Source organism: Balearica regulorum, chromosome 1 (genome assembly GCF_011004875.1).
Source record: "Balearica regulorum gibbericeps isolate bBalReg1 chromosome 1, bBalReg1.pri, whole genome shotgun sequence".
NCBI lineage: Eukaryota > Metazoa > Chordata > Aves > Gruiformes > Gruidae > Balearica > Balearica regulorum.
In genome coordinates, this window is record NC_046184.1 from 74728676 (window position 1) to 74795453 (window position 66778).

The window sequence follows — 66778 nt, forward strand, 5'->3', positions numbered from 1 at the left end:
AAACTGTTTCAGAAAAAGGCTATGTGCATATGATTTATAAGACCTTTCTTTACATCCATGGCTTTTTGGTGCAGATACAAAAGGCTCACTCATTTTTCCACTTATGCGGCTTTTAACTTGTTCTTAATGATTCAGGATGCTGACAAGTTCTCCGTAAATTACTTAAAAGCATCTTTTGAATGATTTAAAGTTGAAGCTGTTAAGCCAACTGATAATGCACAAACTTCCACAGTCATTACCACATACTTTAATGTCTGTCCCTTCATGGTGGTTTTCCGTAGCCAGCACACCTTTGATGAAAATGAATGGAGTCTCAAAGATTGAGAGCCAACTCATTTGTAAACCCCAGCAAAGAGAAATCATTTTCTCCATATGGAGGAAGCTGGCTACGGTCCTGACTCCCCTAGAAACTGTCCTGACCTCACTTATTATCAGCATCCTTCCAGCACTCCCAGTAACTTATAGGAGAGCAAGTACAGCATAGCCTATCCACCACGCTGGGATGCAGTGGGACTCCAGAAAAAGAGTTAGGATTAAAGAGCATGCAGTATGCAGACAACGAATAGGTTTGTAGGAAATATTTCTTTTTCGGTTTTCCAGCAGACTGCTCAGATCCCTGCCAGGTAGGCGTTAAGTCTACGCTTTGTTTAGAGGAGAAGCTTGCATAGCTTCAAACACAGGGCAATGAATGTGGGCAGGTAATGCCTGAAAACAGCTTCACTGGTAATTACTGGGAATTTTGAGAAAAAGATATAACAAATAATGAAGTCCATTAAATAAGTATGGTCAGTGGCCATAACACCATGGTCAGCTTTCAGCAGCACAGAAACTGCCAGCTTGCTTAGGGTCCAGGGCCTTAACACCTGGAGGAACAGCACTGACACTTATCTCACCAGTGTGATTGAAGCCAACAGGAACAAGCTCCTGGAAGAACCATCAGAGGAAGAAAGACAGCAGTGGAGACTGGCTTTAAGATGTGCCCATGGACAGAGGATGTCTTCCCACCATTATGAACCAAGGAAATGGCGAGGGCACTCTACTGCCTGGAAGCAAGAAAATTCTGCGGCCTTGACTACTTCTGACAAGAAGTGCTCTGACCTTAGCAAGAAATTCATATGAGATGATATATCTGTGGACAAAATGAATAGAATGTGGGTAAGATACTCTAGGCAATACCTGTATATTGCCTATACATACTAGGCAACGATCCACCTTGTAAAATGTTATCCCAGATCATTCTGGAGCTGGATTAGCCATTTTAATGCAGTCAATTTTGCATAGATTTGTGCAAATCTGTGGAAGAGCAAGTTCTGATCATTGACTAAAGCAGACCTGGACCTAGCAGGAGTGCTGCTGCACAAGCCCCCACGCCTGCAGCCAGAAAGTGAGGGGCAGTGGAGCGATCTGGTGTCAAGGACTCCCAAGAATGGCGTTTGATATCATATGTGACTGTTGTCACACCCTGGTAAAATCTGGTAACATTCGTTACCCAGACCAGAGTTGGGATACACAGCCCGCCTCGTCTCTGGTTTAGACAGTCCATTTACCTTGATCTCTCCCTGTGGGCTTGGCTTCTTCAGACACCTAGGAAAGTGGGCAGAGGATGCTGTGCTGCTCCCTGTGATGTCCTGTCCTCAGTGCTGGCCTGCTTTGAACTGTGCCTCCCAGTAGGCCCTGACCAACCACGTCTGCCACAGCAGCTCCTGGAGCAAAGGGAGCTGAGGGGTGTGCTGCCCCTGCCCACAGCTCCTCTGACTGGAAACTTGGAACCAGGAAATCCCAGGGGAAGAATTCTCGCCTTTCCTGTTCCGTGAACCTGCTCGTGACCCAATTTCTATATAATATTAAATATTAAAGTAATAATTTTATAATAAATGAAAAACTTAAATATAACCTCTATATACATACGTACAAGTAAAAATTCAGAGATGGAGACCTGAAGTCAGGTTGACACTGACCAGGACCAGGACCCTACAGCCAGCAGGACATGGGATGAGTGCTGGCACAGAGATGAATGTGTTGACATGGTACAAACACTTGTTTCCTTGAAACCAGGTTCATTCACATGCTGTTGTGCTGTCTCGTAGACTGACAGAGCCATGGCTGAGAGCTGTCCCTGTGTGAAAGACACGAGGTTGCTACTTTATTCCTTCATCTCAAAATGTCTCGCAGTCAAGCTGTTGGCAGGAAAAAAGTCAATGAATCAGCAGTCACATCCAATGATGATGAAGGCATTGAGCAAGAGCTCTTGCAATTCAGTATCTCAAATAATTACATCCACAGCTATATTTTATTGTAGGTGACTTTATTATAATCCATCTTTATCACTATAAGGACAAGAAAAACAAAGCTTTGGTAGGAGAATTACTACGTATAGAACTGCTCATTGTATTTTTCTTCATAGCGGCTGGCCAGCCTTCCACAAATGATCAGGTCCACTTTTTAGGGATTGTTTGGAGCAGAATTTCTGCCCAGCCCTCTGCTCCCTGTCCTGCTGGTTTGCTGTCACCTCCGTACAAGAACCTTAGGTTTCTAACCTGTAGTGAAGTATATGTAAGTTTATGTGGGTATTTTTGCCACCAGAGGTCAGCGTACACCTCATTAAGTAGCAGCTATTCCTAGCTACTATGATCTAAATTAAAGGGGAAAGTCCTGGGCATCCCCAGACCCTGAACTGCCATCCTTCAAGGATGCAAATTAGTCGTGGTGAGCACAGATGAAGCTGAAATCGTTTTAAATGGGAGGAGAAGGTTGGCCAGGGGTTGGGATTACTCATTACTGTATAAGAAGCTCTCCCTTTCCTACCGGTAGAATGACCTGGAGGATGCAAACCATACCTTTATCATAGAATCGTAGCATCATAGAATCACAGAATCACAGACTCACAGAATCATAGAATCATAGAATCATAGAACCATAGAATGGTTTGGGTTGGAAGGGACCTCAAAGATCACCTAGTTCCAACCCCTCTGCCATGGGCAGGGACACCCTCCACCAGACCAGGTTGCCCAAAGCCCCGTCCAACCTGGCCTTGAACACTTGCACTTTATTGTGCAAATTAAATGAGAAACACAGGTCTGGAGTTTAAGATTGCTCTGTGATACCCACAGAAGCATGGCGCCATCAATCTGGACTTCACTGACAAGAGGGTTTCTAATTCCTAATTGGAGCCATTTTCTGAAATATAGTGCTCTCCTTCCTCTTTTCTGGAAGCCATGTTCAAAACATGCAATCCTTTCTCCCCCTTCCCCAAATCCAACCTCAAAGCACTGTGCAACAACAGTTGTAAAATGCAAACTAAATTGTATTCCTTATAAAGATTGAGTCAAGAAATAGTTTTGAAAATATGATGCCTCGTAATGGCACAAACCTTTTCTCCATCTTGCCAGATGTTTTTGGTCTGGTGAACTTATCTATAAATATTAAAAGGAGTCAAAGACAAAGTATCATGGGAGTTACTGTTTTTTGCTGGGGTAGTCTGACATTGCAGCATGAAATATTCTTTGACCTGAACTTGTTCAATTCAAAATAGGTATATAGGAATATAGTCTCTTTATTCTACATTGGAAAATGTCTCCCTTACTGAGTTCCATGAAGCTCAGGGGCCAAGGTCTTTTTTTTGTGTGCACTCCTTTCAGGCTGACTGATGCCATGCTTCTGCCTCAAGCACTAGAACAAGCTGCAGAGCAGCTCTGCGCCTCTGCAACAGAGAAAACCCACAGCAAAGAGGACTTTTAGCTCTTCTGAGCTGTCTACCTAGGGATGGGTCTTTATTGTTTGCAGTCTTTGTGCTTTGGAAAGTGCTTTGACTGAGCCTGGCATAAGCATATCTGCCCCTTGGCTTTAACAAGGACTAGAATGAATTTATTTAATTATTTAATTATTTGTTTGTTTCAGCCGGACTTGTCTTGAAACAAGTAATAAATGAATAGCAGGTATTATGAATAGAGAGAGGTCTGGCAGACTCTTGACAGAAAGAGGAATCAGAGGCTATTCAAAGTAATAGATGATATAGCAAAGGTGGGTTGGGTGCTTGTTTTTCTTGTTTCTTATAATATAATGCAATGACAGGCAGTAGATTTAAAATTATAAAAATGATAAAAATTATTTTTAAAAAAAGACATTCCATATTATCTGCTCAGTAGATAATTAAGCAAGGTATTAGACACCTGTAGGAACTTTCCCAACTTCCAGAGAGGCTTTAAAAGAAAAAAAACTTAAACATTTGTGCTTTGGAACAGGTGAGAGTCATTAACAGATAGGCATCTTACAGGCCCACTGGTTTACTACATGTTTTCGTAATTCTTCTTCTGAAATGTTTGGTACACTCTTCAGTCAGAGAAGGGTTAATGGGCTTTGATGACCAATGTTGTGATATTATTGACCTTTCACAGGTCTTTAACCAGGGAACCTGGGAGACAGTTTTGTTACCTGTATATCCAACTTCCTCCACAACCTATTTATATACCAAGACACAAGAATGAGACATGCATCTGACTAAAACTGGATCAGATACTTAGCCTGCTGGTGTCAGCTCACACAAGTTTTGCCAGTGCAGCCTTGGGACTGAATTTGCTCCCAGGCCACACCTGCTCCCGCGCAGCTCCGCAGGGACACAGCCTGGCTTTCCATGCTGTCCCTGGCATGAGCTTGCACCCCTGCAGTGAGCACAGCTCATCTACAGGGACCTGTAGCCTCAAAACTCTGGAAAATAAAGTACACATGATGAACAGAGTGAACTAGGCAGCAATGCCTGGGTGATGCTGGCAGTGGAGCTTCTGCTTGGCTTTCGTGGGAGAAATGCCCTAACACCACACTATGGATCTGCATTCGGGGTCACTGAACAAGAGGAAGCTCCAAATTTTGCTATCAACTGTTGCTTTTACCATTAAAATACAGAGTTCCCATCTGATAACGTTGTGGGTTTTTACTTGGTCAGTAGATGTCAGTGATACACATGCACACTCACAAATGGACAAACTTTGAAAACAGAAGGCTTCAAGAAAAAAGGACAGCACTCTTTTTTTCTCCCTGACATCCACAGGGGGTGGAAAAGGGGAGAAGTGAATGTATTTCAGAGGGAAAATGTTCCTGAGAAACATTTGAGATACCTGTGTCCTACCTGTGAATATGGTGAAACAGCAAAACTGGGTAGTGACAATTTCACTGACATGTATAATTTCAGTCTGAATTCTGGAAAGTTTTCATTCATTCTTTGTGAAAGCATGCATTCTCACCTTCCCTTTTCAGACTAGTGTCCCACACACAGCTATACAGTTAAAAAGTATGTTATGTTGAAGTTATTAGGCTAATCCAAAACCTTTCCCTACTGAAAACTGTCTAAGGACTGACTCACTACATTTCAGTCCAGTTTCCTACTAATATGATTTATTTTGCTAGCATAGTAAATCAGGCAGGCAAAACTGAACTTCTCATTCAAGAATAAATCCAACATGGCTTTTTAAGCCTCCAGAACCTTCCTAGCTTCACAGCTTCCTACACAGCGCTGCAAAACTTTCCAAAAATCAGCAGGCCGGCCCAGAAAGTCCTAGATGAATCATTTGACATCCCACTTTGTGCAAAGCAAAGCACCAGATACCAATGAATGTGCCAAATGCCAAAGCAGGACACCCTGACAAATCGCTGAGAGCCCTCACCTCCCCAGTGACAGCAGCTGCAACTCCACCAGCTCTGAATCCCTCCCCTGCATCCAAACACGCTCCTCTCTTACACTTCCAGGAAATGGAGGTAGAAGCATTTTGAGCTAATGCTGGGAGAGACCCAGGGCCAGGATTGGGCAAAGGTTTCCAGCAAATGAAGATAATAAGGGCGAAATTATGCATTATGAATAAAAGTATAATGCATATAGATCAAAGAGGGAATTATTAGAGGGTGTTGGGTTTTTTTAATTTGGTCAATGCAAAGGAAGTTTGTCAGATAATCACTATTTAAACTATCTTTGACCCAAAACTCAGTTTAGATGGGGACATGAATGCTACGCTTCTAGCCACAACTTCCTCATGCAATATGCAAAGCAGAGACACAAATTAAAATCAGTTTAGCTGCTGTGAATGCCATGGTGTGACCATACAGGTTTAGCAGGGCTGTCTGAATGCGGCCAGCCAAGTACAGCACCTGTAACACCTCCAATGAGGGCACTTGAAACGTTTGCAGGAAGATTAATCCTCTCCTGACTATAAAGATTCATACCGCCTGCTCGGAATGATCCAGACCTGTGGCCAGGTTTGCTCTCCTCCTGTTTGACATAAATGGATTGACAAGCCATCAACCAGCTGGCTAGAGACCAGTGGAGGGACACCAAGATGGTTAGGGGCCTGGAGCGTACCGTGTATGAGGAGAGGCTGAGGGAGCTGGGTTTGTTCAGCCTGTAGACATCTCTGGGGAGATCTGGCTCTATCCTCCACGACTTCATGGGTGAAAAGGCAGAGTCAGGCTCTCGAAGGTGCCCAGAGAGGCTGTGAAATCTCCATCCTTGGAGCAGTTCAGAATTTGACTGGACATGGCCATGAGCATCCTGCTTTAACTGTGAAAGTCACCGTGGTCTAGGCAGGCGGCTGGCCTAGAGGAGCTCCAGAGGTCCCTTCCAACACAAATTACATGTTGATTCTGCTTTTCACACAAATATTTGGGGAATGGCTGTTCTTTCTAAAAACACTGGCATTCACACACGACTATAGCTGTATAAAGCAGGGGAACCTAGTATTGTTTGGTTATTATTTCTCACTTGCTTTTGTTATTCATGGTCCCCTTTAGCAAAGAGAGTAAGTCAAAGAGGGGAAATGCTCCTGGTAACACCAGCTACCACTCATCTGTCATGAATACCAAGCAGTGAAAGTAAATATATTATTGTGATCCACTGTAAATTGATATTTGCTTTTAGCACTTGTTTCACATCTTTTCTATATGACTGCCTTGGCTGCCTGTGTTTCAGGTAACGATGTCTGTTAATTACATAAAGCACAAACCCCAAAGAGAGAGTTTTTAACATGCATTTGACCCAGCAATTGTTGTTGAAGCCCTGACACCTGAAAACTTTTTCTTCCCCCAGGCAATTTAATGAGAGTAGCACTCACCGCAAGCCTAGTATGTAAAGTGGTGCTCCACAGAGTATTTCTGGCACCAACATCAAAATATACAAGAGGCCTCCTGTGATACACAGGGGATTACTATCAAGTCATTTGCACTACTTTGCGCTGAACAGTTCCACACTACAAATATGCTAATCAAGAGGAAAGAAAAAGTTGATGTAAACTTGCTATGTAAGTATAATACTTGTTTTTTGTTTCATCTTTGCCTTTGTACATGACTCACTCTCTTCCCGAAGTTCCTCAACAGCCTGAGTACCCCTCATGGGAAGCATGCGTGCGCTCACGGATTGGCACCAGCGAGAAATTGGCATCAGAGGAAAAACATGATTATGAATCGGCACTGTGCAGACCTTAGATGCCTGGCTAGGAATAAAAGGTACTTTAAAACTCTTGAGCTCAGCACTGAACATCTGATGGGCAGAACACGAAGCCACTATGCTGCCAGCTGTCTGTGTACATCTCCATTACCCCTTTCTGCTCTGGCTTTACTCCTAGGGGACCTTTCCGCAAATGAATTGCCTTTCCAATTTTTTTTTCTAAAATGCTGGCCCACCTGGGAACACTAAAGGAAGATCAGATTGGCTTACAGCCCTTGCAACTTCCAAAATTTTCAATATGCAAACCAGTAAAAAGAGGCAGTGAAAGTACTGACTCTCTTTTGTGAATAAGCCAACAGAGCAGCCTTCCTGTGCTTGCTTTTTTCGGTTGTTGATACACCCACATACATATGGGCACATCCAGACGTAGAGCCACAGATCCCAGTTTGAAAACCAATTTTCCTGCAGGCTTTCTCTGAAGGCAGTCATTGTCAAACATTTCAGAAGTATAAAAAAGGTGACTTTGAAGACATATGTCAATCGAGGAAGCTTCTTACTAATCTGAGGCAGTTAGAAAATGACTCATTCTCATGAATAAGAACATATATTTCTCATAACCCTTTATCTGGTATAATGTAAAGCTAGATATCAGTCAAGTATGCCAAGTCATTTTCAACGTCCTCTTGCACCCTGACCTTGTTTAAACGTTGTAGTGTGAAACAGCAGCACCCCACAGGCTGACTGCCCGCAGACCCCACAGCAGTCTTTCTGTGACTTTTCATTTGCCTGCTTCTTCATTGGTGCAATTAACCTGGAAACACCTTGGAAATGCTTTCTTTAGAAGAAAATAAACCCGTTAAACTGTGAAAGGAATACACAGCAATGTGGAATAAGGTGGATGGCAGTGCACTTGCAATGCTCATGCTGCAAGCTCTCTGCAGAGCTGTGCTGTCGGACAATGTTCAAGCCTACTCTCCTGCCTGTTTTTAAGAGCTGGTGTGCTGGGTTGCTGGGATAGAGTTAATTTTCTTCATGGTAGCTAGTACGGGGCTATGGTTTGGATTTGTGCTGGAAACAGTGATGACAATTCAGCAATGTTCTAGTTATTGCTGAGCAGTGCTTACACAGAGCCGAGGCCTTTTCTGCTCCTCACACCGCCCCGACAGCGAGCAAGCTGGGGGAGCACAAAAAATTGGGAGGAGACACAGCCAGGACAGCTGACCCCAACTAACCAAAGGGATATTCCATACCATATGACGTCATGCTCAGCAATAAAAATCTGGGGGGGAGAAAAAGGGGGGGGGGGGGGACATGTTCAGAGTGATGGAGTTTTTTCTTCCCAAGTACTGTTACGCATGATGGAGCCCTGCTTTCCTGGAGATGGCTGAACACCTGCCTGCCCATGGGAAGTGGTGAATGAATTCCTTGTTTTCCTTGCTTGTGTGCATGCCTTTGCTTTATTTATTAAACTGTCTTTATCTCATCCCACGAGTTTTCTCACTTTTCCGCTTCTCTCCCCCATCCCGCCGGGGGCGAGTGAGCGAGCGGCCGCGTGGTGCTTAGTTGCCGGCTGGGGCTAAACCATGACAGCTATCCTCTCTGAAACCTCCCATCTTCCTTTCTAACTATAGCACAGACCAAGAAGGCAAAGCACTTACGAGTCAAACTTTTATACCCTTGCCTTTTTTCTAGCCACTTGTTTTATGGGAATTTTTCCTTTCAAAAGGGATTTCTTCTCATAGCACCCAACTTTAAGCAGGAGTCTTGCAAAACTACAGGAAACTGAGTAGTCTTGGAGGGTGCACAGGCTTGGTATAAAAGGAGGGTTTGGTTTTAAGGAAAATAAGGAGGGGGAGTGTTTTCAATAGGGTTATGGAACAACTGGTGTATGAGTAGGGAAGGTGCTGTAAATTGAGGTATAACAACCTGGCAGGACTTTTTATTTTTAATCTTCTTGGTAATGCAATCAGCTCCTGGTGTTTGAAGTCATTAAGGAGTCTGCTGTTCTTGAAATAGTGTAATTTTGTTAAGGCTGTTTTCTGTTGTCTTTCTTGGTTTGACTCTTGACAGAATTTATCTGGGCATTTCTTAGTTTTGTTTCCTTTCCCTTGCAGAGGGAGGGAGTGATTCTGAGGCTAGAAATGGCCTCTTCAGAATGAAAGCTGGGGCTGTCTTGTGTATTTGGGTAATGCAAAAGAAAGAAAAAAATGGAGTTCTACAAAAATCTTTATCCCCTTGTGTGGATTTGCAATGGCTTCATCTTAAGTGGATTCTCCTTTTCCTTCTGTGTCATTTTATAACTCCAGCACAGAAACCTGGCTTTCATGTCAGTCGTATATTTTTGCTTAGCCCACGCAGGTGTTGGGGGGGTACAAAACAAGACGATTGCCTACTGTTGGCTGTTTACAATACAGCATTGAATTACTGCTGTGTTTCCCCCTCAGTATATTACATGATCACCTGAAGTGTTCAGAGACCATTTTCTTGTTACTGAGTAACTCTTATGCAACTGAGGGTGCAGAAAAGAGGACAAAACAGAAAAGCAAACAAAAATAGAAACCTTTTGTGGAAACTGCTTATTCTACTACTATGTATTTTCTGCCTCTCTTGGGTATTTTTTGCAGATATTTCTTATCAATTGTATACTGCTAAACAGAAGATCCGTAAGTGATCAGGATCTTTGCTGTTAGTAAAATAGACCCATCAAATAGAGAGGCACAGCTTTTTTTTCCCCCCAAACTACCTGACTCTTGCAGTGCTTTACCTTTATGATTATTGTTGCATTTGCCTGATGCAGCTAATTGAAGCAGCAGTTAATCCAAAGCTTTTGTCATTAACTCTGTTTGTAAGCTAACTAACTTTGTAAGCATTTCTATACTGATAGCACCATACCAATGGTATACATACTTCAGCATTTTTTTTTTCCAACATTCACCCTTTGCTATTTATGCTGTGCAATCAGCCATGTGGGTAATGAATTCTGTTTTCTTTCTGCACATGGGTGACTGAACTGTTATAAAGCATGTGCGTTCCTCAGGCCTGAGCAGCTAAATTTGCTGTGAATGCCCCAGTCCATTTATGATTATGGTATTCAGACCAAGCAGAGCCGTATCCCCCATTCACATGAACCATTACCTGGCTATGAGAAGGACTGAGGGACTGAACAGAGTCCAATCCAAAGCAGTTTTAGAAATATTTTGTTATCTTCTGTGGTGTTTTGTTGGGTTTTTCCCCTCAAAAATTGCAGAATGAGCAGACAGAGAATAATATTGGCAGCTTATCTCTTTTTTTTAGTAGGTAAATATCTTGCCATCTGGGAGATGGATAGATTGTGACAGTGAGAAGAACCATGCTTTGCCAAATCCTCATCTGAATATTGTGTTGCAAAGTCTTATGTCATCTTCCAACATTACCACCTTTGGAGTCAGAGTTGGTATCAGCCGGTTTCAACTGTTGGCTGCCTCTGGGCTAGATTTTTCTTGTGTTTGCTACAAAGGAGATAGGGCTGCAGACAGACTTGTGCTTATCCAATATAGCTACCTCTCCACACTCCAGGGCAGAGCAGGACATCTCCAGACACTGCAGTTGTAAGCTGTAGGCCTCTAGGGTGCTGGGTGAGGCAAAACTGATCCAAACCTTTCTTGGGAGAGAGCGTTCTTGCTTAAGTTGTTTGCTGAACCCTTCTTGCAATGTGTGCATAGGTGTAAGAGGAAGGGGATGGCCCACCGGGCTATGGAAAGGAAGATGCTGAAGGGACAGGAACCTCTGGTATGACCACGGGTAAGGTTGCCCTACCCAGGGAAGCAAGTTGTCCTGCTCCATCCAGGCCCACAAAACCTGCTCTAAACAAGACTCTTGCAGACGCTAACCCAGTCACGAAATGGCATCAAGGTACAATGACCCTCCTGGAGTCCAGTTAGAGGGAAACATCAGATCTTGCTGCAAATATCATGACAGGAAGGTTGTCCAGCTTTGCTTTACATATAATTCTCCATGTAACTATGGAAATAACCTTGTGTTCACTCACTTCATTGTTCATACCAGTTTCCAGACAAGCTTTCAGCCTATTACCTTTCTCATCTGAGCCCTTCCTTATGTATTGCTGTCACCTGAAATCTTAACAAAAAATTTCCTGTAGAAGAATGTAAGTTATACATATCTTATTCTTTTTTGACAGCCATGCTAAAAGTTTAAAAGAGAGATGTTTTTTTTTTCCTTTTTCTTGTTTGCTGGAAAATGCCCTAGCTTTGTTGCTACAGAAATAAATTGTTACAGATGTCTCACCACCCACATGGAGCTACCAGAACATCACATCCAGACACAGTTCAGAAGCTCAGTAGAGGCTGGAAGCTGAGCGAGGGCTTTGGGCTCTTTTTCCAGTGGGTGATTGACTTTAGGTATGTGCTGGTTTGTGCTGGGATAGAGTTAATTTTCTTCATAGTAGCTACTGTGGGGCTATGGCTTGGATTTGTGCTGGAAACAGTGATGACAATTCAGCAATGTTCTTGATATTGCTGAGCAGTGCTTACACAGAGCCGAGGCCTTTTCTGCTCCTCACACCACCCCGACAGCGAGCAAGCTGGGGGTGCACAAAAAACTGGGAGGAGACACAGCCAGGACAGCTGACCCCAACTGACCATAGGGATATTCCATACCATATGACGTCATGTTCAGCAATAAACTAGGGGGAAGGTTGACCAGAGAAGGGCCGCTGCTCGGGGACTGGCTGGGATTCGGTCGGTTGGTGGTGAGCAATTGTTTTCATTTGCATCACTTGTCTTTCCTGGGTTTTATTTCTCTTTCTTTGTTATTTTCCTTTTCAGTACAATTAGTTGTTGTTGTTGTTATTATTATTTTGCTTCAATTATTAAACCGTTCATATTTCAACCCATGAGTTTTCTCCCAATTTTTACCCTCCCAATTCTCTTCCCCATCCCATCGAGGGGAGAGTGAGTGAGCAGCTGTGTGGTACTTAGTTGCTGGCTGGGGCTAAACCACAACAAGGTAGAATGAGGTGAGACCCCTCGCTCTTGCAGAAACAGCTGTTCATTTGTGGTGCCTCTGGGGACACCGTAAATGTGGTGAGCAGCCCCAAACCAAACAAAATCAGCACAGCAGTGAAAGCCAGACTTGTCCTACTCTGGGTTGGGCAGTTAAAAGGATCAGCTAATTTTTTTTTCTCCTGTTTGTGTCATTGCTTATCTGGCAATAGGTAATATGATGCGCCTCAGGAGGTGCTGTGAGGCACAAGTAATCTCTGTTTGTAAAGCACTCCAAGGCACTTGACTGAAAGCCGGTAGGAAAGTGTCCCCCCTGGCTACCAGCAGAGCTAGGATCTACACAACAGCTTGGCTCTGGAAGCAGTAATTTATGTATAATGACATGCCAATAGTCCCTTATTATACCTCAGAGCAGCTAGCTCTCTAAGGCACATGCCCTCTTTGGAGTGGCAATCTGACATGTGTTTGCGCACGGAGGTTTTATCAGCCATAATGGCAGCCATACGGAGCAGCAGGTGCTCGAATGAGAGCATAACCTTCCGCTCTCAAAAGGTCAGAAGCAGCTGCTGTGCCGGCTCACCTGGCCCAAAGTGGATCTTAAATATCCCCACTGTTATTTCCATGTACGCCCAGAGCACCTATAAGCCCCTGCGCGGATCAGGACCCCGTTGCATCAGGAACCATCTGCAGGCAGAACAAAGGCGGCGGTGGCACAGGCACCTTGTTATCTCAGACAGGAGGCGACAGATGGATGCAGGTCAAATGGAAAATAGACAGAAACAAGGAGACAGCATCAGACAGTACAAGTGATGTCACCCTCTGGTCTTAACCATTTTCCAAGCTTTTGCTGGCATCCCTGCAAGAAAATACTGCTGAGGTCAGATATGAGAGGGCAATAGGAAGGAGAGAATGATGTGTTTCTCTGAATGCTCCTCAGTGAGTTGGGCATCTTGCATTGAAGCTGGGGGCGTAACACATGGCTGCTTTTCAGGGTGACTGAAATTGCAAGCAGCTAGACTATCTTTGACAGAGGGGAAACAATAGAAAAGCCACAGAAGACAGCAAAAATACTGGGCAGACACTTGCTGGAGGACCCTGGGAGATTTTAAAGCTAAAGTTCAAAACAATGAGGGGAAAAAATGGTGTCTTTCTCCCCAGTTTCTCCTGTGCCCAAGCAAACAGCACTTTACTATATGATCTCCATAAATTAACTGAACTGTATCAAAGAAATATTTGACTCTGTTTTTCCCTCAAAAGAAGACAACTTGGAGTTGCTGTGCTTTGTATGTGCTAGCATACACCGGCTCTGTGCTTGAACCACAGGACAGTGTATGCTGGGGCAGAGGCAGGGTGCACACAGGACGCTTTTCAACCTGAGATGGGTAGACCTGATGATATCATTTACCTTTTCTTAGATGTCTGACACTTTCAGGGTGGATTAAAAAAAAAAAAAACATGAACAATTTTTCTGCTTTCTCACTTTTGGTCTGACCTTGGGCATTTTTGGAAGCAGATGCAAAATTAAGTTTGCCTAAGTTTTGAATGAAAACATGTCTGTGTCCTGTTGAGCAGTCCCCTGAGAGCATGCTTTTAAAAATTACCACACATTGCATCAGAACGACTCATCAGAAAGAGCTCTTCAGTTTATCCCAGCACTTTGTGTTCCCTTCTTTTTTTTAACCCCCCACAAATGAGATCTTAAAGTAGGCACAAAACCCACCCGGATCCACATCAAGTCGCTTCAAGGAAGCAAACTGCCTGCGTTGGCCTTGTTGTGAGTGCTCTGCCGACTGGCTCCCCCCTGCCCTGTGTCGAACTGATGGCAGAAATCAGGGATATGTCTCAAAGGTCCTGAGTGCAAGGCTGTGCTCAGCAAGCAGCACATCGGTCAGGCAGAGCCTCCTTCGCATATAAAAATGTCATTCCGGTCACACCAAGAGACTGCAGAAGGTTAATTTGTTATTTAATCTAGCATATCGTTATTGTAAGTAGCTGGCACACAGAAGATCAGAGTTTCTTTGTATGATAAAATGATGATAAAATTCACTAGGACTGAAATGAGTTTCTGCATCAGACTAAACCATAACAGATACGAGTAAATGTGCCACATTTCTGTGCGTACACTGTTCTCTGTGCTCTTTAAATTTGTTGTATGTCTATAAACACTTAATATTTTAAAAGGAATATATACATACACACACACACACACACACACACACACATATATACTGATGGATGGGGGAAGTAAACTCCTAGCATTTCACAAAATACTCGTTTTTGGTAATTATGCAAAGCCATTCACTGTTTAGTAGGTTAGTTTCATAACAGACCAGTTTGACTGTAGTGGGTTAGAACATGCCAATTAAGAAGACAAAGAAACATAATTCTTCTTCATAAATTGGCTAATTGCCATGAAAACTCTGCAACTTGGAAAGTCTGACTGTTCTGCAATGGACAGTATGTAAGAAAAGCAATGTTCTGATTTAAATTAAAGCCTCCCATGCCCCCTGGCAGGAAAGTGTCTATATTACCTGCAGCTCTGCTTTGAGTTTGTTACAAACGCCAGCTATATATTTATCAAAATTTTTAAAGTAGTGAGCACATGAGAGTGTGAATGAAATTCGAGTCATGCTATGTCTCTGGTATTTTAGAGAGAGAAAGGAAAGAGGAAGAAAGACCAGTCCCCTGAACTGCTGATTAGGGCACTCGCTGGATATAGGAAGGAGGAAGCAAGATTAGAGTGCCTGCACCGAAACACGTGCTAGTATTTTATCTTGAAAGTTCACTGAAAAAATGTTTGGCATCTTCATACTCCACAACTTACAGAGGGGTTTGAACTCTTGTACGAAGACCAAAATTTGCATGGAGGCTGAGAGCCCTGGATGAAAGCAAGGGTCCCCTCAGCCAGGCTGAGAAGTCCCAAGGAGCAGGGGGATTTGGCACACCCCAGAGTTACTCCCACCGACTTCCCATCCTGACTGCTGGCACTCAAGGATCCACTTCACTCTTCCTGCAAGTCTTACAGGCAGTCCCAGAGCCAAGCTTAAGGCTGTCAATTCTGTTACCAGAACAGGTCCGAAATCCACAGGCACTGTCACACTGAGCCTGCTAGCAGTCAAATGACATGCTTCTGAAAATGTCACTTTCTTGTCTTTATCCACAATCTATTCTCTGCCTGTCCTTGCTATCTAGCTTGTCGCACTGCCCCTGCAGCCTGCTTCTCGGCTCCTGCGTGATTACCCTCCCCTCAGTTCCCACCTTATCCATGAATCCAGGCAGAGCTGAATTCACTCCACAAACAGAAGACCCCCCAAAGCCCCTGGCGGCACTGCTGGAAATCCCCTCCCGTGTACACAAGAGGACCAAGAATATACTTCTGAAGCATTTCCTTTTTCTTAAATCTTGTCTGCACGTGAGGAGAATGCAGCTGCCAGCCTGACAAGCGGGAAAGAATCGCTGCAAGGTGCAAGGTGCCTCTGTGAGCCTGGGGGTACCTGGGGCAATACCAAATAGAAATAGCAAAAGCAATAGCTCCCCTGCAGGAATGACAGCTATTTCCACTACTGCATCCCAGGATGAAAGTTTGTGTGCGTTGCTGCATTCTCACTCTGCTGTGAAATGATCATAGGAAGTCTTTGTCTCTCAATTTTAAATGTTACACTGCTATTTGCCTTCCAGCTTGGCTTCTTTAAGAGTACGGTGGGATCATTTTCTTTCCTCAAACTTTAAGTTAGAACAGATGATTTTCTCATACAGTCACACAATCCCAGGTGTCATGGACTTTAAAAAGAATTACATATATATGTGTTTCTATTTATATCCTGAAACTTGTGGTAAAATCACAAGAGTTGGCATCATTGGCTCTTGGAGTACCTGGACTCTTTTTCATGTGAGAATAAAACTTCACGCACTTCCGACAGAATTACTGCTTTGTTGGTCACGGAAGTGAATAATCATAGCTCCGTAGAGTTCAGCATGTCCCTTATTTTCATTGAGCGGAGCTAAGTCAGTTCACAAATGAGATCTTGCCTCTTAAAATGAGTTCATCAAAAGCTTAAATGAAGTCTGTGCCATGGGGAAAATACTGGAAAAGATTGGAGACCTCTGCTCTGGTTGTATCTGGATACCTGCTGTCAGATCTTGTCATCCTTGGGATAGCAGCATAACAGGAAGGCTAACCATGTATTTTCCATCACCAATGCCATTAGAAGCATCAGAATAGAGCCTCTGATAACAAACTCAACAGCAATAGCTCACATGAGTGACAAAGCAGCTAAAAAGAAAATACTACCAGAGAGAGTTATCCAGAAAAGCACTTAATTAAGAAGAGCTAAAAGTGGCTACTGCTCCCTTAGGAGAACCAAAGAGTACCTTGTTGGGGGAAGATTTTCAAGGTACATCAAAGATTAGAAGATAGGTAGTTATTGAGAGGGCAAAACTACACAGATTTTTGCCCCCCAACTGAGATGCCCAGTTAGGAGCACAGGCAATGGAGAGAAAGAAGCTCCTCCAAGGAACAAATCACAACTCAGATGGGATGAGCTGGGGCCAACATCCTCCTAAGGGGTACATTCCTAGTGTCTGCACCCTCCAGCTCAGTGTGTGAACTTCACATAAGGCCCTAGTTAACCTGTTTTAGTTAGACATACCACTCAGTTAAAGGCATCGCAGTCACACCTGTAAAGAGGTGCCTGCCGTGGTATACTTTAATCTTTGCACCTTACAAACTCAGCTAATACAAGATAGTTTTATACTACAACATCTGCTCTCCCATTTTGAGCAGTACCAATGGAATTATGTGTCTCTATATGTACATACATGCCATAGACATGTATGACTTATTAGATGATGATAAAAGACGACAAAAGCAGTGTAAACTGGCTGGTTAAAATAAAAGTATTCCTCTTTTCAATCATTTTAAATTCTTACCACTTGCCCCATTTTACTTTACTGGCATGGGTAATGCCAAGCTGATATTTTGATAATGACTCGGTGCAGATCTTTCATGGAGCTAATTTCACAGCTCATGGCTGGAGCTAAATCAGTTTATGGAAGGAAAAATGCTTTGCTGAGCACTTTTAAAACTCTTGCAGAACTGAGGACGGTCGCATCCAAAAGGGTTCTTTCTGAGCCAGAAAGGCTGAGCTTGTGCCTGCCCCACTCCAGCAGCTCATGGGAGGAGATGAAGACATCCCCACGGTAGCCGACAGCAGCAGCAGGCCCACGGCTGCTGACACCTCTCCTGAATCTGGTTGCAGAGTGCTGATAAAGAAAGGCACAGCGCCCTGGCAGGAAGCCCAGCCTGGGTTGGCTTCACAGGCCACCGGAGTTACTTCCTTGAGATTTAGACCTTCAAGAGCAACACGTCACGGAGGAGGAAACGCAACGATAAACTTCCAAGGACAAGGTCACCGTGCTTGCCAGAAGCAAAGGTAGAAATAGGAACAACACTCTCTTCTGTTCCAACACCATAATTATTCTGAATAACTTTAACATTAGGACACTGGTGGGCAAAAATGGTGATAATTAAAAGACATCAACTACTTGGAATATAAAGTGGAGAAGTTATGGAATAAAGTTTTCAGAGAATGACAAGGAAATGACAAGGTGGTCTAATAGTGGGTGAAAGAGGAGGAGCCTGGACAGGAACTAATCATACTTCTGAGACCAGCATCAATATGAAATAAAAATCTGCAAGAAAGGAAATTTTAGATGAATGACTCCTTGGGTACTCACTTCAGGCAGGAGAAATGACAGTCTGCAGTTGAGAACTGATCGGTTTCTTCTCTAACTCCACAGCAGCCTGTCCATATGGCTGGAAAATTTAAAATTAAATTGACTGATTGCTATTTTCTCTGTTAATAAACTGGGAGTAGGGGAAGAGGCAGGGTAGGGCATAACCCTTCAATAAATGCCACAACTGCAGCTCATCAGGAGAGCCTAGGCCTCCAGAGAGACATGGTTGTCCTGAAGCTCTGGAGGTGTAGCTCCTGCACTTGAGGGACTCTGAATGAAAGGACTCCTGCTACCCCATGCACAACAGAGCCTAAAATGCTCAGCATAACCTATGGTGTCTGTTTGAGTATCACAAAGTGAAAGTCAAAGTCAAGAGTGATTAGTATGTGCAGCCATGAATGCGCAACTGAAATGAGCCAACCAGTGGTAGTAAAAGAAACAGAGCCAAGAGACAGGGAAAGGGGTACCCTTCTCCTCCCTTTCCCTCTGGAGGAGGCCAAAGGCTGGTGCAAGTCTTTTCGAGGTTAAGGGGAACAGCTGTGTGTATTCAGCAAGCCCCTCTGACTCCTTTATTTCTAAGTCAGCTCTTAATAACATAGTAGCAGCGCAATTTAAGGGACAACAGAAGGCATGTAAGGAAACCAAAGGAGGACTTTTCAGGGGCTTGCTTTTGTTTGTTTGGGGGTTTTTTGTTTGTTTTTTTTGTTTGTTTGGTTTTTTGTTTTGTTTTGTTTTGTTTAGGTCATCCAGGATGCTTCAAAGACTGTTCATATGAGTGCAGAAGGTAGCAGAAAGGCAAGCACTCACAGAGAATGAAAATGGTAATAGCAGCAGGAAATTCTGTTTTAATGAATGCAAACTGTCCATATAGCTGGAAAATTTAAAATTAAATTGACTGATTGCTATTTTCTCTGTTAACAAACTGGGAGTAGGGGAAGCGGCAGGGTAGGGCATAACCCTTCAAGTCAGCAGAAGAGGCGCAACTTATGGTGGGGTGAAATGGTCACCAGAATTTTCCCTGGCTGCCAGGGAAGAGAGGGAAGGTTCAAGGGGGACAAGAGTTTGAACCGAAGACTGCTGGTCTAGACAGTCATTCTTTCCTATCTGTAATTTAGCTAATATTCAACCATTAAACAAACAAAGCCATGCGACTGGTACGGCTTTTTATTTGATGAGGGAATCATTAGCAAGTGTATGTCTTTCCAAGGCCTCTCTTATCTGCAAAGCCACTTTGAGATTGTGAGAAGGATGCATTTGTGTATCTTTGTTAATAAAATGTCTTCCATACCTCTTGGGGGGTCAAGGGTACTAAACACCCCCCATGTTAGCAGTGCTTTAATAATCTGCTTCTAAAGGGCAAAACAATCTACCGCTAGCAGCTAGCAGATACAAGAGGTTTTGATAAACAGCCTATTTCCCTTTCTTCTAACCTTTTCAGGAGGACATACAGAAAGATGCTAGGTTTCTGGCTGGTGCATGGATAGAAAAACACAGTCTGGTTTTGTAAAGGCTTCATTCACTGATGTGCTGCCTATCGCTTTGCTAATACCCTTTTTGCTTCAAAAAGCAGGAAAGGGAGCTTCGCCATCAGTATTTCACAAAAGAGCTGGGGTTAACACGCATTAATACAGGTCATGACCAACTATTGAATTGCTTTCTGTGGCATCAGACAGCTTATATGGGATAGAACTCTCTTCATTTTCTTTAAAATCCACATTGTGTCACACGTGCACAAAGTATGATTCAAATTCCAGTTTATAATTAACACACAAACCGCTTTCTAAATTACAAACAAAACATAAAACTTCCTCCATGCAGTAATGGAGGACATTGTTCAGCCCAGTAAAGGATTCCTTGTTCACCTCCTTCCTTATTGCCTCTTCTCCTTCCAATCTAAGTCAACATTTCCATATGTTGTGTGGGTTTATGTCCATTGCCGTTGCCTCTGCCCGCCTCCATTGGGGTGTGCAGCTCGCAGCGAAGGAAGGGGTTAAGGGTGCTGGCCCAGAAAGCAGCGCTGCCACTGACTACCTAATACTAATACTACTAATACCTAATACTACTGAAATTGTGGGGAGACGGGATTGGTGGGGCAAGAGATAAGGCAGATTCCTGCTTGCAGACACCAACCCCCCAGGAGGACAGGAGAGTGAGGGGCTGGCAGAGGGACGGAGGAGCTGAGACCACTTCTGGGCAGGGCTATCCCACCCTGCCACTGAATTGAACTTGCAGGATGATGGCCCTAAGCTTGAAAAGCCTCAAAATGAGTCGCTCTGCCGCAGCAGCCACATTCCTGCTTTTGAAGTGGTTTGCCCCTTTCTTTTCCCTCTGAAACCTGGCCTACCTCCTGGTGTTCTTCAACAGCCTGCTTTTCTAACCCAGAATCTGAATTTTTTTACCAGCTCCTTAAACTGAAATTTTCTTTCTCACAGTTTTCTTGTCTTTGTACGTGGACGCCAACAACTAAACACACTTTGTCTTAACTAAGGTACCAAAGTTCCCAGTAACAGGGTATTTTGCAACTTGCAAAGGCCTTCCAGGAATACTAAGTTAAACACAGGGATGTGTTTATCACTTTCTAATAGCATATAAACTGTTTAAAGTGACCTAATGTTTCATAGAAGTCAGCTAATACACTGGGGGGGACTTTAATCAGGAAGGTCCCATGGCTTTTCTCCCACCTCAGAGAGTTTCTCTTAGTTCCACCCAACAAATGTCAACTATTAAAACCACCAGAGCAACAACTTAGTCTACGTTTCATTGTCTGCACTTTGAGCAAATGTTCTGTGGAGTCTATAATCAAAGTAAGCTTCATCATCTATCAAATAATTAGTCACAAGTAGAATTTTCAGGAAGATTTTCTAATATATTCTAAGGCGAGTAAAACATATGGCCATTGTATAGGTAAACTATTAATTTATGATGGTACAATTAGAAACTTGCAGCAGTAGGAATCAAAATAACACACTATGAACACAAATGATCTCTAGGAAATTTCAGCAGTGCAGACATATCTGTGCTGTAGGCAAGGACTGCCTTTACTGTTTCCTTCCCACTCTGGTTCTCAAACTATCACATCGCATCTTCCCATTTGGACAACGTGAATAGTTTGCTAATCTATTCCTTTGATAAGAACCTAATTCTGCACTGTCTGCCCAGTAGGGAAATATTCCAAGAACTTAGTCCAAAACCCAATGAAATCAACATAAATGATACAAGTGGGAATTTATCAAGGTCTTGGTGTAAGGTACAACAGGAACCAGGATGTAAGCTACAACAATGAACTAGGATGACAGAGCTAAATCTTAAGTGAATGCTATAGAAATGCGAGACTTCATTAATGCTAAAGAACAAAAAGATGAAAGAACTTTTGGAACTTGAAAGTTAAAAATTACTCCAGAAAGCTTAAAATCATACGGAAAAATATTAGCACTTTACACCATGCTCTAACATGCATGTTTTTTCCTGCAATAACAAAGCAAATTGAGTCTTTCCAGTAAAGAGTAAGACCCATTCATGATCTCCTACAATTCCTTTTTGTACCATCTATGCTTCCAGCCTTTATAATGCATGAATAGGAGATTGAAGTGCTAAACTAATTCTTCATCATGAAAAAAAGAAGCATGTTAGCCTAAACAAGGCTCTTTGCCTATTTAACCTATACATCCCAATTATCTGTAAATCGGGAGTTTCACTCTGTTAATCACGTGTGCAATTACAATTCAGGTTATTGACGTGAAAGAGTATATAATAATTGCACAGCAAACTCAAGCGGGTGCTTTCCAACCTTCTCCCTAAAAGGTTACAGGTTTCTAAACTTCATACATCTCTATTGTGAAAGTTATACAGCTCCATTATAAAAACATGCCTTTTTGGGGGTGGTTTGGGTTTGGGCTTTTCTTCCATTTTACTTGCCTGGTGTGTGCATCTTGGTATGGAAATGTTACATTTCTTGAAGAAGTCTGTAAAACACAAGCACTGCTTCTGGCTCTCAGAACAGCCTGCTTTTGTTCCCCGATAACAGTACCGCTCTTTTTTAGCTCAGATACTAGATACCGGAGGGGGAGAAAAGATATCCTCAGACATCCTACCAAAGATTCTGCTGTACTTTGATGCTGCACAGCATCAGAGCACAAAAACACATAGTGGAACGAGCATCCACAGCTGCTTCAGTGCTTGGGGTGAAACATTTTTTAAAAGCCAGGAATATAACTTCTGGAGCTCTTTTGTCATTTCGGCTTCCGATGTACCACTGCATACCACTACAAAGCCGAATTAAAATTTGAGGTTTGTCCCCGAAGGTTCAGCATTAGCTCTGTGATTTGAAACAGCCACAACTCAAACAGCAACCAAGTTGAAGCGGAAGCTGCGGAAGGTAAGTCTTTCTTACGGGATTTCTATCACATCTTTCATCAGCCTGGAATTGCCCTTTTGCTGAGTGGGAGCAGAACAATGAGACTATTAAGCAGTTCGGCTTTGTTTTGCATGCTATGGAAACCCTAATTCCCTCCTGGGAGAGGATCTCTGTAAGAGGAGAAGCTGCTATTAGCATCTGAAATCAAGCAGTGCAGCCAGAGAAACAAGCCACCTCTTCCAGGAAGAGCCTTGCATCCTGTGGTTTACACCCCTCGGCCCAGGCAGCTCCTCGTCATTAAATTAAGTTTGGCTGAGCTAAATGGAGCAAAACTCACTGTGTGTGCACAGAAAATGTTCTACTTGCTAACAGAATCAGTCGTACTTCCCTTATTCTCTTTTTTTTCTTCCTGCCCTCACTGTGTTAAATCTAACAAAGATTATTGTGAAAAACATTTTAAGTGAAAAACGAATCAAAAAGGCTAGAACATGAAAAACACTGTCATGAAATCAAAGGACATCACTCGCAGAGCATGTAACAAATGTTTTGAAAAGCACTGAGTCAGGTTTAGTGCCAAATGTAAACAAGGTCTGGGCAATACGTCCAGCGTTGCTCCATCTGGCATTCAAACCCCACGCTGTTCCCAGCCCAGCTCTGGCTTCAGGCAGGGTACCGATCCGCCGCCTGCCGAGGACTAACAAAAAATATTCTTTCCCAAAATGTCTGGCTTCAATAACATTGGCTATTAAGTGGCTTCATTGTTGTTTGTTTTTTTACTCCGTAACATCAAACATTGTCTACTAAGGAATGCTGGGCAATGGCCTGGCTGGAATTACGTAATTTAGAGGGTCAAATCCTGCAGTCTCAGAGAAGAAGCATCCCTGTTACTTCTGCATGAGGATTTGAAAGCCCACAGGGAAACAATAGAGAGGCTGCGAAGGGGGACAGCCCTGACAGATAACACACAGTGCTCAAGCCACAGCAACAGGCCAGCAGTAACACTGCCTGATTACAGAACTTTTCATTCATCCCCCGGTGTGATCGCATCTCCAGGGCTTGTCTTGTATCATTTTTTTTACGGTCCCCTTAGTTGGACAAAAGCTGGCTCCCAACCCCATACACTTTCTCACGTATTAAAGGTGGGTGTCACGCAGCTGGTGGTGGGACGGTTCATACCGGGAGCTTTTCTGGCTGTGACTCATAAGTCGCTCTGCACGTGGGTGCAGTGGCTTTGGGTAGGTGCACCCAAGTGGGTGCAGGGGCTTTGCTGAGTTCATCTTCATTATCTCCAGGCCTTGCCTCATACAGCCCTTCCTCTCAAATCTACCCTGAGTTATAACAAAAGAGCTAACCACCCTCAGGTGCTGCAAAGAAGGAACCGAGGGAGGGCATCAACACCATCCAGACATCAAATGTAGCATCAGTCCACAGAACAAAGCAAAGTTGCCTCACTGGTCGGTCGCACAGGAATCCTAGATCTCCACCTCCCTCAGCACTGCCCGCATCTGAACTCACAGCTTTGCCATTCACCTTAGCCCACATCTGCTTCCGAAATAGGTTCTCACTCATTCCTCCTGCCACAGGTGCTGGTACCGGGATAGTGTCTAAAATCATCTCCCCTTGTGGAAGGCAAGGCTGTTATTCCTAATGATGTTAAATGCGTTATTCAGAAGGTATCATCTCTTGCTGCTGTGATGTTAACTGGGTTCCTATGGTGTTGAACCTCCTGATTATTTTTATACACTGTCAGGCTTAACGATCTACCTAGTATTGGCATAGCAACATCAAAATCAAAGGGAGTAAAGCTAAAACCATTAAGGGACAAATATAAATTATTAATAAGCTTTTTGCAATGCCAGCATGTGCCAGCCAGACATATTAAATAAAAAGCTCCTGTTGCTTCAGCTTAAAAGCAGTGGGGTTTTGGGTTGGATTTTTTTTTTTTTTTTTTTTTTGCTAGTGTTATTACAAGCATCATAGAATAACCAACAAAGGACTGGAAAATAAACCCTAAAATGCTAATTGGAGTATCCAGCTTTAAATCCCACCGATGAGGCTTTTCAGCTTGTTTCCTCAGGGAAGGAAGGCTAAGGAGGATCGTGCTGTCTATCCCATCCTGTCTTAATCTTTTCCTTCCTCCTCGTCCCATAAATGTTGAACCATTTGACCAATTTCAACCAACTTGAGAGAAGACAGAGAGATGAGGTTCACAGAAGTTTCATGAGACAGGGACTGGGTAGAGGAGAAAAACCTTGTAACGCCCCGAGCGACAGAAAGGCTGATTAACTCACCCTGTACTGGACCTCAGAGAATCCAGAGATGACAGAGCCATTAGAAGTGAAACCTATTACTTCTCCCATTCCTGGAAGAACTTGGTTTTTCTTGAAGCATAGTCCCCATCACATAGATCTTGATAAACAATTTTATTAACATATTTTAAACAGAGGTGCCAACCAGCTACAGATTTCTAAGCTGTGCACCCCTGTGCAGTACAGTCATCTCACTATGCAGTAGTCCACCCTTATGGGTGATCCCAGAAATCACTTAAAAATTATTTTTCTAGGCCTTTACCACTACATAAGTGAAACACATACGATGTGATGTTATTGAGTAGTGGAATTAATTCTGTCTCTTGCTACTGAGATTTTATTCTGCTTTGCCACGTTGGCTTCTTTATCATCTCTGCACACTGCATAAATCAGAACAAGCCCCTGACTGCTGAGCACTGAGCACTAGTTTGGTAATTTGGGCAGGAGCCACCTATTCTTATGGAAAAGGACAGCCATAGGTTTGGGATGATGACTAACTGAATTCAGCCACTTGCAACCAAAGTAGGATTCGACCTGATTTAAAGATAAAAGACTCTGTATCATCTCCTTTACCAGCCTCTCCAGGCCATCTGGCTTTCTGATCAGGAACTGAGCCACAGAAATAAACAGCCAAAAATTAAAGTACACTCTCACACTATTAGCTCTTTAATTTCATTCTCATTAAGATAAAGAAGAATGTTTTGCCACTTCTTTTCGGTACTTCCTCCCCTGTGCCACTTGGGTATTTCCCCCAGCCACAAGCAGTCATGGACACGATTTCACCTCACTAAACCTCACCGTGCCCAAGGGAAGAAACTATTTCTTTCCAATTTACTTCTGGAAGCCAAACCTCCTTAGAGCTGAATGAGGGATAGCAAACCTGCTTATCCACTGCATGCAGACGGATGGTATATCAGTGTGAAAACATGAAGCAAGGATGCTGGTCAGAATTTGAGGGTGACAGAGTACTGAAACAGGCTGCCCAGAGAGGTTGTGGAGTCTCCTTCTCTGGAGATAGTCAAAACCCACCTAGAGACAATCCTGTGCAACATGTTCCAGGTGATCCTGCTTTACGGGGGGGGCACGGGGGGAGGGCAGGTTGGACTAGTTGATCTCCATAGGTCCCTTCCAACCCCTACTGTTCTGTGATTCTGTGATTCACCTTGCTAAATATATGTTCATGCTGGATGCCATCACATTCAGGCTCAGGTCCATCAGGCAATCCAGTTGTTCTGGGATCCCTACATGCTAAATGGGGTTAGGTGATGTGACTGTTAAAAAGCTCCAAACACTCTCTCCTCCATACAGTAAACCGCAGTGCACCACAAGCGCTAGTTCTCCATATGAGGTTATCTCTCACAGGCCAGTGTCACAGCCTATATACCACTATGTGACCACCTGCCTCCATCCATACATACACAGACACAGCCTGCGTGTAAAAGACTAGCTGTTCTGGCACAGGGAGCCACAGAAAATCTGAGATTGCTGCTATGGCTGGGGTTGTGCTGCAAGGGACTCGGTCTTGGCTCCGTGAGACAACTCCAGGAGCCAGATGTGCACCCCAGCGCATCCCCCGGCACAGCCCTCTCTCACATGCTGAGAAAGAAGATGCTCAAGAGGGCTCAGTGAAATGCAAATTTAGCTGGTTCAAAAAGAAAATGAAAGTCAGAGGGTTTGCACAGGAAATAGCCTGGGGGCGGGGACAGGAGACTGAATGCCTTTCATTGAAATGCAAAGTGGAAATTTTCCTTCTCAGGAAGAGCAAAAACCCCCTCAGGGTGATATTTTTTTTTTTTTTAAGGCAGCAGGAGAATAACTGGTAGCAAAACCTACACTAGGTTGGCCCTGAGAAACGGTGGGACTTAAATCATCCCTTGTGTATTCTTGCAAATGCAGCCCCGCTGCATGACACTTTCTGGTTTTGTAGTCACTGCTGCTTTTGAATACGTGGGGGAAGAAAAAGCCTATCGAGATTTAATGAGACTAGAAATGACGCAAACAGAAATCCATCCAAACTAATACCAGCATGTCCCAAGCACATCTACTAATTACCATCTGCCCACGTTGCCCATTAGCTTTAGTCATTCATCTCTTCAGCTGCCTGTGCTGTGCCGCTTCTTGGTGGCTGAATCTCTTGCATACAAAACCAACAAATGCAGAGGCCCCTACTGCAGAATACATGGGTGGCTGCTTCACAGACAATGATTCTGCCATCCTTAGAAGCTTTTTTACCTTTCTCAGGCTGTGTTTGAGTGGATTCATCTTACCCAGCAGATGAGAAAAAAATGTGAATGGGTTTGACAGGCAGAAACAAAAGATGATTTGGCTTAGTTTGAAAAAGAGAGATGCGCTGGTTTAACCAGCAGAGAGTGTTAGCTGGCAGAGGGAGCAGCTAAGAGGAAGATGTCTTGGAAGGGGCACTGAATTCAGCAGGAACTGAGCCCAGTGAGCAATGGTCTGTATCGGCACATGTGCCAGCCATGGAGGCACAACCCCTGTCACCAGCTCTTTTGGCGTCATTTCTTGTAGAGCACGTGTACTTCTCTTTCAGACTCACTTGGTCTCCAGCCATCACTGCCAGTGCGCTAATTGCTGATACATCTTCACCAATCAGCCTTACCTCCTGGTTCTTGTCCTCAAGGTTTTGTTTTACCATTGCCCTGACCACCCTTCTGTGCAGCACTACCATTACACAACCGCCTGTCCTGTTTCATCAGACCCCTACCCCAGCTAAAGAACAAAGAAATCAAGCTGTGTGGGCAATGCTTTTTTTACTAATTAACAAACCAGTATTTTTTTTTTCATAGTCTCCTTTGTATTTCCCAGCCACTCAGTTTCTACTTCCACTGCATGCTTTTGCCTGTGTGTGCGTGCCGGCCCACACCTACGCCTTGTCCCATTCCTGCGATGGCACCATTGCTGTCCTGTGGTGACAGGAGTGACAAGATCTGCTGATTCTTTCATTCCAGCTTGTTCTGATGACCGTGCATGTTAAATAATGCTACTGGCTGCAGAAGGAATGAAGTCAGTTTTCCAAAATGTCTCTGTCGTATGGATTCTTTAACGGCTGTGAAAAAAGCAAGCTCATTAACTTTGCATGTAGGAAGAAAGCATGAAAAATACTATCCTCTTCTGGTCCTCTTTTGCTGGGTGTGTAGAAAGTTAGTGGTTTTGAGAACCCAACTCCTCTTTCATGTGTCACTTAAATTGCCCACGAGCTGCTCAGTAGTTCTCAGGAGAGAACAGAAGGAGCAGTCACACACAAGCACAGCCTGTAAAAATGATCAGGCTTGGTGCTGTGTTACCTTTTAGGAGACATGGCAGGAAAAAAACCCCACCCAAGCACCCTAGAAGAGGAGGAAGAAAGTACTGGAGCATTGTATGTCCCCAGCTCTGATCCAGAGGGCTGACAGGAGGAGTTCGGTACCCTGCTCTGTTGGCTGGAGGAGAGATGGCTTTGGGCAAACAGCTTCAGCTCTGGTTTTTGTTGACTTCAATAAGTATAGCAGTTACAGCCTTCCTCTTAAGTGCTGGAGATAAAGATTATCTCCAGTATAACTGAAGTCAACAAGCATAAAGAGTTTCTGGGTAGCCCTTGTTCACAAAGCAGAGAGAAATAGCTAAGCAAACTCACTACAGACTTTGGGGAAACACAAAGGCACTTCAGATTTTGTGTGCTGAATTAAGGCTTCTGGTAAAATTTTAACCTAACCTTTCTCCAGCTGTTTGCATTCATAGAAAAATCTGCGTGTATCTATGTGATGAAGGAAACAGAAATTTCAAGAAGAAAATTTAAAATATATACAATTTTTTACCCAACTCACTTTCTACAGGGGAAGAAACAAATCCAACTCCAGCAGGTCTAACTGGGAGATGGCTTAAGTGTATGAGGAAACTACTACTTCCTCAGCTACTATCTTTAATGTATATTTCAGACTCTCATTCTGCCCTGAAAAAGATGGAGTTACAAAAGATCGAGTCTATGTAAGGTTCCTGCGTGGCTGTGTACATGGAACAACCTATTGAAAAGAAATGTTAATTGTAAGCGTTTAATAATTTGGGTTACATATTTCTGGATTACTAATACTTTGTGGATACTATGTTTTTCTAACACAATACATCAACAGAGTGCTCTCTTCTAAACACTGTTGAGCATTTTATTCCTTCTCGGGGTGCTGCTTTGAAATTCTTTCACTGGATTCAATGAATCCACACTCTGAAGAGGAAGAGCACTGCTTCGTGCAGTTGCTTTTTCTTTTGAATTTCCCTGCTTAAATGCCTGACTTCTGCCTGACTGGCAGAATATCTAAACGAATGGCCCCTGGCAAAATGTAAATATCTGACATTCTCCTCCAGGAGACAAGTTATTTTAACAGTGAAAACAAGCAAATACTGGTCTAAACAATACTGTAGCTGCTTTAAAGAAGTAAATATGTGTGACTGGATACGAAATGTTTTTTTAATCTGTTAAAGAAATTTTTTTGTATTCATTTTAAGGAAAAACTGTAATAAGCATTTTCAACATTAATATTTCCTCTCCACATTGTCAGCTTCCACAGGGGGTCAAAAGACTCCCTTGTCTCGGCCAGCTTATGACGCTTGTATCAGCCCTGATTACTTTGCAAGCAGTCCCATTGAGGTAAATGGAACTAAATAAGGAGAAGATGCTACCCAAGGTGAAGAAGTTCACAAGCCCCTGAGACAACAAGGTTGTAGAAATGGGACCTTTGGTCATGTGAGCCAAGGAAGACGGATTTACCTCCTAGAAGGGCTAGGCTATGCAGGCGGAGTATTGCTTGCTTCTGTTAGTGAGCAGTTTAAAATGCCTGAGATGCTCACCTCCATTCATAGTACCACAGCAGGTTTTTTGGTTTTGTCTAATATTTACTTCCAAATGTGCATTACTGGAGAAGCCCTGTTAAAAAAAAGTTAAAACAAACATGTTTTATAACAGTGCTTACTCTACAATTCTATTACTACAAAGCAGACATAGCCATGAGCTGAAAATTTTTCTACTGTGGAATAAGCTTGGATAGAATGTCCCAGGCACTTTCATTCTGGGACTCCTGAACCAAAGTGCTTCAAAGGTGGCTGGTTTTCATCTGGGTTTTTGTACCAGAGCTCATTCTGAAACAACTGTGGCCAGATCTCCCCAAGGTTTAACCACTGTCCCCTCCTACTACTGGTGTTGCTTTGGGGAGTCCTTGCCAGGGTGTTCTTAGAACTTTACCATTGTGCATTCCAACAAACAACAGATTTACCAGCAAACTCCATCTCTAAACCACTGATTGCTGGAAGTCAGGAGGACATGCCAGAAGTAACTTCTCTCAGTATTTGTCATACTTGTATTCCTTTTTCACTACAAGAGGTGTCAAGACACTGGACTAAATGACCCATTGCTCTAACCCAACATGGCAATTCTGAAAAATCCTTTCAGTGCAGCAGCCTGCTTGTTTTCTGCAGGTCTCATAGCGCTTTACAAGGATCACAGATGCAGTAGTGCTTCTCGGAGAAGTGAAGGGACTTGCCAGCAATCTCTGATCAGACTGACTCCTAGCACTCAGGAAAAGGGCACAGATCTCCTTAGTTCATTTGTGGTGTTTCTTTCTCTTTTCTGTGGCTACTCCTAATTTGGCTCTCATAAAGCCACTAGTTTATGATTTTGTTGGTGGTGTTTGTAAGCTGCTGTCTCAGTCGTTCTGGTAAGTTTGACACCCCTACAATCTCTAGCATGCTCTCTCAGATTTATCTATGCCCTGATTCTATGATTACCACCCTTCCCTTCCCTTATTTGTCTGTCTTGCTATAACATGAAATGCAGTGGAAACAAATAACAGAGGCTGCTACTCACAGTGCTAATTATGTATTAAATTCTTTAGCAGTCTTGAGTTTTTACTTCATGATAGCAGTCTTGCTTTCTTCCTCATTTGGCAGCAAATCCAATTACATATAAATTATAAACCCCTGGGCCTTGACACAAGCTTTACAGCCCCTTCTATATTGTCTCTTGATACTGCTGTCTCCCAGATGGATAACCCCATCTGGAGCCATCTATTTGCTGTTGGCTTACATGTTTGCTGTAAAATGCTGTATTCCCTCTGTAAGAGATCCCAAGCTCCAACTGTAGGTTTGTGCTTTTGGACCACAGAGTCTGTAAAACAATTTGGTTTGGGTAAGGTTTCCTAGGTTTCTCAGGCTTAGAAGCAATGACTTTGAAGGCAGAAGCAAAGGGAACTTAATGATACTACAAGTATCATTAAAGACAATAAAGCTTTCATATAGATTATTGACGCTGTGACTGAGAGAAAAATCAGCTCCATGGTGTATTTGCATGGCAAATACACATGGTCAAAAGAGTAACTAGATGATAGAAAAGACCATGAAAAGAAATTATTGGCTGAGATGTGATCATTACAAATATTTTGAAGCTGGATGTACACAGCACACAAATATTACCCTGACATGGAATTCAGGACAGAGTAGATTTCACTGAGAATAGGACTGAAACATAACTTTGGAGGAGGCAATGGTGCTGAAGAAAAGGGACAGTGAAGATAGACAGGGTAGAGGTAGATGCAACACGCTGTGAGACACCATGACGTAATATTGCTTGTGCTGTGATTGTGCCTGGAAACCTGAATCAGATTTTGTGATCCCAGAGCATAAAATGCCACATCAACTACTCAAAGGCATTCCCCAAACCCCCTTTAAACCTCCATAAAAGCAGTAATACTTTTTGCTCCAGTTGGAGTTTCCAGTGACTTTCAGGCTGAAGGTCCAAGTAGAGCATAAAGCAAAAGATACCGATCAGGAGAATAAACATTACCCTGGCACTGCCTGAGCTGACTGGCTAACAAACCAGAAAGCTGTCATTGAAGATAGATGCCAAGAAAGCCATCCAACTGCATGGCCCTGATCTTCATTTTCCACCTAAAGGAAACCATGAATCAATACAAGATGGACCATCTCCACTACCTTTTTTCATCTTCAGACCAGTTGGAAAGGGATCAGAGTAATGGGGAGACTGCACACCCAGAGTGGGAGTGGCAGCAATAAAGGGCTTATAAGAAACTCGGTTAGTGGGGAAGCACCCTTCATTTCCTGACCCAGATACCTGACATAGGTGAGGGTTATACTAGTGTCAGTAAGGACAGCGTGATGTAAACAGACGTAATTAGTTACATAATTAGACAACCTCAGTGGCTCCTGACACATGTACTTCACAGCTGCTTATGTAAGAGATCTTGCTATTACCTAGCTGTTTGAGACAGAAATACCCATAACCTTTTGCAATACCAAATGATACCTTATAAGACATTTTAGCAGTGAAGAAACACATTGGTCTAAATAGCATAAAACTCCCGGAACCAGTACCTCTGAGGCCCATAACAGCCAGAAGCATCTAGATTTTCTCTTATTCTATTTCTGTGATGATAGCACTAGTATGATTTTGCATCCTGAAGTGCCATCAGTTCCTAAGGACTGGCCAACCCCATTTTACAGAGTACTCTTTGCAGGAGTCCACTGTGTCTCATTGCTACAGGTGGCCAAGAAGGCCAACAGCATCCTGGCTCGTATCAGAAATAGTGTGGCCAGCAAGAGTAGGGAAGTGATTGTGCCCCCCGTACTCAGCACTGGTGAGGCCGCACCTTGAATACTGTGTTCAGTTTTGCGTCCCTCACTACAAGAAGGACACTGAGGTGCTGGAGTGTGTCCAAAGAAGGGCAACAAAGCTGGTGAAGGGTCCAGAGCACAAGTCTTAATGAGGAGCGGCTGAGGGAACTGGGGCTGTTTAGCCTGGAGAAAAGGAAGCTGTGGAGAAACCTCGCTCTCTACAGCTACCTGAAAGGAGGTTGTAGTGAGGTGGGTGTCAGGCTCTTCTCCCAAGTATCAAGTGATAGAACAAGAAGAAATGGCCATAAGTTGCACCAGGGGAGGTTTAGATCCAGTATTAGGAAAAATTTCCTCACTGAAAGGGTTGTCAAGCACCGGAACAGGCTGCCCAGGGAAGTGGTGGAGTCACCATCCCTGGAGGTCTTTAAAAGATGTGTGTAGATGTGGTGCTTAGGGACGTGGTTTAGTGGTGGACTTGGCAGTGGTTAGGTTAACGGTTGGACCTGATGATCTTAAAGGTCTTTTCCAATCAAAATGATTCCATGATTCTATTCTATGATTCTATAACTCAATTTGATTTCATTTTTCTACATCCAATAATGAGATCATGCCAGAATTCATTATAGCTGTAAACCAGACTTCCAGCACACCAGCAGCAGAGGGAACCTGAGCTGGAGATGGCGTTCCTAGACCTGCTCATTTTCCTTTGTTAGTGTGGGCACTGAACACTGCTTAATGGCACTGCCCTGCTGCTATAAATACACAGGCAGTCACTTGACCTTGGCAGTTGCTTTGACTAAAATAATTCTCCTTTGAAACTGGCAGGGACACAATAGGAGCACATGCCCGCCGTTCCTGCAGCCCGTTGCTCAGCTGGAATGAATAACCTTCGCCTTGCTGTGAAGGTCCAGCTTCATGACTGGCTTACGCTGAGCTAAGAAAGGCTAGTAACAAAACAGAGGTACCTCCTTCTTTTCCCCTGCTACATGTCCCTACCCACTTTTCTTGTGTCATTGATCAGACTGAAAATGAATCTTCTTATCTCCCCAATGATTCAGCTCACTTTTAGAGTGAAGGAAAAATGCCCTTCTAGGATTCAGCATATTTTTCCCCATAACAAATATCTGGATTAGAACAGATGAATCAAAATAACTTCTCTTTGTCCTTTCACTGTAAGGAACTAGACAACTAGAAGCCTACGCTCTGTTTATCTAAAGGTAGATGAGAAAAATCCCATCATTAAAGTGTATATTCATCTCTCCTACTTCTCCCCATTAAGAAGTTTTCTAAGCCAGCTGACCAGAACCCGTTCCAATCCTAGTGAGAGGTACGCACCCCTACAGGCTCTTCATTCTCTTAGCCTGTATTTTAGGATTAGTCAAATTGCCCTTAGGATCAAGTGTCAGGTGCTGATATTCTGCCATTAATGTCTGTAAGGATCTGTATTTTCTCCAATTAAATTCCCTAGGTCAACAATTCACTACTGAGCAAACCCAGGATGGCCTCTGTCATGTCAGATTTCAGAATCACAGTGTCAGCCTCACACCAATCAGATCCTTCGATGAGATGCTTTCCTTCACCTATCAGCCATCCAAGGAAGCAAAGGTTGCCCAAGCCCAGTGCCCACAGGCATTTTTCATGGCAAAAACAAGTAGAAGAGGGCTGAGCTCTTTCTGCATATTTTTTCTGCATTCCTCCAATAGCTAACATCTTATAATTTATATTTAGATAATATTACAGTTCACAAATGGTACATTAAAAGGCAACTGGGGAAAAAGTTGCCCAGAAGTCACAACTGTATTTTTTTGTCATTTACTACACCAAGAATAAAGCAGAGCCCTGGTCTATTCTTAGAAGTGCTGCTGCTCCAGTAACATCAATATGAAGCTTGACAGAATACTACACTGTACCAGTAGCACTTACTATATGGAATAATGTAACTATGCTACAGTATAACTATTTTCTAACTACGCATAGCCATGCACATGCTAGATATCAAATGTGTTTTGGTTGATACAGTATGTTTTATATGCATAGGTGACATAAACTGTCCCAGAAACAGGATCCTGCTCTATAAGATGAGCCTCCACCACAAGAACTGGCTGGCATACCTCCACAGTCTAACTGCACTGCCAAATCCTTTCTAGCACTGATGAAGTCTTAGCATTGGCAGAACTAGCAGAAAAGAGTTAGTCAAAGAGTAACAGCAATAAGCAATTGATGAAGAGAATCATCGCTGCTCAGGCAGCTTGTTCAGTTGCTATTTAGAACTCACGACAGCAAACAATTAGCTTGAACAAGCAGGGACAGATGTTAAGTGCCTTTATTACATGAAGCAACAATCAGGGATGCAAGGCTGTAAATGTCCTCTTAGTATACTTCCTACCGTATGGCAAGACAATTTAATTATGTTTTATACATAACAACTAAAGAGAAAGTGGAATGTAATCCCTTTTGTGAATGTATTTGATTTGAAAGGAAAGGACCATATCCCAAGTAGACACAACAGCTGCAATGATATTGAACATCATTTGTGTAATAACACAGGCAGATATAATACAATTTGAAATGCACTAAGCAGCGTCATATGTTCAAGAATTTCAAATGGGAATAGGTTTGCAAAAATGAGTGACTACAAGGTACATCAGCTGTACTGAGGAAAAGTAAATAAGTTTAGGGCATCACATCGTTTTAAAGGGTTTTTAATCTACTGACTGATGTAGAAATAAATAAATATGACAATCACTAAAGAAAGCAATGAGTGCCAATTTGTAACTAAAGGGATGATTTGGAAAAAAGGGGGGGTGTTGATACCTATCATATAATGTTCATTAATTTTTTGTCTTCAGTTCTAAGAACTTTTCAAACTAGCTAAGGGCCTCCATCTTTCAGGCACAGAACCGGCCCAAGTAGGCAGAGCAGTCACAGCCAAGTTATAAAAGGATAAGAAAATTCATGGCCGCACAAAATACAGTTTTTACCTGCTTTCAGAATAGCTTTAATGCAAAATGCTTCCCTATTTTTTTAAGCTTTCAAAATAAACCACTTCTAGTTGCACCTTTGTAAGCCAAAAGCCCCTGCCATCTAACATGCACCCTTTTAAATCTATTCATTTTAATTACTATTCCAAGTCCTGATCAGTAAAACTAAAATCCAGGCAGGGTAAACTTCTACCTACTTTCCTTAGGGTGCTAAAAACCAAATCAACAATCAAGGGAGCTTGTGGCTTTCTGAACCTATCAAATCTCCTGCTGCCCACACGCATATGTCTCAGCGCTAGCAAGTTTACAACAGGGAGATTTCAAGAATACAAGCTAAATGCGCACAGTAAATTTCTGGCACATCCAAGTGAAAACATGTCGTGCTTGTCTAGCCAGTGTTAGCTGATATCAATGCTGGGGTTGATTATACTATTCAAGACAACTTACGATAGTTTATGTACATGAGTTGTTATTATTAAGAAGTGTTGGAATGACAACAGCGGGTACAGGAAGAGGTATTCACATAGACTAAATTTAGCTGAGTGAAGCTAATCCCCATCCCCAGCTCCTTCTGTAGTCTGTGGAAATGTAAGCTTCTCTAGAAGGCAGCTCAGAGCACGAGCTTAATTTAGGCTGAAGTTACAGGAGAGGCAGAGAGCTGGTTTAGTGTTTTTCAGCCACAACAAAGGGAAGGGATTCTCCTTGCGCCTGCTCATCCTGGCCCTTCTTGAGCTGTCTCTGGTGTTTGCTGGGCACCTCACTGAATCCGGTCAGTTGGCTAACAAACAGGAAACTACTTCAAGGAAAGAAAAATGGTAGCCTTCAGCTGATTTAATGAGCTGAACTGGCTCAGGAAGAGATTAGAGAAGCATCAAAGCTGCTGGGTCCAAGGGATGAGCAGGGGTGGAGGGCACTGCTTTGAGACTTGCCCGTTCCCACAGTGCTGGGCTGATCCTTTGACTCAGGTCTGCTGAGGAACCTCACCCTTAGCTGCTCTGTAAATGGAGAGCTTTAATGGTGGAAGTGGCTTAAAGGAGTCCCTACACCCACACTGTAGTCTCCCACTCCCGTTCTCATGCTGCTGTCACTGTCGTGGAGCTGGATAATGAACTCATAGAAATGATCTCCCTGAAAACAGGGATTTTCTTTCAAGCCAATGCAATTGCGGCAATACAGATAAGACAGCAGCAAACAGTGACGCACAACTGGAAACTGTCAACATGAGACAAAAACACCAAGAGCTGGCTTAGCTTCCAAAGCCAGCATCTCTTACTATGCCTTAAACTGTTTCTTGGAGGAGAGTTTCTGCTGACAGTGGTGGTGGGTGAAAATAGCTTCCCAGGCAAGTACTAGCATTTGGGAATACCCTTTGGAAGGCTCCATTTATTCACTCACCATAACAGGAGAGGTTCAAGTCGCCTCTTCAGCAGGCATCTTGCTTAAGTGCGAGTCCAAAGGTCAAAGCTGGGAGTCTGCGTCACATGCAGACAGCAGCGGGTGTCTGTGGGGGGTGAGGGGTGCCTGGAGGAGGTGGCATGAGCAATGAGGACATGAGCTTTGCCTTCTACATCTTAAATTTGCTTTGGTGCTGACTTGCAGAACTGAGGAACAGTTTCTGTCTTGGTCTCTTTGCTTAGAAGAGAAGGGTATCGATATCCAAAGTAATGGTACTTAGATGGAGCCAGACAGTCAGAAAGCAAAATCTTCTGATCTCTGCTGGTTTGAACCAGCTTTGGAGCAATGAGCTTGCATCGAAATCCTCCAGGTTCTTCTTTCAGTATATAGTAATGGTGTGTGCTAAAGAAAACAATGGTTCCTCACAAGAATTAAAAACAATCATAGAAATTATAAGTGGGCACCTGTTAAATCCAAATCAAAGATATTTGTTACAGTTGTCCTAAAGCTTGTGGCTCGCTTTGCTTTGCCTACAGCATTACAAACCAAAGTGGAAGCTTGATTGGTTGAGTAGCTGGGATATGTTTTATAGTTAGAAGGAGAAGATTCAAAGTGTGTCCATGGACGTCAACCTAATCTTTGTGTATCACCCTCTAGGAGCATCACCGGAAAATGTAACCCCAATCACTTCCTGTGGGACTTGCATCTGTCCCCACATTCAGCAATGATTTTTTCCCCCTGCAAAACCCTCTAATCACAGGAACAGATTAGCAGTCAAGGGGCACTCTGGACTCACAGCACAGCCCTTCTTCTCAGCACGCCACCATGTTTGATTTTAAAAGCAATGAGTTTTATTTTCAGATTTTGAAAACTCCCTAGTTTGAAATACAGAAAATGTTTCGATGAGATCAGCCTGGCGTAGATACTTGCATACCTTTATGACCAAGTCCGCCAGGCTCACAGACCTAAGCTACCATGCCTTCTCCAGGGAGCAGCCCATGTTGCTGCCACTTGCCACCTCAGGACATACACTGATCAGGTGAAATAATCTGTGACTAAGGACACTCCAGGAGTCTCCCTGGCATTCAGATACACACTGACGCACTGCATCGGCCAACGGTTCTCTTCCCCCTCCCCATAACGGCAACACCATTAAGGGTAGGATGCTCCCCCACATCGCCTGATTGCTTTCTGCCAGCTTCCATCAACAAATCTCTATCACCACCAGTCCCCAGCGGATTCAGTGAGAAGTGTGTCCTTCCCAGCCTTCACATGGGACCTGGCTGTAGCGATGGAGCCAAACATTCCTCAGTACTGGGAAACGTGTTAAATAATGCTCACTGGAAGCTCAGTTGTGTTCACAGTATTTTCCACAAAGCTTGCTCTGTGAACTGCAGAGCAGTATGGGTCCAGAGTGCAATATGGCAAAGGTTAGTTAAGATATCAATGGCCGCTTCCCAAAAAGGAGGGCGGTCGATCAACCTTGACCCTTAACATCAGCAATCTGCTTCAAAGGCAGTGGCTGGAGGCCTGTGACTGTACTAGAGCGCATGAGCAGAAGTGTGTTTCTGTAAAACCAGCAAAAATGCATTCAGTCTGTCTTCAGAATTACAATAATTTTTAACACGGTAAATGGTGGGATCATGTAAGTGAATGTCTAGGTGGGAGTGGGAGAGATTAATTTGTTCTTTAGCAGAATTCAGTGTAAGCAATGTCCAGACATGGGGGATTCAATTAGTACAGTACCTTCTCTGAGTACGACATGCATATGAGGAAACCTGGAATTGACTCCTAAAGAGGTAATCAGTCCCGCAATTGTGGAACTACTTTGGAAGTCATTAAAGGTATTATAAGTGTTTCTATGTGAAGCACTCCTGAAAAACCTACTGTAATACAATACATTATACTATACAGGACTACTATAAAAATCTTTGTACCAAGGTAAATTGCAGTGGCACACATCACTCTTCAGGCAGATATGCTACAGTCTGTCATTACAGGGGGTGATTGCACGAATGTAGAAAACTCTTCAGCATCAACGTGGCCTTACACTCGTCTCTGGAGAGGTGTTAGGCTGACAAAGAAGTATTCACTTATTCAGACATACAATGAACAAAATCCATGCAGAAAAATCTTAGGACTACTAAATTTTCTGAACAGTTAACGAGATCAAAGAAATTGTCCTTATTGCACGGAAATTCACCTACTGATAAAAATCATTGTCCATGTGTCATACGAACTTCCAATTCTATATATTTTTGCTTGCATTTGGAAGGCATTAGCTGAATGGTCCTTGTGGAAGACAGACTTCTGCTTATCCATGAATGGTGTACAAACTGGATTCTAATGGAGCAGGAACTGTTTAAAAATATTTCTTTTGACAATTTAAATATGAAATGAGAAAGGATCTCTGACAAAAATGGTTTAAGATGTTCTTTCCTTTTTTCTTTTTCTTTAAGATTATATGTCAGCAAGATGATGACAGAGATCCTGTGACGCCTTCCCAAGAGTTACACTGACACAGTGGGAAAATGGAACCATAGTGCAAGGATATGAAGAGGGCACAGGAGGGAGGGAAGGTCCTTCCCAAGCCAGGTCCTTCACCAGAGCCAGATGTGCGTATCATGTAAGTACTTTATTGCTCCATTTTTGTCTTATCACTTCAGTTAGCAGCTGTTGTTTCTTCTGAACTTTTTAATGAGCCAGAGCTATCAATGCATTTTAGTTGTTACAAACTGAGTGCTATTACTTACCTAACTGCAACATTTTATAACCATTTGTTTCCTCTGACATCAAAGAAATTCACAAAATGAGGTCATCACATTTCACTATGGTCCCAAACACTGAAACACAGACTCCAGTCCACCAAGACGCAGGTTTGCAGGAAGAAGCTCCATTTGTTCACTTGCCGTGGCTCCCAGATACGCTTTCTTCTTCAAGCTTCCACATGCCTGTGTAAGCAGTTGGAGATATTGGGGTTACCTACACATACAAGTGCCCCAAAATAGAGGGTAAATCAAGATTATTTTGAAAATGTGGGCTATTATGAGTTAATGAGAAAGTTTCATTTAAAGAGGAAAGGGTTTCCATCCCGTTACCTCTTCCACCAACACTAGGAACTTCAACTGCAGGTGATCACTGTGCAAACTTGTGCACACATGCATGTGACGTATATATATATATTTTTTATTCACTACATTATAAAACCCTTCATTATTATGGATGTGTTATCTTTATAACACTGTATAATCTTTAAGCAAAAATTAAACAGAAACTAGGCCTAATGCCAAAAATAAGGAGTCATTCCTTCACATAAAACTGGGGTAAAAGAAGCTTGCAGAACTGCCAGTCCAAGATCATTTTTCTTTATTGTGTGATGTATTTTCCCTTCAAATGGTAAATCCAGATGAATAAGCACAGAATTAAAACATAGGTGGACCAGAATTTTAATTCAGCATCTGCCAACATTGTGTGTATGTCAGCACTTCGTGATTTCCAGCAGATGAATTCAGCTCTCTGTATTTTGCAAAACTGGACCGCTAATTCTTGTTTCTCCATTACAGCCATGTGAAATAATGAACATATCTATCCTGCAGTCTGATGACCTTATCTACCAGGTGTGATGCAGTGACATAAGATCACCCTTTACCTTATGTTCTCCTGCCACCAGGCCTATATCCCATATTCTTGCAGTGTAATGGGCTCCTTCCCTTCCTAGGTTTTATTTTTCATTATGTTTACTGCCTTAGGACTACAGCCATCATCATAGAATTCATAGAATCATTTAAGTTGGAAAAGACCTTTAAGATCATCAAGTCTAACCGTTAACCTAGCACTGCCAAGTCCACCACTAAATCACATCCATCAGGCCACCAACATTTTGCTGTAGGAAAGGGTTCCATTAATAGTGTTTTTCAAGTGAGATCTCTGTCTGTAATCAGGTTTAACTGCAGTTTTGGAAAACAGAAACAGCAGTGAAGTCCTATCTACTTTCATGTGTTTTGGGAAGATGATGGGACAGATACAAGCAGTGGAGTATCTCAGACTTATCTAATTACAGACTTTGTATACAAACCAAAAGTTAAAGTAAAAAGGTACACACAAAAATATGTTGTAATTGTATGAAGGTTACCAGGCAAATTTATTTAGACTGTGTCCCTTAACAGTATGGTTTGTTTTTCTGGAAAACTGTGCTTCATCAAAAATGCCAACGTTGCCAGACTAGAGCTGAACTTTGAAACTGCGACTCGTCACTGGGAGACTTCCTGTGTGACCTTGGGGAGATCTTTTCACCTCTCTGTGCCTCAATCCTCCATCATCTGGAACAACAAATAAGTAAATAACTAAGGGCAGGAAGAGGCAATAATCTTCCGCCATCCTGCACCTACCTTGTCTGTTTAGATTGCAAGAGCTTCAAGGAGGGGATTAAATACCCTGTGCTTTTAACACTGTGAGTGAAATGAAGCCTGATCTAAAGGAGGGCCCAGGAGAGCTGTTGTAACATCTGGTAAATGGTCTGGTCTGCTTTTAAAAGGTTTAAGATCTTGCAAATAGGAAAGTGGCATTTTCCTCTATATTTAATTACAAATGCTACTACGATAATTGATTGCTGAATGCGCGTAAGGAGAGAGAGGGATCCTGTCCAAAGACAGCATAATGCAGCGGTGAACGTTCCTCACAACAGGCACTGGCAGGACAAGCACAGCCCCTTGGTTCTGGTTCAGGAATGAAAAAACCTTGCTCTGATCCTTCCCTATCCTCTCCTGCACCTTTTCTTCTTCCTTTCCCCTTATTTCCTTAAAGTTCAGCTGTGTGTGTTCCCTTTTTGATTATACAGGATAGATTTTCTTACCCTTACATTTCATTGTGTAACTATTATTTACCTATAGCTGCCGTTTCAGCTGTAGTTAGCAAAGTCTTGAAATTTATTTTCTTCTAGCAAACTGCTACTTGAAGTGTCATATGTACTGCTTAACTCATTTCTTTCCCTCCAGGGGACACTTTGCAATGACAAACAACATAAAGAAGCAAAGTTGGTCATGGTTAGATAGTCATTTAAAGCCAGCATGAATCTGTAGCACTGTCCAGAAAAGCAGGTTTCACTTTTTCCTCACCACTCGTGCTCACCACCTCTCTCGTGCTGGCAGCAGCGTTTGTTTGGTTGCTTGGTGAGCCAGAGGGAATTAATCCAGTTATTACTAACTTGCCAAAATACTTGGCAAAAAAAAATCAACAAAACCTTAAACCGGCCACAACAACATAAAAAAGGTAACCATAGTCTCAGACAGGAAGGGCTAAACTCTCTGCCTAGTCACATTTAACCCAGTGACTTCTTTGGGAGAACTGTGGAATCTAACGTTCTGTTTTTCCTCTTGTGAGAGATCACGTGGAACGAGGAACCTAAAGCTTTCTTTTTTTCCCCAGTGAAACTAAATGTGCACAATTCAGTGTTTTGCCTCTACTTTCTTCCTTTACAGCTAGAAATAAGTATCATTACCGCGTTAGGAGAAAATATTCTTTGCTATTCTTTCCTATTTCGCATGCATTGGTCCTGCAGGAATTTCAACAAATCTCTTCCTTCTTCTCTGCTCAGCAACAGTGGCAAATTGTACACCCAAATTTTCAGTTTATCTGTTCCATAGGTCAGAGGAAAAGCGTGTCATATAATCTGATTTTTACTGTTACTTACAGTGATGGATGTGCTTACTACTGTAACAAGGCACAAAACTCCATTCACGCTCCAGGGACTCATTCCACAGGTCCTACATATCACAATTTTTAAGTAATGCTCTACTGGGATATGGCAAAATAGTCAGAGAGAGTGTGGTATGGATAGGGCTGAAGTAGATGGAGGGGGAGGAGGAGTGGTTGCGGCAGTGCATCAGGTTACATTCCTTGGTCCCACCAAAGCATTTGTGTGTGACTCCAGGCATGCCATTGTCCCATCAGGATTTGTTCAACCACAAAAAATTCAGCTGAAGTCAGCTGCAGGGCAAAAATCAGAGAGCATAAAAATCAGATACCACAACCTCAGCAACATTGCCCAGAAGAAGATCACATAAAAATTATTTTTGCACAACTTCTTGCTTGCAGTGATTCCTCTGCACATTCCTTCTAGCTAAGTTTATGGTCCTGTGAAACACAGATAATGGCTTCCCCATCTTGTTATCTAATTGTGAAGGTAAACTCAGAGACACTTGTGAGACCACAGAATCATGGAATCATTTTGATTGGGAAAAACATTGAAGATCATCGAGTGTTAATCTACCACTGCCAAGTCCACCACTAAGCCATGTCCCTAAGCACCACATCTACACATCTTTTAAATACCTCCAGGGATGGTGACTCCACCACCTTTCTGGGCAGGCTGTTCCAATGCCTGACAACCCTTTTGGTAAAGGAATTTTTCCTAATACCCAATCTAAACCTCCCCTGGCACAACAGGCCATTTCCTCTTGTCCTTTTGCTAGTTACTTGGGAGAAGAGATCAAGACCCACCTGGCTACAACCTCCTTTCAGGGAGTTGTAGAGGGTGATAACATCTCCCCTCAGCCTCCTTTTCTCCAGGCTAAACAGCCCCAGTTCCCTCAGCCGCTCCTCATAAGACTTGTGCTCTAGGCCCTTCACCAGCTTTGTTGCCCTTCTTTGGACGTGCTCCAGCACCTCAATGTCCTTCTTGTAGTGAGGGGCCCAAAACTGAACACAGTATTCAAGGTGCGGCCTCACCAGTGCCGAGTACGGGGGCACAATCACTTCCCTACTCTTGCTGGCCACACTATTTCTGATACAAGCCAGGATGCTGTTGGCCTTCTTGGCCACCTGGGCACGCTGCTGGCTCATGTTCAGCCAGATGTCAACCTTTTCTGCAGGCATCTTTCCAGCCACTCTTCCCCAAGCCTGTAGCGTTACCTGGGGTTGTTGTGACCCAGGTGCAGGACATGGCACTGAGCCTCATTGAACCTCATACAGCTGGCCTCGGCCCATCGATCCAGCCTGTCCCAATCCCTCTGTAGAGCCTTCCTACCCTCAAGCAGATCAACACTGCCGCACAGCTTGGTGTCATCTGCAAACTTACTGAGGGCACACTCAATGCTCTCGTCCAGATCATTGATAAAGACATTAAACAGAACTGGCCCCAGTACTGAGCCCTGGGGAATACCACTTGTGACCGGCCACCAACTGGATTTAACTCCATTCACCACAACTCTTTGGGCCCAGCCATCCAGCCAGTTTTTTACCCAGTGAAGCGTACACCCATCTAAGCCATGAGCAGCCAGTGTCTCCACGAGAATGCTGTGGAAAATGGGTGTCAAAGGCTTTACTAAAGTCCAGGCAGACAACATCCACAGCCTCTCCCTCATCCACTAAGCGGGTCACCTTGTCATTGAAGGACATCAGGTTAGTCAAGCAGGACCTGCCTTTCATAAACCTGTGCTGACTGGGCACAATTGCCTGGTTGTCCTATACATGCTGCATGATGGCACTCAAGATGATCCTTCCCTGGCACCGATGTCAGACTGACAGGCCTGTAGGTCCTCAGATGCTCCTTTTGGCCCTTCTTATAGATGGGTGTCACATTGGCTAACCTCCAGTCACTGGGACCTCCCTGGTCAGCCAGGGCTGCTGATAAATGATGGAAAGCAGCTTGGTGAGCACTTCTGCCAGCTCGCTCAGTACCCTGGGGTGGATCCCATCCCATCCCATCAGTCTCTGTGACAGCCACCACAAGAGCAGTGTTTGGATCACACCGTGGATGCCTACAGCACCGACCTACCGCCACTGACCACCCAGTCAGGGCTGCATGGCCGCTGCCGGCCTCGCCGGTTGCCGACACCGTCGCTTCACTCGCCTGCGCGCCCTCCCGCCGTCAGCACAAAAAAAGGGACGAGCCAAGGCAGCGATGCGAAGGCTCAGCGATGCTAAGGGTCAGCAATGGCCCCGCGCCGCTCCGGCCCGCCAGCGCCAGCAGCCGCATGGCCGTGCCGCGGGGCCGGGGGCGGCGGGGAGGGGTGAGCGGGGGCAAAGGGGGGACGGGGGAGGGAGCCGGGGGTGGGGCGGTGACACCCTTGAGCCTCCGTCCTTGGCGGGGATTGAGCGCGGCGGCCGCCGCCTCCCCAGTAGCGCCGGGGAACGCCCAGGAGGGCGCGGCGGGGGGCGGCCCGGTCCTGCCTGCAGGGTCCGCCCCTTCCGCTGCGGAGTCCTCAGTGCTCGCGAACTGGACGATAACGGCAGTTTTCGTCTTGTCTCTCCCCGCTCTGAGCCTTGCTGGTGGGTACGGAGAGAGCGGAGCTCCCTCTCTGGGATGGGGGATGCTGCAGGGTCCAGCCCAGCGTTCCCTTCCGCGGGGGGCTCGGTCCCGCCGGGGCCGGGCGCCTTCGCCCGAGGCCGAGCATCACCCCGGATGGTGCCTGGGGCGGGGGGCGTTGGCGGCCGGTTCCAGCACCGGTGGGATGCGGTGGCCGGGGCCAGGCTGCGGCTCCTGAGGGTTTGCGTGGAATGGCGGCTCCTGGCTCGGCCTCCGGCCGTGCGCGGAAACTCACTGGGCGACCTCGTGTGCCGGCCCCGGCCCCTCGCTGGTCTGCGGCTGGCGGGGTGGGGGCGGTTCCTCCGGCTGGGCGAGGCGGGGAGGAAGGGAGGGATGTGCGGGGGCACCCCGCGGGGCTGCGTGGGTTGAGCGAAGGGAGCCCCGGCGCCGCATGGAAACGTGCTGGGGAAATCCCAGCAGGCTCGCTGCTCCCAAACTGGTTCGTGGTTTTGTTACCAGCCCCACAGCCCTGATGGGCCTTTTGAAGAGAGTTGAATTCCAGAGAGCCATTAGCGCAGAAGGGCTTTCTCCCTTCTGCGGGGAGGCTCTGGAAACTCTGCGAACAGGATATTCTGTTATGTGCTGCGAAAATAGCCTTTGTCCCCTTCAGCCCCTCGCTGGGCACCAGCAAATGCAGGGAGGGATGGGAGCCAGAGCCCTGCGGCCCAGGAGAGGCTGTGTGGGCTGGTAACTCGTGGGCTGGAAGGAGCCCTGCGAGCAAGGGCAGCGTGCCCGTGTGTTGCCTTACGTACGCTGCCGTCAGCAGCCACTCGCAGCACTTCCATCGGCAAGTTTCTGGCTGTGGCAGATGACCTCTTCAATTCAGAGCATGCGTTTCAGTTCCCTCTGGCTTGCTTTGAACCAAATCTTTCCGTTTCTGCTTGCAGAACACCATGGCTACTCTCAAGGAGAAACTGATGACCCCCATCGCTGCAGGAGCCACGGTCCCGAACAACAAGATAACTGTTGTGGGGGTTGGACAGGTTGGGATGGCCTGTGCTATCAGCATCCTTGGAAAGGTACGGCTCAAGGACGTGGCGTTCAAGTTCCCACTGCTATAATGTTCTGTTTGTCTTAGCAAATTTCACTACAAACCGCCTGTTTGTCTTAGCAAATGGTGGGAAAATTGGTAGGTTAGTACAGGAATGTACTAATGGTAGGAATGTACAGATGAAGCATTTGTAGTTTGTGTAAGCCAGCAGTGACCTACACTGTTCATGGAAGGCTGACCTCCCCATTCAGTTTCTCCTTGTTCTCTCACCTTCCTGTCTCTGCTTAACAATAAATCTCTCAGTAGGCAGAGTTATTTTGCAAGCTGCTAGGAGAATGTAGTAAGCAATGGCTCTGAAGCCCCTGCCAAACTTTTCTTTCTAATTTTCTTATTCTTACACAACAAAGTAGGAGTTCACTTGGTGGGAGAGCTTTGCTGGGCAAAGAATGCAGAAATCTGTGTTAAATAGGGGATAGGAATCAGAACTATGTGTGTTTGCTTTTTTTTTTTCTTTTAATGCATGTGTGCTGCAGTAACTGAAAATACTTCTGTCCCCTTCAGTAGGCTTCTTTATTTCTCTTAAGCCTTCATTGCTTGGTTATATGTCTGTTGTGTCCAGAGTTCTCCAAAAAATGAAAAATAGAGGACTACAGTTAGAGGTTATTCTGACTCTTCCTGTTACTGGTTTCTGTGCTTTTTGAGGCAAATCTCATGTTGCAGTCTGAGCAAAGCAAAGGCTTATTATGCATTAAGGAGCTCTTGTACTTTGCCCTTTGTTTTTAGAGAACATTGTGAATGAGTTAAATTTGATTCCTCTCATGCTGCTTTTTGAAAAGACAAATGGGAGCTGCGGATCTTTTTAAAAGAAAGTATAATCAGATACGTTTTACTGACTTGCAGGGGCAGGTCTTAAATCAAGTAGCTCACAGTGAGATCAAAAATCTTGCATGTACTACTAAACCAGCTGTATTTTATTTGGAGATGATCCTTCCTCTGCCTATTATCTTGAGGATGCATGTTTTAAAGTGCTAGGGGTTTAATAATTAAATTTTTTTAAACATTTTCATTTGCTGGTATTCATGAACCTTGTGAGCAAGAAAAACTGACAGTAAAAAAAAGACCACAGTGAAACTAAGTACTGATGTGATGGTAACAAATAGTTTTTAAAACTATATAAACTAAAGGAGAAGTTTAATAAAAAAACAATGACAGTTCATTTAGGGATTTTATACTTTTAAGCAAATGTTTGCCTCTTGTAGTCTGAACTCATTTGTTTTTGAAGGAGTACTGTAACCTGTAAGGTTGGCAGTGAGGGAGTCAGGTGAAGTTAATTGTGAACTTCACTAAAATCTAGTATTCATCTGTGTTTAATACACTGCTCTAAGGAGGATCAAATTGCGCTTTCAGAAATCTAGGCACAAAGTTTTACTGTTAATGAGTTATATGCACTAAACCCAGAGTGAAAACACGTTTTAAATTTTTCAAGCTTGGATTATGGCATGGAGTTTATCTCAACCAGGCTTCTGGTCTCTCTCACAAGTATAAGCTGCAGTATAAAACATTTTTATAACAAAACATATGATTCTTGTCACTGAATTAGATGTGGCTTTGACTTGTACAGGATGTCTTTTTGTTACATCATGTCATAAAATTTTGTACTTAATTTCCTGTATTTTAATATGTAGATGCAGTTGGGTGTTAGATGGCTTTGAATTTTATAAAATTAAACTGTGATAATACTGATTTCAGTTTACTGGTGTTGTATTTAATATAAATTTGAATGATATTAAAACTTCCATGTTGGTTATTTTTAGCTCCCTGTCAGTTAGAAACAAGTCGCTGATGTTGCCATACTGTTTTAGAAATGGAAACATCTCCCCAGTCACAAGTCAGCTGCTTTCAATGAGAATATTTTAAGCTGCATTTGGTGATTGTGTAGACTTCATTCCTGTGCATGCTAATAATGAGCTGAATACTTCTCTAGGCAACACTGATGCAAATTCATGAGATTAGTCATTGGAGTTACTCCAGGTGCTCCTCTGTTCCAGTGAGAACTGGGTCCTTGAACCTACGGAGTCTGGTGAATATTGGTTGCAAGGTCTAGACTGAAAGTTGCATATTGTTAGACTGTGTGTATAAATCTATCCATAATAGCACATGTAATTCTTTTTTCAAATTCTGATTACGCTAACTTCTTAGTTTAACACTAGTGACTTCAAATGAAGATACTTTTTCATAATGTTTAAATAACTGAGACTTTAATTTTATCCTGCAGGCTATTTTGAGAACAGAGCAAGTGCAGATACAGATTCTTACAGTTTTTCCTTCAGCAGTTGATCAAATCAATTGTGAAAGGAAACGATGCAGAAAAGCAATAAACTCTAACATGATTTTAAAGTATGATATGAAAGACTTAAATATACCTGCTGATAAATATGTTTTTCCACAGGAAAAATAGTGCATATTGTTGTTGTATGTTTAAAGTAGTTTAGTTGACGCTAATAATATTTCCATGTGAAGTAATGAGTGTTACCTTTTTATATAAAATTTAAAAAAAGCTTGCTTGCAGTAGTATTTTCAATAGCATAAAAATGGCTTAACTGCTTTCAAATGGAGTATAGGTACCTAGGAAAATAGAAGCAGTAATTTGGATCTCAGTATAATTTACTGAATAATAAGCCTTTAATTTTAGTAGAATTTACAAGGGTAGTAAACAGTTCTGTCAAAAGGCGGTAAAACTTTGCATTATAGCAGAATGCCTTTTTCCTCCACCTCCATATTTCACTATTTTCCTGTTCTGAGACTATATGACATTATCTCCCAACTTAACCTGTCTGGACAACAGGCATATGTGGCTACATCTGTTCTGCAAAGTAAATATAATGTAGTAGCTCTAGTAGAGAAAAACTAGGTAAAGAATCTGTTTCTTCTTGATACTGTTTTTAGTATTGTGGAAAATAAGTCTGTTCCCATTCTATTTTTTGTGAAATGAATTGGTTGAAGGAGTGTTACAAGAGAATACTTATTTGATAATTATGTGGTATGTTGTATGAGGTATTTAAATGTTTAAAATAGGCATATTTGGATAGATTTAGAGGCTTTGCTATGACTCTGAAACATGCAACATTTTTCTTAAGATAACTGAATCACACAGTGCCTTACTAGCAAAGGGTTGGCTGTGTACTCTAATGTCCCACAAATAATATCTTCTTTGGAAATTCTAAACAAATCTTACAGACCTGTGCTGTAATAGCCTCTGACTTTGTTACTGTGAGATACATCAGAACACCAAGATGGTGCTGTCCTACTGATTTACCTTTGGAGAAGAGATGCTTTCAAATGTGTAACATGTTACTTTAAAATGTAATATAGCTTGACTCAGGAATAACTTTAAAATGCAAGTTAACTGCTTCATTGACTCCTTCAAATCGTCTTGTTTTAGGGTCTTTGTGATGAGCTTGCTCTGGTTGATGTTTTGGAAGACAAACTAAAAGGAGAAATGATGGATCTACAGCATGGGAGCTTGTTCCTTCACACTCACAAGATTATGGCAGACAAAGGTGAACCTCAGTTTCTTTTATTTAATACTGATACTCTGTGAGTTTGCTTAATAGTGGAGCATTAGTTGTGTAATCCAAAAGAACTCTTAAGGATTTGGCATTCACAAGTTTAAGTATATGAATCGAGGTGAGATTTTGGATGAGCACCATAACAGTGGGAGTGGCTATTATTAATCTGGGCTTTCTCTTTCATCTCTAATGGCCACTCTACAGTTTTGGGCTTGTTGAGTAAAATTGATTTTAATGAAACTAGTACCTCTTTGACATAGAAGAAATAGTATTGTTATTTCGATAGTGGAAATGAGATTCAGGGGGGTTGAATGTACTCTCAAGACCCACATACTGATAGAACAATGTAAGAGGTGCTGCTGGCTTTAATGTTGGTGTCTCATGTTTTCTGAGTTTGAATGTATGCTGAGTGGAGAAGCTACCCGTAATACCTGTATGAACACAATGCTATTGAAATTAGTAATAAGTCTATTTAACACATTCTATATCTTCTCCTCATGCTCTGTTGTAGACTATGCTGTCACAGCCAACTCCAAGATTGTGGTAGTAACTGCAGGAGTTCGTCAGCAAGAGGGGGAGAGTCGTCTCAACCTGGTTCAGAGGAATGTGAATGTCTTCAAATTCATCATTCCTCAGATTGTCAAATACAGCCCCAACTGCATCATCCTGGTGGTTTCCAACCCAGGTAAGGCAGTCTTTTCCTGGAACATCTACAAACTCCATTTGTCAGAAAACTAGTGTTTTATTTTATCAGTCTTCTCAACTACAAATTGAATGTTGAAAACTAATTGCTTTGTGTGGACCTCAGCCATGTGGTTGCTAACAGCAGATTACAAACAAATACTCTCTACTTTCTGATGCTCTCACGGTGTCCATATTTTAAAAGCATGCCTCATGGTAAGTACTTCAGTTCTCTACATACTTTGGCTTAAAGAGTAGGTAGTTAAAAATTTTTATCTCTGAAGGACACTTCCATTTTGCTTTTAAATTGTTTGTAAATCATAACTTTCTTTTGTGTCTAGATATGATATGGCCATTTTTCAGGATGAAGAACTTACCTTGGCGATATTTTCAGCAAAAAAGAATTTACATGCTGAAGCCTGTGGTGGGGGAAAGGCTAACTGTACTACATAGTTCATTTAGATTAAAAAGACTTAGAGCCAATTACACATATTTGTGTGCTCATTTGCAAGCATCTCACTGCACTGGGACAGCTTGGATATTTGGATGTCTAAAGCTGACTGTAAACGTTCTGATGTGCCTTGTAGGGTGTCTCTGTAGCGCCATCTTTGCTTGATTCAGCATCTGAGTGAAGCCATTACAGAGCCCTGGCAATGAAGTGACACTGCTTTTAAAGATAAGTTGGCAGTGTCAAACCAGTACATGTAAAGCTAGCAACTCAGCTGGTGGTTGAGTAATTAGGTGGTGTACAATTAGTACTACTGAGTACTAGTGTAGCGAGCAAGTGGCTACTGTGCAAGTACAAAAATTTACAGCAATTTTAAACACTTATCTACAAATCTGAGGCAAAGATCAAATTGTTCTTGTTCTAGCAAGGCTGAATTCAAACTGTATACCTCTCCAGTAGAGCAGCTGCAGGAGGAGAACTGCATGTTGCTCTTTCAGAACTATTTTTATAATGCTTTGTTTTCTCAGTGTGTGGATTTTTTTCCACTAGTCTAATATAGCGGAAGTTTTTTTGAATTTATTAGAAGGGACTTTGGGGTGCCAGAGCATCAGGGCTGTCTGCTGCATAGGTGTTGGTGTGTGACCTTGATGTCCTTCCCTGTTTAACTGCTTCAGATCTGTCTGGGCTCTAGCTTAGCACAGTCCACAGCTTCTCCTGAGTGGAAAGCCCTACTGTAGGCAAACAATGAGATTATAAAGCAGCACTCAAAAAGTCTGGGTGTATGTCTTGGCACCTGACTCGAAAGCCAGACTGTCCAGAGCAAATGTAGCTGTTTGATAGGGAGGCGCTCTGTAGTCTGTACAGAAGCTGCCTCGACTGAAGCTGTAGGGAAACTATGCCTGACAAGCATGCTGGTTGTAACAGCAAGGTGTGAACTGTACGGAGATGACATGCTTTTGGTGCCAGAGCAGAGCAAATGATACAACTTCAGATTAAGGACACAAATATATTCCGTCCTGAGAACTAGCTGGCTTTTGAGAGTTTTGGAGCTATTATTATTGCAGTCTGTTTATTGTTCTGTTGGACTGATGTTTGTCTCTCTGCTCACATACTTTTCTCTCTGCCCCAACTTAGATTTGGTGGTTGGTTTTTTTTTTCCCCCTAAAACTGTATTTTTAGAGCCACATTCAGCCAAAGCATAGAGCTCATCTAGCTTTTCACGCTGCAGAGGTAATTAGTGCAAAAACTGCTTAATGCACAAATTTGTTTAAGAAACAAACATGAAGTAGTTACCAACTAGAGATAGAATATGTAAATCTCAAACAGGTTTAACTTTCAATTGCTTTACATCTTATTGTGATGATGAAGTGGAAGGTAATGTTACTTCAGGAAACTGCTTGAATGTTTTAGCCACATGAAGAGTTCAGTCCCAATTCTGGATGCTCTAGGGGTTTATCTGTGACAGAAAAAGTGCCTCCAACTTTAGCTGGTAGGATACTAATCTCCAAAGACCTTCGTCAATTTTTTGAACAGTAGCTGGATGGGTCCTAAATTTCAAGCACTCAAACTTAAAATACTGTGACCAATGAGCCCAACTGTGTTTTCAGTCCTCCTGATTGTGTACAGCAAATTAATTGTTGAAGCATTCTTCTTGATCTGTGTGAATGGTTTAATTTACTATGCATGTTCCTCTTTTCAGTGGATATATTAACCTATGTCACATGGAAGCTGAGTGGCCTGCCAAAACACCGTGTGATTGGAAGTGGCTGCAATCTAGACACGGCTAGATTTCGCTATCTGATGGCTGAGAGACTTGGTATCCACCCAACCAGCTGCCATGGCTGGATCTTGGGAGAACATGGTGATTCTAGTGGTAAGGAGCAGTTCTGACCACCTTGGAAATAAGCTGTGCAGTGTTAAAGGTGGAGGCTTAAAGGGTGTTATAAAACTCTGAAAAAACAGATGCAGCTGAGCTTGAGTAACTAGCACTTTGATGTATTTCTATGAAGATTAGAGTTGAGACAAGTCCAGGAAATGTAGCTATACTTTTTTAATAAAAGTGATTGTGGCTGTATAATTAAACCGTGAACTGAAAAGGCCAAGTTTGTTAGCTAAAGTTGTGTCCTAAAAACTATAGTTTACTGCTTCTGTTTATCCTCAGTTTTTGGAGTATCATAACATAATCCATAGCATGGTTCTTCTCTGAAAGCAGTATTAGCTCTTGTTAGATCGGTGGCAGAGCTTGTTGCAAGTAGTAGAAAAAGCTAGCAATCCAGATTCAGGCTAACAATTAACCCTTTATTTTGTGACTTTTCTCCATGCTATTTAAGAGAAGATGTTTTTTAAAACCATGTGAAATCAGAGAAGCTTATTTGTCTTAATTCAGTTTGTGTATCTCAAATCTGAAATGATGCAGCAGAACATCTGCGTAGATTGGTATTGCTTTCTATTTTAGTGCTGTGTATTTCTAAGGGAGCCACCTCTTCAGTGTCCCATTGCATTTTATCACAGTGTCTAACGAACAACAGTATTTACCGAAGCAAGCCCTGCACTGTAACGAAAGCAGACCTTGGCTGAGCATACACAGAGCTCATTTTGCTTCAGTGTTATAGCTGCTTTTGCTTTGAATTAACTAAAATTTCCTAGTTACTTCACAGGAACAGAGAATGAATCTGTCTGTAAGCTTCCAATATGAAGGGAGATGTGCAAATTCCTCTCGATATTCTAAGTTTGCATATTGCTCCCCTTTATTCAGTGAAGTAAGAGTAGAATTCTTGAAGGCTAACACTGATACTGATTAGTGGAACAGCAAATACATACTTGCTGCAATTTTTGAGTAAAATTAGTTTTAAAAGGCTGAACAGCTAAGATGTGCCTTTTTGCTAGAATTTGAGCTTTCTGACTTCAAATGTAGCTGTCTACACCTTCCAAGGACTGAAAGTTCTGTTGTTCATGTGTTGCAATTGACTTATTAATGTGTCAGTACTAAAACAGTTTCATATTTGACCCCCAGATTTCTCAGAATTAACTGTAGTTAAATGAAAACTTAAAATCTGCCTGAAACATTATTGTGGTTCTGGCTGCTACTACTTTGTTTCTAGTTATCTTAGATCGGAAAAGTAGAGGGGGAATTGAAACTTATGTCCCCTCTCTGTTACAGTGGCTGTTTGGAGTGGAGTTAATGTGGCAGGCGTTTCTCTCCAGGAGCTGAATCCTGCCATGGGAACTGACAAAGATGGTGAGAACTGGAAGGAAGTCCACAAGCAAGTGGTTGAAAGGTACAGTGTCTGGAGGATAATAAGGTGGATATATGTGATGCTGAAAATAGCTAGTCTGCACACTGCCTCCTTGTCATTGCCTCTCCATTCTGCTGCAGGTTTCATGCCTTTTTATTTAGACGGTTGCATGAGTAAGTGGGACTACTCTCTTAAACATAGAAGTGCAGGACTTCAGTTGGTAATCTTTATCCTGCAGTGAGAAAAGCTATGGCATAACATAAAACTATGGCATAACATATCCGCTTTAGTACTGCATCGCTTAGAGCCGTGTGCACTTGTTTTCTCACAAGTGGCTTCTTAAATGGTTAACTTTCTTCAAAGGGCACAAGACTCTAGAAGGTAGTATGTTTCTGTGAGCAGAGGGTTGCAGTTGGTTTGGGGAAAACTTTGTTCGTTGATTTACGGTAACTATACCTGTTGCTAAATCACTTGTCTCACTTGTGAAATAAGGACTGCACTGGTATAAAGTGCATGCAGATGTTAGTTTTAAAAATTAGGATGTGTGTGTAGGTAGTGCATGGCTTTGACTCTAAATGTTTACCTATTCCAAATGTACTCGGAATGATTGTGCCACTGACTTGAATAGAGAACTTGTTCAGTTGTAGGTGTCTGGTTTTTCTGTTTGAGAGCTGTTCATAGATGGAAGCTATTTTTCTTTTCAGCTAATCCTGTGAGAAAATTGAGGGCTTCTTTATTATGCATATGAGATAATGTAGACTTACATGTTTCAGCATTAGAGGATAAAGTGTAACTCTCTGACATTTTAATTCCAAAACTTAAAATATGTGCCACAGGAGTTTCAGATTTTTTTTTAAATGGGAAACATCCATTCTTTGTAAGACTTAGCATTCAGACAGTGTCCTGAAGGCATCTTAATGCAACTGTATTTCAATATTTCCTTAGTGCCTATGAGGTAATCAAACTTAAGGGATACACAAACTGGGCCATTGGCCTTAGTGTTGCTGACCTCTGTGAGACCATGCTGAAGAACTTGTGCCGGGTTCATTCAGTCTCAACACTGGTAAAGGTAAGAAATGATGGCTAATTGGATACTCTGTTTTGTTGCTATAGAGAAGCTAAATAGTCTCAACTAGCAAGGTGCTGAACAAAGGAAGCTTTGTGAAATACTATTTTGAATTTAAAATGGGAGCGTACTATTGCAATTTTATCTAGTCTGACCTCTTAGCCTACCCTTCTCACAAGTATGGAGCTGAAACTAAGTTTTCTGTACTCTACCCAGTGTTGTACTACCCTTGTGTAAAGTTTGCCATGTGTGGCATGCAGATTTATTAAAAGGAAGTTTCAGTGCAAAAACGGAAAACTCCATGGAGGCCCAGCTGCGATTCCATGAACTACTTACTGCCTAGCAAAGGTGCTGTGGAAAAGAGCTTTGTCCTTTTAGAGCTGATCTAACTGGCTGCATCTAGTCTGCACCAGCTCTATAACCTCTGGTGCAGCAAGGACTCGGAGCAGGCTGAACTTACTGCTCCCTCTACAGCTGGAAAAAAGGCCTGCCATAATCCTGTGTCTTTGAATTTTGTCAGCTACTTGCTGTATATAAATAAGTAAGGGTTTTGGAGGTGGGGTTTTTGAAATCAACCATCTCGGTATGGCCAATCATTTGGTCTAAAACAGCTCTGTACTTTTTCTTTTCCTCAAATACATTGTGACTGCAAATTGAATTTTCTGCAGGCTTCAAAATGATGAAGTCTTAAGCTCTGCTGTCAGAAGCCTTCCTGCTGTATAAACTAAAAGCAGATCTTGGGTGATAGGTTCATGTCCAAGTGATCTATTTTGTTTGTGGCAGGGCATGTATGGTGTTGAGAATGATGTCTTCTTGAGCCTTCCTGCTGTCCTAAGTGCCTCTGGATTGACAAGTGTCATCAACCAAAAGCTGAAGGATGATGAGGTGGCTCAGCTGAAGAAGAGTGCGGATACATTGTGGAACATCCAGAAAGATCTCAAAGATCTGTAACTCATGAATGTTAAATTCCAACAATAGAAGAACAGCATGTTGTGTGCAATTGTGGGCTCTACTCACTATACATCTCTATGGTTAACATTTAATGCTCTTCCAGACTGAGCTTTGTCCACAGTAGCTAAACTTATGCTTGCTGTAACGCACAGACCTTATGAACAAATAAAGCAACCTTCAGGCATGTTTTGTTGTCCTAGTGATTTATTTTCAGTATTTAAATTATCTAGCTTACTCTGGCATTCTCCTTTAACGTTTGCCACAGACTACATGGAAGTGTAGACACACATGTCTTTTCAAAAGAAAAACAATGTAGTAATTGCCTGTGGTGGGATTTCACTAATACAACCTTACTGGAAGCCTTTTCTGTATGATTTAGTTTGAATCCAGGTGCTGACTAAGTGTAGTTCATTCCCAGACTTGTTTCTGATACAGTACTTCCTATTTTTTGCTGATGGGTAGAGGAAATGTAATGGGGATTTGTCTCAAGGCCACCTGCCAAAAATATGCCAACATTAAGATTCTGTATGCCACTGGCCTAGAAAAAGGGTCCTGTAGAGCCTTTTCTCTTCTGAATTCAATTACTTATCTGTTATTGGTGTCTAGTTTTAATGATGTTTAGAACAAACAAGATTCTTTTCTATTTGATTACCAAAATCCAAATTTTTATAGAGTCCCATGGTAATCTTGTTAACAAGTAGAATTGGGCCTTTGATCTCTAAATTTCAGCATGATTGTTTCACAAGTGCTTATATACTTGGGAGGAGGGAGAACAGATTTAAAAAACCAAAAATCCCAGAGTTTTATTTCTTAATCACTTACAATTACGGAGTAGATATTAACCATGAGATAACCAATACTGGCTTGACATGCCTAGAACAGCTCAACCTAAATATCCAGGGGACAAACAGTATCAAATCCATTTATCATAATTCAGGGGCCTGTAAGTCTTGTTTCACTTGTTATGAGAGGGGGAAACTATAGTTTCTGCTTTTGCAACTCAGTATGGAGAGTTTACTGGAAGGCTTTCCACACCTGGATAGATTAGCTAAAGTTCCTGCTGAGAACTGCTCATGATCAGCTGTCATGAGGTAAATGGCATACACTGCTGCTGCTTGCAGGAGGCACCCATTGGCAGTTTTCACCTGAGCATGTTTAGTTGGCTACCTCACACAGTTCCTTCCTTGCTTTGTTCTGACACTGTTCTTAGTTAAATAATTCAAAGCTATGTTGTGGGATGTTATCTTGCAGGATTCTTAAGACTGATGTGCATGAAGAGGCATCAGTTATCTTAGAGGACAGGGAGTGGACCTTCCTTTCTGATAGTGAATCTTGATTTTTTTTTTTTTTTTTTTTAAAGATTACTTGGCTACAATAAAACTGGGTTTTGTCCCTGATTGCATCTGTGTGGATCCCTCGCCCATTAAAGTATATGGTCATACCTTGTTCTGTAGTCAGCAGACAGGCTCAAAGCAGGTTGGGACATCTTGAAAGGAACATGGTAATCAGTTGAGCTGGGATGTTGAACATAGTAATCCTGAACTGGGAAGCAACTGTCACCTAGTGTCTGCCAACTACTCCTTCAATCTCCTCTGAGTCCACAGCAGTTTTTTTTTTTTTGTGAGTGGTCATAAGGCTCAACAACAGTATGAGATCTTTTGTGCCTAGACATTAAGTAACCAGAAAGCTAATGGCAATCTCTACTACAAAAAAGTGTGGTCTGTTATAAAAAAGCGAGTGGATATAGATAAAGCGGGGAACTGAAAGAATGAGGAAGGAACATTATTTTGCATGATGAGCACTTAGCACATCAGCAGCTTCACTGTACCAACTTCTATTTTTGGGGAGATGCCATCATGAAGGAAAATCCAAAGAAATTTGAACACCAATGAAGTCACCTTGTGAGTGTTATGGGGGATTGATTCCAAATTATTAAGTAGGAATGAGCATCTTAGGCTAGAGAATTTTGAGATTTTATAAATAGGCTCTTCAGGTTATTTTTTTGCATTCACTGATGTTTGTAAGCTCTATGCAAATACATTAATTATATTGTAATTATTTTTTGTTAGGAGTCTTATCACACAATCTTGTATCTTACCTTTATTGCAGTCGCATGGCTGTGGAATAGCTTCCTTATGTATACTTACACAACACCAACCTATCGCTTGGAGTCTATTCATCAAATAGTCTTATATCAACCATATAAACTCCCTAATAACTATATTGCCATAGTACTTTAAAAGATATCTGTTCATTTTTTTCTGAACATAACATCCTCTTATATATGCTTTGTTTGTACAGCCCATTCATACATGAACTTTGTTCTTGTTTCATCCCATGAAAGGCAATACAGGTTTTTAACCACATTCCTATGTGGAATGTGTCAAGAGGTAGCTCTGTCACTCCTTGGTCTAACAGAAAACATTGTGGTGCTGTTGGACAGAGCAGTATAGCCAGAAAGCAGCAGCAGAGCAGAACACTTCAGAAAGCACTGAGGACAACTTGCTTGACTCACATAAAGTAAGACCAGTAATGTTATTTTAATTGCTGTGAGGACCTAGACCCCCTTGCATTTGCAGGTATGCACATTCAGGCTACAGAATAGAAAGTCAGTCTGACTACCCTGCAAATGTCAGATGAGAGACAAGCAGATACTGACAGACAACAAGAGACAGGAGGCATGCTACTGGCATGGTTGTACCAGAGGAATGGAATTCAGTCCTCTGAGTTACGCCCAACCTCGGATATATGTTATTACCACTGTATTTGTATCATGGCTTTCCAAAGAAATGTATGTGAAGGACAGACAGCTTTGAGTTTTCCACCTGCACATCCAGAACCTTTAGATAAATGAGTAGCATCCTTTCCTTTATCAGTCTGCATAGCAACCGTCTGCAAGCTTTATAAAAGGATAAAAATGGGGCAGGGAATTGAAGGCAAATTTAAACAGTGAAATAGTGTTAAAAAGAACATGTAGGTGTAGAGCAATGGAAATGTTTTATATATGCATTTTGCTAGACTAGTAGTGCTTATATGACTTTCATACCAGCTAACTTAGAACTGTGTTTTATGATAAGTAGGTGACTTGTATCTTAAGTTGCTCACAGAGTTCCATTTATTGTGTTTACACACTTCATGTCAGGCTTGTGCTGCAAAGAAATGCTATTTTCTCCAATTTACAGATACAAATCAGAACAATTAAGCCACAAACTCTCAGTGGAATGTAGATGCTTAACTAACTCTCACTGATGCCAGCGTGACCAGAAGCCCCAAAACATTTAAGAGTCAGGTCCTTATACTGTGGTCCAGAATGACACAATGCCACGGTGTAAGGGCCTCCTAGGGCAATGTCTAATTTGGGGCATTTTATTCTTCTATGAACAGTTCTCCTCTGATGTGTGTCTGTGAATCCAGCCTTACATAAGTCAAAACTTTAAGACGTTTTCAGAGACTACAGTAGCCAGGGTCTTCCTAAAATCCACACCAGTCACTGTGATGTACTACGTTCTTATAAACCATTCCTGTGATACCATTGCTATGTAAGTTATTCTGTGCAAGCAAAGGAGTCATGCAAATAATTAACTTAGATTGGTCTATTGGAGAGGTCAGACTCAGGAGGGCTGGGTTTGCCCAGTGCCTGAAATGAATAAGTTACCTGCAAACATAAGCAACAGCCCAGGCAGCGGCTATGCAAAGTAAGATTTCTGAGTAACTTTTCTCCCTTATGTTCTCCTCTTTAATAGCTCTTCAGCATAATTTAGATGTGTTTATACATTTAATATATAATTTGTGAAAATAGCATGAAGGCGGATTCCTACCAGCATTGATTTCTAGAAGGGAATATTCATAATTCTTGCTCTGTAAGATGTGCTAAATGAAAACACGAAGGAGAGAAAAAAGACATTTTGCTTGAGATGATACAGTTTTCTCTGTGCTGCTAATTCTGTATTTCAGACAACAAGACAGAAATGCAGTGACTTCCAAAGACTGCTCTTCAGCAGTCTCTGCCAGCAGTACTCCCAATATCACTGGGATCAGGAATGACTCCATGAGGAAAGAATCACATCAAATTAATTTTCCTACCCACATATGACAATAGAGTAGTCCCTGATACTCTCAGACTGAAGATCAGTCTGGAAGAATATTTGTTGACCTTCTGTTCATTTTCCTGAGTTTGTTTTTCCCATAGCAAATTGTTGTGCAGTAGAAGGAAAATAATGTTTTTTAAAATGACTTCTGTACTGGACTAATTCTGAATGCTGCACTTGGGGTTTTTTTAAAGATAGAGTCTGAAGAAGAATAAACAGAAACTTCTCTTTCGACATGCTTCAAGGGCATTCAAAGTCGGTGGAGTGGTTCTCAGAGATAAAAGAAGTTAAGACCACAGTCACCTTAGATCAAGTGCCTGTATTCCACTAAGTAGGATTTATGCTGGTCGTTTGTTGAATGGGGTTAAATTTCAACACACTACATTTCGATCTTAATGCTGATCATGACACAACCTATTTTTTAAGCCCTTCCTAAATTGAAAGTCCTTACTATACTTACATAGCTGAATGAACGGAAATGCCTCTTTCAGCACTACACCTTTGAGTTTGCAGCATAGTCTTTCAAAGCACAGAAACCTTTGTTTGCAGCCAGAGAAGTAAAATGATGCAGTCCTGGCTACTTGAGGAGATGCAGATAAGCTCTGTGAAGCTGGGCTGCCAGCCCTAATAACAATTCCTCCAAGGTCACACAAGACAAGCAAGATGCACCAAGAATTCATTCTTAGCCTGAGCTTTTTAACATTTCTAACAACAACAAAACCCAAACAACCAACTAAAAGAGTGCCCTTTGATGTAGCAGAAAGGAAGAACAATTATTATGAGAAAAGGAATCACAAGAAAAAAATCTCTCTCAGGAGAGCCCATGCATTAAACAGGTAAATGGCATCAAAAAGGAACAGTCTAGCTGACAGGGTCTGATTCCCCAACAGCTAAGACCCTGATGATCAGGCCTGAAGATAGCAGCCATTGCAAAAAGAGCGGTCAGCAACACTCCTAGGAGTTCATATGGTGTTCTGAAGCATGAATTCCTTTCACATTCATAAGTATTCTGCTGTGGCAGGAAAATAAAATTGTTTAGCTACTTGTCACACCACACAACTGGTATTATACTCTCATCAGTAATTATGGTTTCGAACAGGCAGTTTTCTCTCTAAAACTAAATTATTCCTTTCATGGAAGCCCGAATGCCATGAAGACCTGGGTATTTTTGATTCGTGTTTTAACATACATACAAAACAGTTTGTAGTGCTGATATAAACTGATGTCCATTAGTCTGTGGCTTTAAGGGGTTATAACCATATACCATTATCCTTAATATGTTTGGGATTCAGAATTGAAGAAGCTTCTACCAATTTAGGAGTATGCTCACCCAGGAATTTCTCAAAAATCATTTACCCCAGAATGTAGGGGTCTGAGGCCAAGTTTGAGGCTCAAGTCTTTTAACAAGGTTAGAGTGCTTAATAATACATGATTTTCTAGCCTACAGTATCAGGAAAGTGAGATCAGGCTGATAAACACTTATGATCCCTCCAAACACCTGAAAATTCAACTAATTGGTAGGGGATATACATCCCCACCAACACATTTTTCTAGAATTCCTTTGGGTAAGCATTTTACCATGCATATTGAATGGAGGAAAATCATAGCTATGTCTCAACTAGAGAAAGAGAGAAGGGTGGCTGAACTAACAGACATGTGTCCTCCACCTCCTCAGAACAGGTCCTGATTTTATCAGCTACTAGGACCTGGATGTAAAGCTCCCAAAATTTTTTTTCCCCAGACACTTTTCCAATAAATTTGACTAGAATTTGACCACACACTGAGTGCCAAATGCTTTAAGGGTTACTAAAGAACCTCAGCATCTCAGTCTTACGCACACCTGTCCATCCATCATAATCCAGGTCTCCATTTGGGTTTCAGGCCACATGACAGCTCGGCAGCTGGCCAGCAGAGCGAAGATGCCTGATCACAAAGCCTCTTGAAAAAAGGAGGGGGATGCTGGTGAACAATTTAGACGCATCACTTGGGCAGGTTTGCTTTATTATTCTAATTTTCTCTACCACTTTGGGATTCATAATGAGGTTTACTAGATTCTGAAGCAAAATACAGTAAGATTTCACCCTTTTCTTTTTAGAAAGAATACTTAAAAATAAGCATAGCTGACATCTTACTGTGGTTGTATAACACAAAACTAAACCACACAAAATAGATGTTTCTACCTTAAAATATGGAAAATTTTTTTTTTTCATTAAGTAAAAATCTGAGTTTTTTTTCTAAAATATTTCTAGGAAGGTTCATCAGTACACCTAAATTGCAAAGGTAATAAACAGTGAGGCCTTCCAGTGGGATCAAAAAGATGCCTATATCACATGGAGACCAAAGGAACACCTTTAAAAGTTAGGTAACTGAAGACAGGAAATATCACAATGAAGTTCAAAAGGGGAAAAGAAAGCAGGGAACAAAAACCTGGGGTGAAAAGAAAAAAAAAAATATTATCATACTGCTTTTTTTAAGTCAACAGCATAGCCAGCAAATGAATGTCTATAATGTGTCCCTTTAGAAGACTGGATATTACTTGTAGGGGTACAAAATAAAGCTCAGCCTCTATCTCTAAGTTCTTTATGGTTCTTCCTAAGGGTTGCTCTAGCCTTGGCAGCCCACGCTGCTAAGTACTAAGAGCTAATTTTATTGTCACCGAAATTCGGGAATAAAACAATACTCCTTAACACCAATTTAGCATTAAGAAGCAGGCATTTCCTTTTATTGCAGCGCTGGGTGTCAGGAGGATAGTTCCTCTAATCAGGCACACCTAATGCTGGTTCTCTTGTCATATTTATACACGAATATTACAAAGATTACAAAGTGATACGCTCCCCGTTACAATAACTGGTTCATATTTCTTCGCCTAGTATGCAAACTAGAATGCATGCTCACTTCCTTTCTCTGCCTCTATCTTTTGAGTAGGTGGTATAATTTGGGTAGGGGGCTTATGGGTTGGTGGTCATGGGGACCCTGGCCCAAGTTACCTTTCCCCTAGTTTCTCAATACTTCGGTCCTTGTAATTGTTCGCTATATGCCTCAGGAAGATAAGGATGCTGCTGGAGGCAATTAGTATCCTCCCTTTCTGAAAGTATGTACATAAGGGCCTTGAAGTGTCTTGTAGCTCCTCCTTTTTATCATGATGTGTAGCAGGTGCTCATTCTACGAATCATTAGCCTTCTACCTAAAGTAACAATGAATAGTTTCTTATCACATATAATACAAGCAGGCCTTCATTACAGGCCTATCTTTTTGGCTACATCATTAAGGATCCTGTCTTTGCTCTTCCTTCCTCTCTTCACTGTGTCTCAGCCTTAGGCAAGAGCATTTCTTCCAGATGGAGATCCCCTATTTTGCTGATTGTGTTGTGATTCTGTTTCCACGGGCTTCGTAAAACTAAGGTTTATCATGAACCAGGATTTAGTGAGAGGGATAAAACAGCCTTTTGGTCAAACAAAACAATATAGACACTGGAGAACTCATGTTAAACCATCAGTGCCACCTACTGCTCTACTTCTAAAGTACAGTATGTGTACATCAGTAATTGCTACAAACCATTGTAGCTTCCTCCTGTAAAATTTGACTCAATGTGTATGAGCATTTTTTAACATCTATGTCTTATTTTTCTCCCTACAGTTAACGTAGGCAAAGCTTGAAACCGCAGTTATGTTTAGAACAAGCCAGACCTAGACGGTTATCTCAAACTCCCACACATTCAGAGCGTTTCTTCCCCTAACACATACTTTCTCACTTGCAGCCAGGGAGGCTGAAGTTGATTTTCCAACAAAAAAGGTTGTCTGAAGTGGTTCTTCTGGAGGGACTGTGGTGTGAAGACAACATCCATGACTCACTTCCTGGGGTGATGTGCTGAGTTAGTTTTTGCAGAAAACTTTTCTCTACCCAAACAGAAGGAGTTGGATCAAAGTGTGCAGAGAAGACAGCATCCTGGGAGATAAGAGTTTCAAAGAGAGTTTTAGGTAGGGCAGAACGCACAGCACTGTTCCTGCATTGCTATCTCCAAAGAACTGTAGGAAATTTGGGAAAAACAATATGCACTTTGTACAATTTCTCTTCAAAGACCTTGTAGACTCAGCCTTCTTATTGTCCAGTATCCTTGCAAGCGATATTATTTCACTTCTGTGGGCTGAAAAAGAATTTGGTGGGATAGCAAATGACGTCTGGCAGAATTGAGTCACATTGAATAATGCATTACCAGAGGGCGTTTGTATATTTTGGTGATAAGAGCAATATGGGAACCTAAATAGACCAGACTCAAAACCAGTTTCACTGGTTTCCAGATTTCTGTAAAATACTGTAAGCAACATTGTATTTTAAAAACTACTATTTTGGGTAGGTTTCCATCTTCCCACCTCAGCAGTTGTCCTCTGTTTTCCTAAAAAGGAACAAACTGTACAATTGTAGTGACAACCTCACCCTGTCTCTAAGACAAAGATGACGCATTGTTCTGGTGTTAGCAGTGTCCCTTTTGCCACTTGTACCTCACTGCACTTCGCATGGAGGATAGCTAGTGACTGCCCTTCTGTTCTTTCTGCTCTTGGTGACTGCCCCTCCACCATCTGTGCTAAGTTTGCCTATTCTTAATGTCAGAATATAGTTTTTCTCCTGGAGAGCTCATTTTGCTGTAGGTGCACAGCTACAGGCATTATCTCCTTTATGGCAGTAAACATAGATAAATCCAGGTGCATCACAGAGATCCCACACTTAATCCAGGCAGGCCATAAATATAATAAATAAGGGCCTTTTGATGTCTTGCAATTAAGAGCATTTGCAGGGATGAAAGTTTTTGAACTGTTTGATCTAACCTTTCCTAGGCACATATGCTTTTCCCTCACTAATAACAACAACAACAAAAAAAAGATAATCAAGAATATGGACAGCACTGTGTGAAAAAAAGCTTCTTTAAGACATATAGATTAGGTAAAGGGAAATGTTCTCAGAATATGAAATAATACTGATGTTCATAGTGCTATTGAGCATTTTTTGTCACATCAGAAACACTTAAAAAAACCCCAGGAGTATTCTCTCCAACCTGTGAAAGATAAAAACAAAGTACAGAATAGTCACGAGTTGCCCAGGTTCACACAACAATGGTGTTACCAGTGTTTGTGAAATTACCTCGTGGTACGTGATGATTCTTTTGAGCCCATTCTCCAAGGTTTAAGAAGTTATATGGTCTTTTGCCAAATCAAAAAAGTAAAGGAACTATCTCCTAACTACAAACAAAAACTGGGAAAATGTGATGCTTAAGAACCTGAAAACCACAGACTATACAAAGAGCTTAAAAATTGTATTATTACAACTTCATTCCACTGTTCTAAAATTATCAGTAAGCCAGTGCCACCATTTATCTGGCATCTTTACTAACGGTTTGCTGGTCAGTTCTGGAGAGGTAAGTGGTACAAGCAGGATGGCTTACGCATCCTGACTGAGGTTCAAAGGACTGTAGAGGACAGCAGTACCGAGCCAGCATCGACTTCCCTCTGGGAAGCTGCAGCTTGCCGTAGTTACTCGTAATGATAGCGAGCAGGTGTGAGTTCCTTGGGTGGAAGACTCGTTTTTGTTAAATAGAAGTTTGTATGTACCACCTAAAGCTACAACCCACCCTGCCAACAGTTCCTCTACTGACATACACCAGTGCTGCCCGTGCCTGCCATCGGGTGAGCAGCCACAACAGGCGCAACGGCCTGCGTCGGGCAGCGTGGCCTAACGTGGTGGCCTGTGGGCAGGATGGCAGCAGAGGGGCCCGGTGGGGCGGGAAGCAGCCTACAGGCAGCAGTTAGGCAGGCAGGCAGATTGTGGGCTAACCGCCTTGCTGTCTCCTTCAAAAGAGCTGGGTTTGCAGTGTATGCGTTGACACAGGGCTGACGAAAGCCTCTGGGATTAGGACGGGTTTGTGGGCTGGTTTGTTCTTACCTTCTCTGCTCCTCACCTGAGATAGCCTTTGGCAGCTTTTAGCCTCGCCCTCAGGATTTCCAGGGAAAAGTGTGAAAATATGAGTAGGGCAGATTTGATGCCTCAGAAATGAGGAGACCCTTAAAATAGTAGGGATTTTTTTCTTTTAAATAACATGATTTTTAACCTATTGGATAATCTGGTTTCCTACCTACTCCAGGTAGTAAAAGCCACAGCTGCTCCAAATCCAATGATTCCTAGCCAGGCTTTTTTTTTTTTTTTTCCTTTTTTTTTTTCTTCATAAACTAGTAAATAAGGCAACTCTAACCATTGAGACAAAAAACAGCCAACAAAACCCTGAATCCTTCCCTGGGAAGGCTACAATACCTACCAGTTAACCTAGAAGAGAAATCTTCCTTCAACACCCAGCTCAGGCTGTGGGTGAGGCAGCACAGCACAGCCGAGTCCGCCTGGCAGTTCCGCTGGCTGGAAAGGCCTGGTAGCATTTGCTCGCCCCATTCCCACCTCTCCTTGTTCCTGGCCATGCTGTTCCATCCCCTCTTGCCAGGCTTTTTGCTGACACAGCTCTATTTCCAACCTTGGTAAGAGAGTTTTCTGCATCCTTAGGTGAGGTACATCCATCAGCTCAGATACGGGTCCAACTGCCATAAGTGCAGAGAGGGCATGGGAAGTTTAAGTGGAAGAGCAAATCTTT

The 66778-nt window shown here is 42.5% G+C and overlaps 1 protein-coding gene across 1 annotated transcript; it reads left to right on the forward strand.

The window, feature by feature from the left end:
• The first annotated feature begins 265 nt into the window (after window positions 1-265).
• LDHB (lactate dehydrogenase B) lies at window positions 266-56246 on the forward strand. Its single transcript, XM_075758847.1, has 9 exons — window positions 266-277; window positions 45054-45083; window positions 46008-46139; window positions 49554-49671; window positions 50192-50365; window positions 52509-52682; window positions 53970-54087; window positions 54991-55114; window positions 55895-56246. Exons 3-9 carry the CDS (start codon window positions 46014-46016, stop codon window positions 56060-56062), a joined length of 1002 nt encoding a protein of 333 aa, XP_075614962.1. The 5' UTR covers window positions 266-277; window positions 45054-45083; window positions 46008-46013; the 3' UTR covers window positions 56063-56246.
• Window positions 56247-66778: the final 10532 nt, after the last annotated feature.

Bases quoted from the DNA above. Each gene is read 5' to 3' on its own strand.
- LDHB (XM_075758847.1), top strand. From the start codon at position 46,014: ATGGCTACTCTCAAGGAGAAACTGATGACCCCCATCGCTGCAGGAGCC. The intron at 46,140-49,553 runs GTACGGCTCAAG...GTCTTGTTTTAG, and splicing joins CTATCAGCATCCTTGGAAAG to GGTCTTTGTGATGAGCTTGC. The intron at 55,115-55,894 runs GTAAGAAATGAT...TGTTTGTGGCAG, and splicing joins CAGTCTCAACACTGGTAAAG to GGCATGTATGGTGTTGAGAA.